This window comes from Oncorhynchus keta, unplaced genomic scaffold, assembly GCF_023373465.1.
Source record: "Oncorhynchus keta strain PuntledgeMale-10-30-2019 unplaced genomic scaffold, Oket_V2 Un_scaffold_20464_pilon_pilon, whole genome shotgun sequence".
Lineage (NCBI taxonomy): Eukaryota > Metazoa > Chordata > Actinopteri > Salmoniformes > Salmonidae > Oncorhynchus > Oncorhynchus keta.
The window spans coordinates 618,885-690,973 of NW_026290858.1; the positions used below are offsets into that span (position 1 = coordinate 618,885).

The 72,089-nt window shown below is 43.3% G+C and overlaps 3 protein-coding genes and 1 long non-coding RNA gene across 58 annotated transcripts; 3 read left to right on the plus strand and 1 right to left on the minus strand.

Annotated features, from left to right (window-relative positions):
- Positions 1 to 248: 248 nt before the first annotated feature.
- LOC127928073 (uncharacterized) lies at positions 249 to 10,562 on the minus strand. The gene is made up of 2 exons (XM_052515067.1): positions 10,459 to 10,562; positions 249 to 1,053 (listed from the first exon to the last, which is right to left on the minus strand). The coding sequence occupies exon 2, from the start codon at positions 1,006 to 1,008 to the stop codon at positions 259 to 261; it is 750 nt and encodes a 249-aa protein (XP_052371027.1). The 5' UTR covers positions 1,009 to 1,053; positions 10,459 to 10,562; the 3' UTR covers positions 249 to 258.
- Positions 5,111 to 6,312, plus strand: LOC127928074 (nicotinamide N-methyltransferase-like). The gene is made up of 2 exons (XM_052515068.1): positions 5,111 to 5,364; positions 5,660 to 6,312. The coding sequence occupies exons 1-2, from the start codon at positions 5,126 to 5,128 to the stop codon at positions 6,081 to 6,083; spliced, it is 663 nt and encodes a 220-aa protein (XP_052371028.1). The 5' UTR covers positions 5,111 to 5,125; the 3' UTR covers positions 6,084 to 6,312.
- An 11,653-nt stretch (positions 10,563 to 22,215) lies between the features above and the next one.
- On the plus strand, positions 22,216 to 26,278 carry LOC127928079 (uncharacterized). 6 transcript variants are annotated; one of them, XR_008130326.1, is made up of 3 exons: positions 22,216 to 22,255; positions 24,853 to 24,977; positions 25,983 to 26,278. It is a non-coding gene; the product is annotated as an uncharacterized LOC127928079 (long non-coding RNA). The 6 variants fall into 6 exon arrangements; XR_008130324.1 differs by lacking the exon at positions 25,983 to 26,278 and adding an exon at positions 25,488 to 25,674; XR_008130327.1 differs by lacking the exon at positions 25,983 to 26,278 and adding an exon at positions 25,529 to 25,674.
- A 592-nt stretch (positions 26,279 to 26,870) lies between these two features.
- LOC118377267 (GTPase IMAP family member 8-like) lies at positions 26,871 to 32,228 on the plus strand. Of its 50 annotated transcripts, none has more exons than XM_052514969.1 (7): positions 26,871 to 26,977; positions 28,181 to 28,787; positions 29,135 to 30,829; positions 30,993 to 31,058; positions 31,191 to 31,289; positions 31,326 to 31,457; positions 31,524 to 32,228. In XM_052514969.1, exons 2-3 carry the CDS (start codon positions 28,211 to 28,213, stop codon positions 29,983 to 29,985), a joined length of 1,428 nt encoding a protein of 475 aa, XP_052370929.1. In that variant the 5' UTR covers positions 26,871 to 26,977; positions 28,181 to 28,210; the 3' UTR covers positions 29,986 to 30,829; positions 30,993 to 31,058; positions 31,191 to 31,289; positions 31,326 to 31,457; positions 31,524 to 32,228. The 50 variants fall into 50 exon arrangements, with proteins under 50 accessions (XP_052370929.1, XP_052370943.1, XP_052370934.1 ...); XM_052514983.1 differs by having other exon boundaries at positions 31,326 to 31,424; positions 31,491 to 32,228; XM_052514974.1 differs by having other exon boundaries at positions 31,191 to 31,256.
- The last annotated feature ends 39,861 nt before the right edge of the window (positions 32,229 to 72,089 follow it).

Genomic DNA, 72,089 nt, shown 5'->3' on the forward strand with positions numbered 1-72,089 from the left:
CAGTACTACATAGAGCCATGACTACATGGAACTCTATTCCACAGTACTACATAGAGCCATGACTACATGGAACTCTATTCCACAGTACTACATAGAGCCATTTACATTTACATTTTACAGTTAAGTCATTTAGCAGACGCTCTTATCCAGAGCGACTTACAAATTGGTGCATTCACCTTATGACATCCAGTGGAACAGTCACTTTACAATAGTGCATCTAAATCTTAAAAGGGGGGGGGGTGAGAAGGATTACTTATCCTATCCTAGGTATTCCTTAAAGAGGTGGGGTTTCAGGTGTCTCCGGAATGTGGTGATTGACTCCGCTGTCCTGGCGTCGTGAGGGAGTTTGTTCCACCATTGGGGGGCCAGAGCAGCGAACAGTTTTGACTGGGCTGAGCGGGAACTGTACTTCCTCAGTGGTAGGGAGGCGAGCAGGCCAGAGGTGGATGAACGCAGTGCCCTTGTTTGGGTGTAGGGCCTGATCAGAGCCTGGAGGTACTGAGGTGCCGTTCCCCTCACAGCTCCGTAGGCAAGCACCATGGTCTTGTAGCGGATGCGAGCTTCAACTGGAAGCCAGTGGAGAGAGCGGAGGAGCGGGGTGACGTGGGAGAACTTGGGAAGGTTGAACACCAGACGGGCTGCGGCGTTCTGGATGAGTTGTAGGGGTTTAATGGCACAGGCAGGGAGCCCAGCCAACAGCGAGTTGCAGTAATCCAGACGGGAGATGACAAGTGCCTGGATTAGGACCTGCTCCGCTTCCTGTGTGAGGCAGGGTCGTACTCTGCGGATGTTGTAGAGCATGAACCTACAGGAACGGGCCACCGCCTTGATGTTAGTTGAGAACGACAGGGTGTTGTCCAGGATCACGCCAAGGTTCTTAGCGCTCTGGGAGGAGGACACAATGGAGTTGTCAACCGTGATGGCGAGATCATGGAATGGGCAGTCCTTCCCCGGGAGGAAGAGCAGCTCCGTCTTGCCGAGGTTCAGCTTGAGGTGGTGATCCGTCATCCACACTGATATGTCTGCCAGACATGCAGAGATGCGATTCGCCACCTGGTCATCAGAAGGGGAAAGGAGAAGATTAATTGTGTGTCGTCTGCATAGCAATGATAGGAGAGACCATGTGAGGTTATGACAGAGCCAAGTGACTTGGTGTATAGCTAGAATAGGAGAGGGCCCAGAACAGAGCCCTGGGGGACACCAGTGGTGAGAGCGCGTGGTGAGGAGACAGATTCTCGCCACGCCCCTGGTAGGAGCGACCTGTCAGGTAGGACGCAATCCAAGCGTGGGCCGCGCCGGAGATGCCCAACTCGGAGAGGGTGGAGAGGAGGATCTGATGGTACACAGTATCGAAGGCAGCCGATAGGTCTAGAAGGATGAGAGCAGAGGAGAGAGAGTTAGCTTTAGCGGTGCGGAGCGCCTCCGTGATACAGAGAAGAGCAGTCTCAGTTGAATGACTAGTCTTGAAACCTGACTGATTTGGATCAAGAAGGTCAATCTGAGAGAGATAGCGGGAGAGCTGGCCAAGGACGGCACGTTCAAGAGTTTTGGAGAGAAAAGAAAGAAGGGATACTGGTCTGTAGTTGTTGACATTGGAGGGATCGAGTGTAGGTTTTTTCAGAAGGGGTGCAACTCTCGCTCTCTTGAAGACGGAAGGGACGTAGCCAGCGGTCAGGGATGAGTTGATGAGCGAGGTGAGGTAAGGGAGAAGGTCTCCGGAAATGGTCTGGAGAAGAGAGGAGGGGATAGGGTCAAGCGGGCAGGTTGTTGGGCGGCCGGCTGTCACAAGACGCGAGATTTCATCTGGAGAGAGAGGGGAGAAAGAGGTCAGAGCACAGGGTAGGGCAGTGTGCGCAGAACCAGCGGTGTCGTTTGACTTAGCAAACGAGGATCGGATGTCGTCGACCTTCTTTTCAAAATGGTTGACGAAGTCATCTGCAGAGAGGGAGGAGGGGGGGGAGGGGGATTCAGGAGGGAGGAGAAGGTGGCAAAGAGCTTCCTAGGGTTAGAGGCAGAAGCTTGGAATTTAGAGTGGTAGAAAGTGGCTTTAGCAGCAGAGACAGAAGAGGAAAATGTAGAGAGGAGGGAGTGAAAGGATGCCAGGTCCGCAAGGAGGCGAGTTTTCCTCCATTTCCGCTCGGCTGCCCGGAGCCCTGTTCTGTGAGCTCGCAATGAGTCGTCGAGCCACGGAGCGAGAGGGGAGGACCGAGCCGGCCTGGAGGATAGGGGGCATAGAGAGTCAAAGGATGCAGAAAGTGAGGAGAGGAGGGTTGAGGAGGCAGAATCAGGAGATAGGTTGGAGAAGGTTTGAGCAGAGGGAAGAGATGATAGGATGGAAGAGGAGAGAGTAGCGGGAGAGAGAGAGCGAAGGTTGGGACGGCGCGATACCATCCGAGTAGGGGCAGTGTGGGAAGTGTTGGATGAGAGCGAGAGGGAAAAGGATACAAGGTAGTAGTCGGAGACTTGGAGGGGAGTTGCAATGAGGTTAGTGGAAGAACAGCATCTAGTAAAGATGAGGTCGAGCGTATTGCCTGCCTTGTGAGTAGGGGGGGAAGGTGAGAGGGTGAGGTCAAAAGAGGAGAGGAGTGGAAAGAAGGAGGCAGAGAGGAATGAGTCAAAGGTAGACGTGGGGAAGTTAAAGTCGCCCAGAACTGTGAGAGGTGAGCCGTCCTCAGGAAAGGAGCTTATCAAGGCATCAAGCTCATTGATGAACTCTCCGAGGGAACCTGGAGGGCGATAAATGATAAGGATGTTAAGCTTGAAAGGGCTGGTAACTGTGACAGCATGGAATTCAAAGGAGGCGATAGACAGATCGGTAAGGGGAGAAAGAGAGAATGACCACTTGGGAGAGATGAGGATCCCGGTGCCACCACCCCGCTGACCAGAAGCTCTCGGGGTGTGCGAGAACACGTGGGCGGACGAAGAGAGAGCAGTAGGAGTGGCAGTGTTATCTGTGGTGATCCATGTTTCCGTCAGTGCCAAGAAGTCGAGGGACTGGAGGGAGGCATAGGCTGAGATGAACTCTGCCTTGTTGGCCGCAGATCGGCAGTTCCAGAGGCTACCGGAGACCTGGAACTCCACGTGGGTCGTGCGCGCTGGGACCACCAGATTAGGGTGGCCGCGGCCACGCGGTGTGGAGCGTTTGTATGGTCTGTGCAGAGAGGAGAGAACAGGGATAGACAGACACATAGTTGACAGGCTACAGAAGAGGCTACGCTAATGCAAAGGAGATTGAATGACAAGTGGACTACACGTCTCGAATGTTCAGAAAGTTAAGCTTACGTAGCAAGAATCTTATTGACTAAAATGATTAAAATGATACAGTACTGCTGAAGTAGGCTAGCTGGCAGTGGCTGCGTTGTTGACTTTGTAGGCTAGCTGGCAGTGGCTGCGTTGTTGACACTACACTAATCAAGTCGTTCTGTTGAGTGTAATAGTTTCTACAGTGCTGCTATTCGGGGGGCTAGCTGGCTAGCTAGCAGTGTTGATTACGTTACGTTGCGTTAAAAGAACGACAATAGCTGGCTAGCTAACCTAGAAAATCGCTCTAGACTACACAATTATCTTTGATACAAAGACGGCTATGTAGCTAGCTACGATCAAACAAATCAAACCGTTGTACTGTAGTGAAATTAAATGAAAATGTGATACTACCTGTGGAGCGAAGCGGGTTGTTGAGTTCTATTCAGAAAACGTTGGCTAGCTGTTGGCTAGCTAGCAGTGTCACCTACGTTAAGGACGACAAATAGCTGGCTAGCTAACCTCGGTAAATTAAGATAATCACTCTAAGACTACACACTTATCTTGGATACGAAGACAGCAAAGACAGCTATGTAGCTAGCTAACACTACACTAATCAAGTCGTTCAGTTGAGTGTAATAGTTTCTACAGTGCTGCTAATCGGTGGACGTTTGCTAGCTGGCTAGCTGCTGGGCAGAGCAGTGAAGGCTACGTTAGGACGACGAAATACGATAATTACGCAATTATCTTAGATACAAAGACGGCTATGTAGCTAGCTAAGAAGAAATTGCTAAGATTAGACAAATCAAACCGTTGTACTATAATGAAATGTAATGAAAAAGTCATACTACCTGCGGAGCGAAATGCGGATGCGACCGCTCGCTCCAACCCGGAAGTACTCGAAGAGTACTACATGACTACATGGAACTCTATTCCACAGTACTACATAGAGCCATGACTACATAGAACTCTATTCCACAGTACTACATAGAGCCATGACTACATGGAACTCTATTCCACAGTACTACATAGAGCCATGACTACATGGAACTCTATTCCACAGTACTACATAGAGCCATGACGACATGGAACTCTATTCCACAGTACTACATAGAGCCATGACTACATGGAACTCTATTCCACAGTACTACATAGAGCCATGACGACATGGAACTCTATTCCACAGTACTACATAGAGCCATGACTACATGGAACTCTATTCCACAGTACTACATAGAGACATGACGACATGGAACTCTATTCCACAGTACTACATAGAGCCATGACTACGTGGAACTCTATTCCACAGTACTACATAGAGCCATGACTACGTGGAACTCTATTCCTCATCAGGTCACTGACTCAAACAGTGAAATTATAATTAAAAACAGACTAAAATACACCTAGACTGCTGTTGGAAAATGGAACAGTGGGGCCTGATGCAACACACACACACACACACACACACACACACACACACACACACACACACACACACACACACACACACACACACACACACACACACACACACACGCATGCACGCACACACACACACACACACACACACACACACGCATGTACGCACACACACGCACACACACACACACACGCATGCACGCACACACACACACGCACGCACGCACGCACACATACACACACACACACACTATACATACAGATGGATTTAGTACTGTAGATATGTGGTAGTAGTGGAGTAGGGGCCTGAGGGTACACAGTGTGTTGTGAAATCTGAGAAATCCAATCTATTTATCCATTTTACAATAAGGCTGTAATGTAACAAAATGTGGCCAAAAGGGAAGGGGTCTGAATACTTTCTGAATGCCCTCTATATAATGGACAGTTAAATCCATATCAACAGAGAATGAACGAAACTGTGTTGTTTCTCTCCTCAGGTAAGTACAGGGGCCAGAGGCTGATAGAGGTGGGTACAGGGCCAACCATCCACACGCTGATCAGTGCCTGTGAGTACTATGATGAGATCGTGGTATCGGACTACGTGGACAGCAACAGGAAGGAGATTGAGAAGTGGCTGAAAGCCGAGGAGGGATGTTTAGACTGGAACACTCACCTCCAGTATGTCTGTGATCTGGAGAGGAAAAGGTACAGTAATCCTGTTTTTTTTTTACAGTAACTTATTGGCATCTGGTTACCTGAAAGTTACAAAAAAAAAAAAAAAAAAAAGGTACAGTACGTTACCATTCATTCCAAAGAAACTTACTGTAAAATGTACTGTATTTTTACAGATACAGGTTAAAAGTTGTACGGTTTCAACTATGGTTAAAAAAAATGTTTTTTTTAAATGTAGGTATCCCTCTTTGCGCTTCATTTCTTTCTTGTAATCGTTGTATTCTATTTACTTATAAAAACCTAATTCGCCTTCTCTTGCTCTCACCAGAACCCCAGCGATCATCTCAGACACTCTCCGTCAGAGGGTTAAACAGGTTCTAAAGTGTGACATCTGCCTGGAGAACCCGTTCCACCCTGTCACGGTTCCTCCGGCGGACTGTGTCCTCTCCTCGCTGTGCCTGGAAGCGGCGTGTAAGGACCGCGAGTCCTACCGCCGCTCGCTGTCCTCCATGGTGGACCTACTGAGGTCTGGAGGGGTCCTGGTCCTGATCGGGGACCTGGATGAGACCTTCTACACGGTGGGAGAGCAGAGGTTCGACTGTGTCAACCTGAGCGAGGAGTTCATCACCGAGACGCTGTCGAAGCTGGGACTGTCTGTGGAGGAGTTCACTCTGCAGCAGGCTGAGGACCGGGACAGCAACCACAAGTGTGACTACGCCGCCTCCTTTCATCTCATCGCCATCAAACACTGATCACCTCTTGTACGTTTATGTAAGAAACTATGTAACACTCTTGTGGTTGTGTTATGGGTTATTATACACTATAAAAAGGAAGGGTTGGCGGGTGGTGGGACACAATGCAGATAGTCCAGGTAGCAATTTTGATGACCTGTTCAGGAGTCTTATGGCTTGGGGGTAATACAAGCAAGAGCAGTGTCTGGGTTTTCCTTCTTAAATGTTAATAAAAACGAACATATGGTGGATAAAATGTGTTTATGGATTTTTTTTAGTTTATACATTATGTTCTTGTTTTGTCTAGTGCTGATCTGGCAAACACACACACACACACACACACACACACACACACACACACACACACACACACACACACACACACACACACACACACACACACACACACACACGTGTGTGTTATTCCAGTTCAGCAGGTTTTCCATAAGGGTGTTGTCACAGGACTCTTCTTGGGAGATCGGGCACGCTCATCGGGTCCAGCTGTAAGTACTCAGTCACTCCATCTCTCATGCTGTCCTCCGACATGCCACAGTATTGAATATCCAGCTGTAAGTACTCAGTCACTCCGTATCTCACGCTGTCCTCCGACATGCCACGGTATTGAATATCCAGCTGTCAGTACTCAGTCACTCCGTCTCTCATGCTGTCCACCGACATGCCACAGTATTGAATATCCAGCTGTAAGTACTCAGTCACTCCGTATCTCACACTGTCCACCGACATGCCACAGTATTGAATATCCAGCTGTCAGTACTCAGTCTCTCTCTCTCTCTCTCTCTCTCTCTCTCTCTCTCTCTCTCTCTCTCTCTCTCTCTCTCTCTCTCTCTCTCTTAAATTCCCTGTTTTCATGAAGTTGCCCCCCATTGTGTTAGATCCCTGGTCTCATGGTTGATCTAGGATCAGCTTTACATTTTAGATCATAATGAATAGGATTTGACAGGCAGGGTGTGACCTGATCCTAGATCACCACTCCTACCCTGAGACAGAAGCCTTGTCCAAAAAAATGTCCTAAATAGCAGGAGGTTTGAGAATGCAAAAACTAGTATCCTTTAAATGCCAGGATGTTGTACTCATTTAAAATAGAGTATCCTTTAAATGCCAGGATGATGTATTCATTTTGTCTCTTCATCTAGTAGAATTAGATGCACACTTTCCCACAATGCATTGGAAGAGGTGGGCTGTGTAGTGATAGGCCCTAGTTCTGTTCAACTAGCCAAACAGCACAACTGGTCTATTAACTGGGAAGATGCTGAGTAATGAAACTCCTGCGGTTCAAATGTAGGCTAAGCAGTTTTTGTTCTCCTTTAAAATGATCATGAGAGAGGGGGGATTCCTGTTTCCTTGTTGAAAAGTGTTTATTATTCTCTTGGACTTTACCAGAGCTTTTAAACTAAATACTAAACCATCTTTTGACGTGTGAATGTGTCTTCACTCAGGATGTGGCTGTGATGTCATGTCAATCAGACCTTTTGATTTGAACTTATGTATTAGGTTTAGGTTTGTAGCCTAGGATACCATTTTAATTATTTAAATTAATGGATCATGTCTTAGCGGTCATTCTCAATAATCAGTGCTTTACTTTATTTTGTTGCTTTCCAGCAATTTCTGAATTTACAGTGAACCTGACTGTCCATGTTTTTCTGTGCCTTTTGAGTTGAACATTTGAAAAGTTGTTGTGTGTGCAGTAGGCTATTTGATTTAATGTATTATATATGTTGTTGCTTTGGTCTCACTAATAAATATGTTGCAATGGAACCACGTGATCTGTTTTGTCTTCAGTCCCTTTTAAATAGGATAGATGGGCTATATGGCCTGCAGTTATGGTTGAATGTGATAGTCTGTCTATAACCAGGAGGTCTATAACCAGCCTGAGTGGGTCTATAACCAGCCTGAGGAGGTCTATAGCCAGCCTGAGGAGGTCTATAACCAGCCTGAGTGGGTCTATAACCAGCCTGAGGAGGTCTATAACCAGCCTGAGTGGGTCTATAACCAGCCTGAGGAGGTCTATAACCAGCCTGAGGAGGTCTATAACCAGCCTGAACTCCATTCCACAGTACTACATAGAGCCATGACTACATGGAACTCTATTCCACAGTACTACATAGAGCCATGACTACATGGAACTCTATTCCACAGTACTACATAGAGCCATGACTACATGGAACTCTATTACACAGTACTACATAGAGCCATGACGACATGGAACTCTATTCCACAGTACTACATAGAGCCATGACTACATAGAACTCTATTCCACAGTACTACATAGAGCCATGACTACATGGAACTCTATTCCACAGTACTACATAGAGCCATGACTACATGGCACTCTATTCCACAGTACTACATAGAGCCATGACTACATGGAACTCTATTCCACAGTACTACATAGAGCCATGACTACATGGAACTCTATTCCACAGTACTACATAGAGCCATGACTACATGGAACTCTATTCCACAGTACTACATAGAGCCATGACTACATGGAACTCTATTCCACAGTACTACATAGAGACATGACTACATGGAACTCTATTCCACAGTACTACATAGAGCCATGACTACATGGAACTCTATTCCACAGTACTACATAGAGCCATGACTACATGGAACTATATTCCACAGTACTACATAGAGCCATGACTTCATGGAACTCTATTCCACAGTACTACATAGAGACATGACTACATGGAACTCTATTCCACAGGACTACATAGAGCCATGACTACATGGAACTCTATTCCACAGTACTACATAGAGCCATGACGACATGGAACTCTATTCCACAGTACTACATAGAGCCATGACGACATGGAACTCTATTCCACAGTACTACATAGAGCCATGACGACATGGAACTCTATTCCACAGTACTACATAGAGCCATGACTACATGGAACTCTATTCCACAGTACTACATAGAGCCATGACGACATGGAACTCTATTCCACAGTACTACATAGAGCCATGACTACATGTAACTCTATTCCACAGTACTACATAGAGCCATGACTACATGGAACTCTATTCCACAGTACTACATAGAACCATGACTACATGGAACTCTATTCCACAGTACTACATAGAGCCATGACGACATGGAACTCTATTCCACAGTACTACATAGAGCCATGACTACATGGAACTCTATTCCACAGTACTACATAGAGCCATGTCTACATGGAACTCTATTCCACAGTACTACATAGAGCCATGACTACATGGAACTCTATTCCACAGTACTACATAGAGCCATGACTACATGGAACTCTACTCCACAGTACTACATAGAGCCATGACTACATGGAACTCTATTCCACAGTACTACATAGAGCCATGACTACATGGAACTCTATTCCACAGTACTACATAGAGCCATGACTACATGGAACTCTATTCCACAGTACTACATAGAGCCATTTACATTTACATTTTACAGTTAAGTCATTTAGCAGACGCTCTTATCCAGAGCGACTTACAAATTGGTGCATTCACCTTATGACATCCAGTGGAACAGTCACTTTACAATAGTGCATCTAAATCTTAAAAGGGGGGGGGGTGAGAAGGATTACTTATCCTATCCTAGGTATTCCTTAAAGAGGTGGGGTTTCAGGTGTCTCCGGAATGTGGTGATTGACTCCGCTGTCCTGGCGTCGTGAGGGAGTTTGTTCCACCATTGGGGGGCCAGAGCAGCGAACAGTTTTGACTGGGCTGAGCGGGAACTGTACTTCCTCAGTGGTAGGGAGGCGAGCAGGCCAGAGGTGGATGAACGCAGTGCCCTTGTTTGGGTGTAGGGCCTGATCAGAGCCTGGAGGTACTGAGGTGCCGTTCCCCTCACAGCTCCGTAGGCAAGCACCATGGTCTTGTAGCAGATGCGAGCTTCAACTGGAAGCCAGTGGAGAGAGCGGAGGAGCGGGGTGACGTGGGAGAACTTGGGAAGGTTGAACACCAGACGGGCTGCGGCGTTCTGGATGAGTTGTAGGGGTTTAATGGCACAGGCAGGGAGCCCAGCCAACAGTGAGTTGCAGTAATCCAGACGGGAGATGACAAGTGCCTGGATTAGGACCTGCGCCGCTTCCTGTGTGAGGCAGGGTCGTACTCTGCGGATGTTGTAGAGCATGAACCTACAGGAACGGGCCACCGCCTTGATGTTAGTTGAGAACGACAGGGTGTTGTCCAGGATCACGCCAAGGTTCTTAGCGCTCTGGGAGGAGGACACAATGGAGTTGTCAACCGTGATGGCGAGATCATGGAATGGGCAGTCCTTCCCCAGGAGGAAGAGCAGCTCCGTCTTGCCGAGGTTCAGCTTGAGGTGGTGATCCGTCATCCAAACTGATATGTCTGCCAGACATGCAGAGATGCGATTCGCCACCTGGTCATCAGAAGGGGGAAAGGAGAAGATTAATTGTGTGTCGTCTGCATAGCAATGATAGGAGAGACCATGTGAGGTTATGACAGAGCCAAGTGACTTGGTGTATAGCTAGAATAGGAGAGGGCCCAGAACAGAGCCCTGGGGGACACCAGTGGTGAGAGCGCGTGGTGAGGAGACAGATTCTCGCCACGCCCCCTGGTAGGAGCGACCTGTCAGGTAGGACGCAATCCAAGCGTGGGCCGCGCCGGAGATGCCCAACTCGGAGAGGGTGGAGAGGAGGATCTGATGGTACACAGTATCGAAGGCAGCCGATAGGTCTAGAAGGATGAGAGCAGAGGAGAGAGAGTTAGCTTTAGCGGTGCGGAGCGCCTCCGTGATACAGAGAAGAGCAGTCTCAGTTGAATGACTAGTCTTGAAACCTGACTGATTTGGATCAAGAAGGTCATTCTGAGAGAGATAGCGGGAGAGCTGGCCAAGGACGGCACGTTCAAGAGTTTTGGAGAGAAAAGAAAGAAGGGATACTGGTCTGTAGTGGTTGACATTGGAGGGATCGAGTGTAGGTTTTTTCAGAAGGGGTGCAACTCTCGCTCTCTTGAAGACGGAAGGGACGTAGCCAGCGGTCAGGGATGAGTTGATGAGCGAGGTGAGGTAAGGGAGAAGGTCTCCGGAAATGGTCTGGAGAAGAGAGGAGGGGATAGGGTCAAGCGGGCAGGTTGTTGGGCGGCCGGCCGTCACAAGACGCGAGATTTCATCTGGAGAGAGAGGGGAGAAAGAGGTCAGAGCACAGGGTAGGGCAGTGTGCGCAGAACCAGCGGTGTCGTTTGACTTAGCAAACGAGGATCGGATGTCGTCGACCTTCTTTTCAAAATGGTTGACGAAGTCATCTGCAGAGAGGGAGGAGGGGGAGGGGAGGGGGATTCAGGAGGGAGGAGAAGGTGGCAAAGAGCTTCCTAGGGTTAGAGGCAGAAGCTTGGAATTTAGAGTGGTAGAAAGTGGCTTTAGCAGCAGAGACAGAAGAGGAAAATGTAGAGAGGAGGGAGTGAAAGGATGCCAGGTCCGCAAGGAGGCGAGTTTTCCTCCATTTCCGCTCGGCTGCCCGGAGCCCTGTTCTGTGAGCTCGCAATGAGTCGTCGAGCCACGGAGCGAGAGGGAGGACCGAGCCGGCCTGGAGGATAGGGGGCATAGAGAGTCAAAGGATGCAGAAAGTGAGGAGAGGAGGGTTGAGGAGGCAGAATCAGGAGATAGGTTGGAGAAGGTTTGAGCAGAGGGAAGAGATGATAGGATGGAAGAGGAGAGAGTAGCGGGAGAGAGAGAGCGAAGGTTGGGACGACGCGATACCATCCGAGTAGGGGCAGTGTGGGAAGTGTTGGATGAGAGCGAGAGGGAAAAGGATACAAGGTAGTAGTCGGAGACTTGGAGGGGAGTTGCAATGAGGTTAGTGGAAGAACAGCATCTAGTAAAGATGAGGTCGAGCGTATTGCCTGCCTTGTGAGTAGGGGGGGAAGGTGAGAGGGTGAGGTCAAAAGAGGAGAGGAGTGGAAAGAAGGAGGCAGAGAGGAATGAGTCAAAGGTAGACGTGGGGAAGTTAAAGTCGCCCAGAACTGTGAGAGGTGAGCCGTCCTCAGGAAAGGAGCTTATCAAGGCATCAAGCTCATTGATGAACTCTCCGAGGGAACCTGGAGGGCGATAAATGATAAGGATGTTAAGCTTGAAAGGGCTGGTAACTGTGACAGCATGGAATTCAAAGGAGGCGATAGACAGATCGGTAAGGGGAGAAAGAGAGAATGACCACTTGGGAGAGATGAGGATCCCGGTGCCACCACACCGCTGACCAGAAGCTCTCGGGGTGTGCGAGAACACGTGGGCGGACGAAGAGAGAGCAGTAGGAGTGGCAGTGTTATCTGTGGTGATCCATGTTTCCGTCAGTGCCAAGAAGTCGAGGGACTGGAGGGAGGCATAGGCTGAGATGAACTCTGCCTTGTTGGCCGCAGATCGGCAGTTCCAGAGGCTACCGGAGACCTGGAACTCCACGTGGGTCGTGCGCGCTGGGACCACCAGATTAGGGTGGCCGCGGCCACGCGGTGTGGAGCGTTTGTATGGTCTGTGCAGAGAGGAGAGAACAGGGATAGACAGACACATAGTTGACAGGCTACAGAAGAGGCTACGCTAATGCAAAGGAGATTGGAATGACAAGTGGACTACACGTCTCGAATGTTCAGAAAGTTAAGCTTACGTAGCAAGAATCTTATTGACTAAAATGATTAAAATGATACAGTACTGCTGAAGTAGGCTAGCTGGCAGTGGCTGCGTTGTTGACTTTGTAGGCTAGCTGGCAGTGGCTGCGTTGTTGACACTACACTAATCAAGTCGTTCTGTTGAGTGTAATAGTTTCTACAGTGCTGCTATTCGGGGGCTAGCTGGCTAGCTAGCAGTGTTGATTACGTTACGTTGCGTTAAAAGAACGACAATAGCTGGCTAGCTAACCTAGAAAATCGCTCTAGACTACACAATTATCTTTGATACAAAGACGGCTATGTAGCTAGCTACGATCAAACAAATCAAACCGTTGTACTGTAGTGAAATTAAATGAAAATGTGATACTACCTGTGGAGCGAAGCGGGTTGTTGAGTTCTATTCAGAAAACGTTGGCTAGCTGTTGGCTAGCTAGCAGTGTCACCTACGTTAAGGACGACAAATAGCTGGCTAGCTAACCTCGGTAAATTAAGATAATCACTCTAAGACTACACACTTATCTTGGATACGAAGACAGCAAAGACAGCTATGTAGCTAGCTAACACTACACTAATCAAGTCGTTCAGTTGAGTGTAATAGTTTCTACAGTGCTGCTAATCGGTGGACGTTTGCTAGCTGGCTAGCTGCTGGGCAGAGCAGTGAAGGCTACGTTAGGACGACGAAATACGATAATTACGCAATTATCTTAGATACAAAGACGGCTATGTAGCTAGCTAAGAAGAAATTGCTAAGATTAGACAAATCAAACCGTTGTACTATAATGAAATGTAATGAAAAAGTCATACTACCTGCGGAGCGAAATGCGGATGCGACCGCTCGCTCCAACCCGGAAGTACTCGAAGAGTACTACATGACTACATGGAACTCTATTCCACAGTACTACATAGAGCCATGACTACATAGAACTCTATTCCACAGTACTACATAGAGCCATGACTACATGGAACTCTATTCCACAGTACTACATAGAGCCATGACTACATGGAACTCTATTCCACAGTACTACATAGAGCCATGACGACATGGAACTCTATTCCACAGTACTACATAGAGCCATGACTACATGGAACTCTATTCCACAGTACTACATAGAGACATGACGACATGGAACTCTATTCCACAGTACTACATAGAGCCATGACTACGTGGAACTCTATTAGTCTTAGTATGTTGTGTTTTCTTTATTATTTTGGTCAGGCCAGGGTGTGACATGGGTTTATTATGTGGTGTGTTTAGTCTTGTTTGTTTTGTAGGTGTTGGGATTGTGGTATAGTGGGGTTTTCTAGAAAAGTCTATGGTTGCCTGAAGTGGTTCTCAATCAGAGGCAGGTGTTTATCGTTGTCTCTGATTGGGAACCATATTTAAGGCAGCCATATTCTTTGAGTCTTTCGTGGGTGATTGTTCCTGTTACTGTGTTAGTTTGCACCAGGCTGTTTCGGTTTTCGCGTTACGTTTTTGTATTGTTCGTGTTTATTCGTTATTATGTATGAAAATTACCACGCTGCATTTTGGTCCGCCTCTCTTTCACCCGAAGAAAACCGTAACAATGTTTTTCTGTACAATAGCCTATCGATTTGAAGACTTGAAAAGTTTTTGTGTACTAGGCTATTTGATCAAATGTATTATAAATGTCCCTTTTTCAGGCCTTTCAATGACAATTCGTAAAAATCCAAATAACTTCACAGATATTCATTGTAAAGGGTTTAAACACTGTTTTCCATGCTTGTTTAATGAACCATAAACAATTCATGAACATGCACCTGTGGAACGGTCGTTAAGACACTAACAGCTTACAGACGGTAGGCAATTAAAGGTCACAGTTATGACAACTTAGGACACTAAAGAGGCCTCTGTACTGACTCTGAAAAAACATCAAAAGAAAGATGCTCAGGGAACCTGCCCATCTGTGTGAACGTGCCTTAGGCATGCTGCAAGGAGGCATGAGGACTGCACATGTGGCCAGGGCAATAAATTGCAATGTCTGTGAGATGCCTAATACGAAATACTGTGAGATGCCTAATACAGCGCTACAGGGAGACAGTACGGCATCATCTGTGGATCTGTTGGGAATGCAAATTGGTGTGGGTCCATGGTCCCTGGGATGTGAGCCATAACCAGCCTTTCTAAACATTGCTTGGCTACAGATGTAGTGTGCTACAGGTGGTAGTCATGTAGACGGGTTATCCTGGCATGCTTTTGCACAGGGACTATGGTGGTCTGCTTGAAACATTTACAGTCGTGGCCAAAGGTTTTGAGAATTACACAAATATTAATTTTCACCAAGTCTGCTGCCTCAGTTTGTATGATGGCAATTTGCAAATACTCCAGAATGTTATGAAGAGTGATCAGATGAATTGCAAACTTCAGAAGGAAGTTGGTGCTTGGAATCATTGTTCTTCCTCCGTCAACCATGGTTACCTGCAAGGAAACACGTGCCGTCATCATTGCTTTGCACAAAAAGGGATTCACAGGCAAGGACATTGCTGCTAGTAAGATTGCTCCTAAATCAACTATTTATCGGATCATCAAGAACTTCAAGGAGAGCGGTTCAATTGTTGTGAAGAAGGCTTCAGGGCGCCCAAAAAAGTCCAGCAAGCGCCAGGACTATCTCCTAAAGTTGATTCAGCTGCGGGATCGGGGCACCACCAGTACAGGCCTTGCTCAGGAATGGCAGCAGGCAGGTGTCTACACATTCTAGTCATCAGTTTCACATGGAATTGTTGTGCAATTTTGATGTTTAAATATTAAACTATTTGTGAAAAGATTAAATGTAATTTTAGCTTCTAAGTGAGAATTGTTTTCATAAGTGAACTATGCTCACTCAGTGGCCCCGCCCAAGTGAACAGGCATTGGTTGTGAACTATGAAACATGCCCTTCTCTCCACCACAACAAAAGCCCATTGACAAAAGTCAACCTCTTGTGCTCCCCATGACGTGAGGACTGCTGTCCATACGTTTAGAAGGTCGAATTTCAACATGGAGGTGACGATCACCACGCTGGAAGGATGAATGTGACTATACCAGCCAGAATATACCATGAGCTTATAGTATGGTAACTTGGTATGAAGTTTGAACTCTTATTCACTAAAGAAGTGATACATCCTAGACGTCGAGTTAGCAGCAGCAGCTGTTCGAACGTTCGAACGTATCCGTTCTACCACAAGACATATTCTTTAAAGGACTAGGGAGATCTCTGCTAGGAAACCCAGCCTTCCATCATCGACCAATCTATCGAAGCACAGCTTATAGTAAATATTTCTTGCATTTTTTATTTTCCAAGTCGTCGGTTATTTAGAATGCATAAGATTCTGTATTTACAATATGAAGTTCATAAGGTCTGATAGAGACCCAATCTTTTTGTTCCTTAGTCTTCCGCTCTTTTATTCAAACCAAACCAAACCCGCTCTTTTTGTGTAAACAGCAGTCATATCGGTTCTGTCCACTAGGGACGTTTTCTTGTATGACAGTAATCAACGTATGATCCATCCGGTGTATATGTCATTCTGTGTGATTATTTAGGTATTTAGCAAAGAAATAATAAAACAACATTTTGTATTGCTGATTCAATTTGTTTGCCAGGGATCATGAAAATAACCAAGAATTTTACGACGTTCAGATGAGACTGAATAAGGTAACGATTGATAATTGACTGCTATTGATATAAAATATTACCAGGTCTTTAAGAGTTTATTCAGAAGATAACAGCTCTATAAACATTCTTCCGTGGTGCCCCAACATCCTAGTTAATTACATTTACATGATTAGTTTAATGAGGCAATATTAATTACAGAGAATTGATTTGATAAAAGAGAATGTCATATGTCACCTAATCCATAGCAAGACACGACAAGTGTCACAAGATTTCCAAAACTTAGCGACGTTTTGGGTAATCCTTGGTCAATAGAAACACCCAAGCAACCGTTGGGTGGTTTTCTCCCTGGCGAGGTGGCCGGGCCATGTGTCACCTAACATCTCTGTATGAACAGGGCACCATTAACAGTTCCCTCTACGTTTGTCCACCCAGTACAAGGGACCCCTCTCGATGACGTAATAAGGAGTGGTTAACTCACCTTCTGAGCTGATACTCCTCCCATCTATCCTCTTCGACCTTCGCCAGGATACGCAGAAGGTGAGGTCCCGGTGTTGGGCCGTTCCGAATTGGCCCATTAGTTTTTCCGACAGGTTGAAGTTGTGCTTGTTGGGACGAGGGAGGGGCGCTCCTGGTCAGGGTCGTATGACTCCGTGCCAAACCCCTCCAGGTGCTTTCTCTTGAGATGACTCCTGAAACACCTGAAACACCTGGCGTAACTGCTCCCTCTGGAGCTCTTCGACTTGACTCAGGACGGGGTTTGGTTAGATCCGGATCCTGCCAGGTTGCTCTCGAAACCCCTCCAGGTGTCCTCATCTGTGTTATCCTGGAACAAGTTCCTCAGTCAGTCATCAGGGGGAGTCTTCTTCTCCCCCCTGGTCTGACAAGGAATCCCAGTTGCCCTGCCATACCTCCTTAGCTTCATCCCATCCCTTCCCATGCGGTTTGCGCCTTCAAGTGTATCTCCGGGCTCTGAGTGCGGTCTCCGGGCTCTATTAGGGCCACTCCCTCGACCCACCTTCCTCCACAGAAGCTCAAACAGGGGAAAGTCCTTCCCCAGTAGCACCGATACCAACGATCAGGGTGGTCTTCCCGGTAGGTGTATGGAAGCTGACTCAGGCTCTGGGGTAGCATTTGGTATGATCCCTGGGAGATGGGCGGTCTGCTAGTTCGGACCTGAGGAGGTCTAGGGTCTCCTGTTGGGCGATGGCGCATTAGCCTTTAGCTAATGTAGCTAACTCTTCAGCAGGTGTAGTGGGCTTCTGAAATGTAAAAAGAATCATAGCCACCGGAAAGGGGATTGACTCTTTCCTCAAAGTGCCTGCAGTTGTGATGGATCAGCTAGTCCAAAACACCTTAACAAGGGCGGGAGGCATGTGCAAAGCTGTCATCAAAAGTTTGGACACATCTACAAAGGGGGGCTACTTTGAAGAATCTCAAATATAAATTTTGATTTGACACTTTTTGGGGGTTACTAAATTATTCCATAAGTCATAGTTTTGATGTCATTCTGCAATGTAGAAAATAGTAAAAACAAAAGCAAAAACCCTTGAATGGGTAGGTGTGCCCAAACTTTTGATTTGAACTGTAAACAGTCCGGGTGGCCATTTGATTCATTTTCAGGAGTCTTATGGCTTGGGGTTAGAAGCTGTTAAGTAGCCTTTTGGACCTGGCTCCGGTACATTACATTACATTACATTTAAGTCATTTAGCAGACGCTCTTATCCAGAGCGACTTACAAATTGGTGCATTCACCTTATGACATCCAGTGGAACAGCCACTTTACAATAGTGCATCTAAATCTTTTAAGGGGGGTGAGAAGGATTACTTTATCCTATCCTAGGTATTCCTTAAAGAGTACCGCTTGCCATGTGGGAGCAGAGAGAACAGTCTATGACTTGGGTGACTGGAGTCTTTGACTGTTTTTTGGGGCTTTCTCTGACATCGCCTAGTATATACTGTAGGTCCTGGATGGCAGGAAGCTTGACCCCGGTGATGTAATAGGCCGTTACGCACTAACCTCTGTAGGAACTGCCAATCAGTTTCCATACCAGGCGGTGATGCAACTGGTCAGGGTGCACTCTATGGTGCAGCTGTTGAACATTTGAAGATCTGAGGACCCATGGCAAATATTTTTAGACTGCTGAGGGGGGAAAGGTGTTGTCATGCCCTCTTCATGACTGTCTTTGTGTGTTTGGACAAAGCATCGGCCTCCACCTCGAACTGACGGGTCAGGATGAACCAATATGGGAGCAGTGGCAAAACGGTGTTTGAGATCCCGGAATGCCCTATCAGCAGCTGGGGACCACGTAAACGGAACCTTGGGAGAGGTGAGTGCAGACATGGGGGAAGTCAGGGTGCTGTAACCCCGGATAATGTGGAAATAGAAGTAGGCAAATCCCATTAAACATTGAAGCTGCACTCTGGATGTAGGCTGGGGCCAATCCACCACTGCTCTGACATTCCCTGCAGCGATGATGTAGCCAAGAAAAGGGATGGTGGAGCGATGGAATTTGCATATCTCCGCTTTCACAAAAAGCTGGTTCTCCAGAAGGTGCTGGAGGACCTGTCGAACATGGAGCACGTGTTCTTGGGCTGAGGAAACGAGGATGTCATCGAGGTAGACGAAAGGAACCGGTTCAACATGTCGCGGAGAATGTCACTAACCAGGCCCTGGAACACGGCATTATTCGTAGTGGCCGCAGGCCGTGTTGAAGGCAGTCGTCCACTCATCCCCTTCTCGCATCTGAATCAGAGAGTAGGTATTCAACAGGTCCAATTTGGGGAACACAGTGGTTACCCTGGAGTGGCTCCTGGAGCGGCCCCTGGAGCGACTCGAAGGCCGAGGTGAGAAATGGTAGCATGTAGCGGTTCTAGGGCGCAGGGTTTTGTCCTCCTCCACAAAGTAGAACCTTGCACCGGCGGGGGAGACAGAAGGATGGATTCACCCAGCAGGGAATCCTTGATATAGGTCTCCATAGCCTTGGTCTCCGGACCCAACAAACAGTACAGTACTCCCCGGGGATGTGTTGTGCCTGGGAGAAAATTGATCATGCAGTCATAGGGTCGGCGCAGAGAAAGGGAAGTTTGCCGGGCCTTACTGAAAACCTCCCAGGGTCCTGGTACTCCGTGGGAATGGTGGAGAGGTCCGGGGTAACTTCAAAGCCCACGGGAGGACACTCCGGGGCAGGTTGCACTGACTTCATCCAATGGGCTCCAGCCCATAATGGCACCAGCAATCAAGTCCATGATGGGATTGTGTTGCTGGAGCAAAGATAATCCCAATACCACGGGAACCTGAGGAGACTTAATCAGCATAAATTGGATTGTCTCGCTGTGGTTCCCTGACACTTGTAGGTTGATGGGAGTGGTATTGTGAGTGACTTGGCCTATAGAGCGCTGTCCAGGGACCAGGATTGATGTTGCCACAGGGAAAGAGTCTTGGACCTCACTCTGGGATCTAGTGATGGCCCGAGGGACCAGGATTGATGTTGCCACAGGGAAAGAGTCTTGGACCTCACTCTGGGATCTAGTGATGGCCCGAGGGACCAGGGTTGATGTTGCCACAGGGAAAGAGTCTTGGACCTCACTCTGGGATCTAGTGATGGCCCGAGGGACCAGGATTGATGTTGCCACAGGGAAAGAGTCTTGGACCTCACTCTGGGATCTAGTGATGGCCCGATGGACCAGGATTGATGTTGTCACAGGGAAAGAGTCTTGGACCTCACTCTGGGATCTAGTGATGGCCCGAGAGACCAGGCTTGATGTCGCCACAGGGAAAGAGTCTTGGACCTCACTCTGGGATCTAGTGATGGCCCGAGAGACCAGGCTTGATGTCGCCACAGGGAAAGAGTCTTGGACTTCACTCTGGGATCTAGTGATCTAGTCAATCAACTACCAGTCAGCTGGAAGGAGACAGTAGTGGTACCAATCAACTACCAGACAGGTGGAAGGAGACAGTAGTGGGACCAATCAACTACCAGACAGCTGGAAGGAGACAGTAGTGGGACCAATCAACTACCAGACAGCTGGAAGGAGACAGTAGTGGTACCAATCAACTACCAGACAGCTGGAGGGAGACAGTAGTGGGACCAATCAACCACCAGACGCCTGGAAGGAGACAGTAGTGGTACCAATCAACTACCAGACAGCTGGAAGGAGACAGTAGTGGGACCAATCAACTACCAGACAGCTGGAAGGAGACAGTAGTGGGACCAATCAACTACCAGACAGCTGGAAGGAGACAGTAGTGGGACCAATCAACTACCAGACAGATGGAAGGAGACAGTAGTGGAACCAATCAACTACCAGACAGCTGGAAGGAGACAGTAGTGGAACCAGTCAACTACCAGACAGCTGGAAGGAGACAGTAGTGGAACCAATCAACTACCAGACAGATGGAAGGAGACAGTAGTGGGACCAATCAACTACCAGACAGCTGGAAGGAGACAGTAGTGGTACCAATCAACTACCAGACAGCTGGAAGGAGACAGTAGTGGGACCAATCAACTACCAGACAGCTGGAAGGAGACAGTAGTGGGACCAATCAACTACCAGACAGCTGGAAGGAGACAGTAGTGGTACCAATCAACTACCAGACAGCTGGAAGGAGACAGTAGTGGAACCAATCAACTACCAGACAGCTGGAAGGAGACAGTAGTGGAACCTATCAACTACCAGATAGCTGGAAGGAGACAGTAGTGGTACCAATCAACTACCAGACAACAGGAAGGAGACAGAAGTGGTACCAATCCAGAAGCTAGGGAAGGACCCAACGAGGCCAATAGCTTTAACATCACATGCATGTAAGATCACGGAACGTATGATTACGGAGAGGCTAACTTACTTCCTGGAGAGCAGGGGGCTAGTATCGCCACATCAGAGCGGATTCAGGAAGGGTAGGAGAACAATGGACCCAGTGCTCTGCTTAGAAGCAGAGGTTAGGAAGGCCCAGGTGAACAAAGAGAATGTTGTAGCTGTCTTTATAATAATTTTTATTTTACCCCCTTTCCTCCCCAATTTCGTGGTATCCAATTGTTAGTAGCTACTATCTTGTCTCATCGCTACAACTCCCGGGCACGGGAGAGACGAAGTTTGAAAGTCATGCGTCCTCCGGAACACAACCAAACCAAGAAACACCGTACACAAAACAAAAATCCAGAAAATCACATTGTATGATTTTTTTTTTAACAATTTTTTTTGTTTTTAAATGAGAGGAGAGGCAAAAAGCCTGATATAGACAGTGATGGTGTAGAGATGACAGGTTAAAGCCTGATATAGACAGTGATGGTGTAGAGATGACAGGTTAAAGCCTGATATAGACAGTGATGGTGTAGAGATGACAGGTTAATAGCCTGATATAGACAGTGATGGTGTAGAGATAACAGGTTAAAAGCCTGATGTAGACAGTGATGGTGTAGAGATGACAGGTCAAAAGCCTGATATAGACAGTGATGGTGTAGAGATGACAGGCAAAAAGCCTGATATAGACAGTGATGGTGTAGAGATGACAGGTTAAAAGCCTGATGTAGACAGTGATGGTGTAGAGATGACAGGTTAAAAGCCTGATATAGACAGTGATGGTGTAGAGATGACAGGAGCAGGTTAATAGCCTGATATAGACAGTGATGGTGTAGAGATGACAGGCAAAAAGCCTGATATAGACAGTGATGGTGTAGAGATGACAGGTTAAAGCCTGATATAGACAGTGATGGTGTAGAGATGACAGGTTAAAGCCTGATATAGACAGTGATGGTGTAGAGATGACAGGCAAAAAGCCTGATATAGACAGTGATGGTGTAGAGATGACAGGTTAAAAGCCTGATATAGACAGTGATGGTGTAGAGATGACAGGAGCAGGTTAATAGCCTGATATAGACAGTGATGGTGTAGAGATGACAGGAGCAGGTTAATAGCCTGATATAGACAGTGATGGTGTAGAGATGACAGGAGCAGGTTAACAGCCTGATATAGACAGTGATGGTGTAGAGATGACAGGCAAAAAGCCTGATATAGACAGTGATGGTGTAGAGATGACAGGTTAAAGCCTGATATAGACAGTGATGGTGTAGAGATGACAGGCAAAAAGCCTGATATAGACAGTGATGGTGTAGAGATGACAGGTTAAAGCCTGATATAGACAGTGATGGTGTAGAGATGACAGGTTAAAGCCTGATATAGACAGTGATGGTGTAGAGATGACAGGTTAACAGCCTGATATAGACAGTGATGGTGTAGAGATGACAGGTTAAAGCCTGATATAGACAGTGATGGTGTAGAGATGACAGGTTAAAGCCTGATATAGACAGTGATGGTGTAGAGATGACAGGTTAATAGCCTGATATAGACAGTGATGGTGTAGAGATGACAGGTTAAAGCCTGATATAGACAGTGATGGTGTAGAGATGACAGGCAAAAAGCCTGATATAGACAGTGATGGTGTAGAGATGACAGGAGCAGGTTAATAGCCTGATATAGACAGTGATGGTGTAGAGATAACAGGTTAAAAGCCTGATATAGACAGTGATGGTGTAGAGATAACAGGTTAAAAGCCTGATATAGACAGTGATGGTGTAGAGATGACAGGCAAAAAGCCTGATATAGACAGTGATGGTGTAGAGATGACAGGTTAAAGCCTGATATAGACAGTGATGGTGTAGAGATGACAGGTTAAAGCCTGATATAGACAGTGATGGTGTAGAGATGACAGGCAAAAAGCCTGATATAGACAGTGATGGTGTAGAGATGACAGGTTACAAGCCTGATATAGACAGTGATGGTGTAGAGATGACAGGAGCAGGTTAATAGCCTGATATAGACAGTGATGGTGTAGAGATGACAGGAGCAGGTTAATAGCCTGATATAGACAGTGATGGTGTAGAGATGACAGGAGCAGGTTAACAGCCTGATATAGACAGTGATGGTGTAGAGATGACAGGCAAAAAGCCTGATATAGACAGTGATGGTGTAGAGATGACAGGTTAAAGCCTGATATAGACAGTGATGGTGTGGAGATGACAGGCAAAAAGCCTGATATAGACAGTGATGGTGTAGAGATGACAGGTTAAAGCCTGATATAGACAGTGATGGTGTAGAGATGACAGGTTAAAGCCTGATATAGACAGTGATGGTGTAGAGATGACAGGTTAACAGCCTGATATAGACAGTGATGGTGTAGAGATGACAGGTTAAAGCCTGATATAGACAGTGATGGTGTAGAGATGACAGGTTAAAGCCTGATATAGACAGTGATGGTGTAGAGATGACAGGTTAATAGCCTGATATAGACAGTGATGGTGTAGAGATGACAGGTTAAAGCCTGATATAGACAGTGATGGTGTAGAGATGACAGGCAAAAGCCTGATATAGACAGTGATGGTGTAGAGATGACAGGCAAAAAGCCTGATATAGACAGTGATGGTGTAGAGATGACAGGCAAAAAGCCTGATATAGACAGTGATGGTGTAGAGATGACAGGTTAAAAGCCTGATATAGACAGTGATGGTGTAGAGATGACAGGTTAAAAGCCTGATATAGACAGTGATGGTGTAGAGATGACAGGAGCAGGTTAATAGCCTGATATAGACAGTGATGGTGTAGAGATGACAGGGCAGGTTAAAGCCTGATATAGACAGTGATGGTGTAGAGATGACAGGTTAATAGCCTGATATAGACAGTGATGGTGTAGAGATGACAGGCAAAAGCCTGATATAGACAGTGATGGTGTAGAGATGACAGGCAAAAAGCCTGATATAGACAGTGATGGTGTAGAGATGACAGGTTAAAGCCTGATATAGACAGTGATGGTGTAGAGATGACAGGTTAAAGCCTGATATAGACAGTGATGGTGTAGAGATGACAGGTTAATAGCCTGATATAGACAGTGATGGTGTAGAGATGACAGGTTAAAGCCTGATATAGACAGTGATGGTGTAGAGATGACAGGTTAAAGCCTGATATAGACAGTGATGGTGTAGAGATGACAGGTTAATAGCCTGATATAGACAGTGATGGTGTAGAGATGACAGGTTAAAAGCCTGATATAGACAGTGATGGTGTAGAGATGACAGGAGCAGGTTAATAGCCTGATATAGACAGTGATGGTGTAGAGATGACAGGAGCAGGTTAATAGCCTGATATAGACAGTGATGGTGTAGAGATGACAGGCAAAAAGCCTGATATAGACAGTGATGGTGTAGAGATGACAGGTTAAAGCCTGATATAGACAGTGATGGTGTAGAGATGACAGGTTAAAGCCTGATATAGACAGTGATGGTGTATAGATGACAGGCAAAAAGCCTGATATAGACAGTGATGGTGTAGAGATGACAGGTTAAAAGCCTGATATAGACAGTGATGGTGTAGAGATGACAGGAGCAGGTTAATAGCCTGATATAGACAGTGATGGTGTAGAGATGACAGGAGCAGGTTAATAGCCTGATATAGACAGTGATGGTGTAGAGATGACAGGCAAAAAGCCTGATATAGACAGTGATGGTGTAGAGATGACAGGTTAAAGCCTGATATAGACAGTGATGGTGTAGAGATGACAGGTTAACAGCCTGATATAGACAGTGATGGTGTAGAGATGACAGGTTAAAGCCTGATATAGACAGTGATGGTGTAGAGATGACAGGTTAATAGCCTGATATAGACAGTGATGGTGTAGAGATGACAGGTTAATAGCCTGATATAGACAGTGATGGTGTAGAGATGACAGGTTAAAGCCTGATATAGACAGTGATGGTGTAGAGATGACAGGTTAAAGCCTGATATAGACAGTGATGGTGTAGAGATGACAGGCAAAAAGCCTGATATAGACAGTGATGGTGTAGAGATGACAGGCAAAAAGCCTGATATAGACAGTGATGGTGTAGAGATGACAGGTTAAAGCCTGATATAGACAGTGATGGTGTAGAGATGACAGGTTAAAAGCCTGATATAGACAGTGATGGTGTAGAGATGACAGGAGCAGGTTAATAGCCTGATATAGACAGTGATGGTGTAGAGATGACAGGACAGGTTAAAGCCTGATATAGACAGTGATGGTGTAGAGATGACAGGCAAAAAGCCTGATATAGACAGTGATGGTGTAGAGATGACAGGTTAAAGCCTGATATAGACAGTGATGGTGTAGAGATGACAGGTTAACAGCCTGATATAGACAGTGATGGTGTAGAGATGACAGGTTAAAGCCTGATATAGACAGTGATGGTGTAGAGATGACAGGTTAAAGCCTGATATAGACAGTGATGGTGTAGAGATGACAGGTTAAAGCCTGATATAGACAGTGATGGTGTAGAGATGACAGGTTAAAGCCTGATATAGACAGTGATGGTGTAGAGATGACAGGTTAAAGCCTGATATAGACAGTGATGGTGTAGAGATGACAGGCAAAAAGCCTGATATAGACAGTGATGGTGTAGAGATGACAGGCAAAAGCCTGATATAGACAGTGATGGTGTAGAGATGACAGGTTAAAGCCTGATATAGACAGTGATGGTGTAGAGATGACAGGCAAAAAGCCTGATATAGACAGTGATGGTGTAGAGATGACAGGTTAAAGCCTGATATAGACAGTGATGGTGTAGAGATGACAGGTTAAAGCCTGATATAGACAGTGATGGTGTAGAGATGACAGGTTAACAGCCTGATATAGACAGTGATGGTGTAGAGATGACAGGTTAAAGCCTGATATAGACAGTGATGGTGTAGAGATGACAGGTTAAAGCCTGATATAGACAGTGATGGTGTAGAGATGACAGGTTAAAGCCTGATATAGACAGTGATGGTGTAGAGATGACAGGTTAAAGCCTGATATAGACAGTGATGGTGTAGAGATGACAGGAGCAGGTTAATAGCCTGATATAGACAGTGATGGTGTAGAGATGACAGGAGCAGGTTAAAAGCCTGATATAGACAGTGATGGTGTAGAGATGACAGGTTAAAGCCTGATATAGACAGTGATGGTGTAGAGATGACAGGCAAAAAGCCTGATATAGACAGTGATGGTGTAGAGATGACAGGTTAAAGCCTGATATGGACAGCGATGGTGTAGAGATGACAGGAGCAGCGGAATAGAGATACTAAGGGCAGGCAGAGGAAATTCGGGGAGGGGAGGACGGCAGGACGGGACAGAAGAGAGGAGGCTAATTTTATTATTTTTACAAGATTAAGTGTTGGACACAGTCAGTTGAATAAGACCTTAAATGTGATAGGAACGCATCCAACAGGAAAGTGTGATTATTGCCAGGAAACCGAGACCGTGGAGCAGGTGTCAGTGTGGGCAGTATGAGAGGGAAAGAGAGAGGTTGAGATCTAGTATGATGGAAAAGGGAAAACAGGAAATTCGTTTCAAGATTATATTGAGTAGAACTCCTTTTTATATCGTCTCAAATATGTTGTTGTCTTTTTTTAAGTTAACGGGTCTGGCAGGTAGGGTTTAGTTTCTCCCTGTCTCCTGCGGCCCACCCTCCAGTACAGTAGTCGGCGGTAACGCGCCATCATTTTGGATGCCAACCGCAGATAAACCCCACCGAAGAAGAAGGACATCTCTTATATAATAACATTCACAACTGAAAGTAGGCTACAGGGACTAGGTTTAACCGATAGATAAGACCTTATTATAGATTGTTAAATCGTTCCTTCTAAAACACATACGTCTATCAGACAAAAAAGGTAAGTGTAAAGATTTTATTCAAAGATAATTTAATAATGAGTGACTCTTTTTCATAATCACAATTTGAGAGTTATTCAAATTTTGATTGTAGCTCATTTGTCTCAATGTGGATTATATTATTATATTATATTATAATTATAATGGGTGGGGTTTTATCTCTTGGGGAAGTCAGAAAGGAAGAGAAAGATGATTCAAATTGTAAATTACTTTTTGTATTTAGTGGTTTAGGTTGCTGGATTGCGCCTGAGGAAGTTGCCTACTATACTCTACTCTCTTTCACCTTCATGATGTTAGATGTTGGATTACATTGACTTTGCAATCTAGGATTTGCTTACATGGCAAACAAGTAATTACACTACCAAGATTTGAATTTGTTCAACTAAGATACTGCAAAATGTAGTTAATTAAATTACTAGTTGAACTATATGTACTCCCCATCACTTATCATTAACTGTATATTGCCAACTACTGAAACTACACACTGCAAACATTTAATCTGATTGCAATAACTTCCTTGTCTTTTTTCGACATCAGACCTGCCTCATTCTCACTTAAAACATATGTTTTGTGTTTTAATTGGCTAATTTACTTTCTGTTAACATTATTAACGTCAGACTCCAGATTTAGATCATCAAATAATAGTTTGGATTTTTTTCAAAGGTACTTTAGTTAAAGGGGCAATCAGCAGTTGCTACATCCCATTTTTAGATGTACACATTGATGATTTGTACCCATTGATTCTTGAAGAATACTTATAAATGCCTCATGAGCTTAGTTCAACTGTCATACCCCATCAGAACCCCAAATATACGTTTGTTTTACTCCAACGTTTGTGAACAAAGATAATGTAAACAAACACTATATATCCTCAATACATGGTTAAGACTGTCATTTTTGATATCATGGATGGTTCATCATTGTATCCATTGAGAGGTTACATCTCTGCAGCTCCCTCAGTTTTTTACAACAAAAAAAATGGCTGGGTGCCCACTTTGTTTTTTAAATCGCAGATTGCTCCTTTAAGTTAAGACTATCCAAATGGCTTGTTTTTCCTACCCATTTTTCATTGATATATCATTATGGACATTCTACTTTATTCTCTTCAGATAAACAAACAATATTTTTCACAGTTCGTTCAGCAAACCTCATCAATGACTCACCTCCACCTGCTGAAGGTGCTTAACGCTTGTTGTTTCCTATAGTGATCCTCGGGACATCGTAAGACGAAAGTGATGGCTGAGTCAAGAATGACAGAGTCACCGCACCTTAGGATTGTCCTGTTAGGCAAGACAGGCGTTGGGAAGAGTGCATCAGGAAACAGCATCCTGGGAAGAAAAGTGTTTCTGTCCAAACGGAGTTTAGTCTCTGTGACAAAAGATTGTGCAGAAGACATGTGCGTAATTAATGGTCGTAATATCTCTGTGGTGGACACTGTGGGTATTTTCAACACTAACAGCTCTGATGGACTGATTGAGGCAGAGTGCAAGCGGGCCATGGAATCTCCTGTCCCCTGTGTTTTCCTTGTGGTAATAAAAGTGGACAGGTTCACAAAGGAAGAGCAAGAAGCCGTGGAGAGAATTGAAGACATAGTTGGTAAAGAGGGAATGGAAAGAAGCTGTATCCTTTTGACACATGGTGACATGGCAGATGAGCTGACAGTGGATGAAATGATTCAAGAAGAAGGAGCTGAAGACTTCAGTGAAGCGGTGATGAAATTCCAGGGGAGGTGCTATCTGTTCGACAATAAGATTGAGAGTCGTGATCAGGTTGACAATCTTCTGACCAAACTAGAACCACTCCAAAAGACTGGTGAGTACTGTAACATGTTGTTCCTGTAGAAACTGTTGTTAAAGACAAGCGGGTTATAGTGTGTCTTTCATTTGAAAAGGACATCTGGGGATAATTCATATAAAAACATTATCAATTAATTAATATAATAACATTATTAATGAATTAATATAATAACATGATCAATTAATTAAAATAATAATATTATTATTCAATTAATATAATAACATTATTACTTAATTAATATAATAGCATTATTCATTAATTAATATAATAACATTATTGAGACAATTGTCAGTGGTTCTATTAACTCAACTTTTAAAAAAAAGTGTTTTACAAATGTGCTTTTTCTTCATCTTCTTCATCAGCTTCCAACATGAATTCAGAAAACACCACGGAGAGCTCAGCTGAGAGAAGAATTGTGTTACTGGGCAGAAGTGGAGTTGGGAAGAGTGCATCAGGAAACACCATTTTGGGTCTGAGAGGATCAGAGCAGTTCAGGTCTGACTGTAGCTTTAACTCAGTAACAGAAAAAAGCGAGGCCAAATCAGCAGTAGTGGCAGGAAGGGAAGTCAAGGTGATAGACACACCTGGCCTCTCCAAGGGGAAACACACTCCTCAGCATGTGTTTAATGAGATGATGAAGAGTTGCCTGCTCGCTGAAGAGGGGCTGCATGCCTTTGTCTTAGTGATTGAACTGGGCAGGTTTGAAAAGAATGATGATGAGATAATTTACTTACTCAAAAAGGCATTTGGTAAGGAGGCCTTAAAATATGCAGTGGTTCTGTTCACACATGGTGATAGACTCAGCAGCCAAAACATTGAACAAAATATACAGGCAAACGAGGATCTTAAAAATCTTGTGGAAATGTGTGGTGGCAGATACTGTATCTTCAACAACACATCCATGAACAACGAACGGCAGGTTAGGGAGTTGTTTACGAAGGTAGATGAGATGGTACAAGTCAATGGTGCTACAGCCTATGTTGGTGAGATTGTCGGCATAGCGCGCACTATCATGCGAGAACTAAGAGAGACCGCTACAGATTACAGAGATAGGCTGAGTACTGCCTGGAGACGCTTTTGCGTCTGGGTGGTCGCCATCTGGGTAGCAATGCGTGAATCTTTTACACGTTTTTTGAAAAACGCCATCATCTGTTCCAGAACATTTCCCCACACACTTGCCCACAATTACAGCGATCTTTCACAAATGTGCTAATTCACAGGTCATTTGAATCATCTGGAAATATTTACAGACAATTGAGGATACATTTTAAAGGTTATTTTCGACGTACCCATGTTGCTGTAGATACTTGTTAGTGGATAGAACCACGGGGTGGCAGGGTAGCCTAGTGGTTAGAGAGTTCGACTAGTAACCGCAAGGTTGCAAGTTCAAATCCTAGAGCTGACAAAGTATAAATCTGTCGTTCTGCCCCTGAACAGGCAGTTAACCCACTGTTCCTAGACCGTCATTGTAAATAAAAATTTGTTCTGACTTGCCTAGTTAAAGGTTAAAAAATATATATATATAAGAATTACCAGGGCAGTTGTCATCAGAGATTGCAGGACTATCAGGGCAGGTGTAATCGGGAGGGATTAGATATGGAGAAGGATGCGACTGAACAAACTATCACGTGTAAGGATGAATGACATCACACATCCCTCAAATAATCTTTCTCATTTATTAACAGAGGGCCAAGGTGTTCCATCTCATTTATTAACAGAGTGCCAAGGTGTTCCATCTCATTTATTAACAGAGGGCCAAGGTGTTCCATCTCATTTATTAACAGAGGGCCAAGGTGTTCCATCTCATTTATTAACAGAGGGCCAAGGTGTTCCATCTCATTTATTAACAGAGGGCCAAGGTGTTCCATCTCATTTATTAACAGAGGGCCAAGGTGTTCCATCTCATTTATTAACAGAGGGCCAAGGTGTTCCATCTCATTTATTAACAGAGGGCCAAGGTGTTCCATCTCATTTATTAACAGAGGGCCAAGGTGTTCCATCTCATTTATTAACAGAGGGCCAAGGTGTTCCATCTCATTTATTAACAGAGGGCCAAGGTGTTCCATCTCAGTTATTAACAGAGGGCCAAGGTGTTCCATCTCATTTATCAACAGAGGGCCAAGGTGTTCCATCTCATTTATTAACAGAGTGCCAAGGTGTTCCATCTCATTTATTAACAGAGGGCCAAGGTGTTCCATCATTTATTAACAGAGGGCCAAGGTGTTCCATCTCATTTATTAACAGAGGGCCAAGGTGTTCCATCTCATTTATTAACAGAGGGCCAAGGTGTTCCATCTCAGTTATTAACAGAGGGCCAAGGTGTTCCATCTCAGTTATTAACAGAGGGCCAAGGTGTTCCATCTCAGTTATTAACAGAGTGCCAAGGTGTTCCATCTCATTTATTAACAGAGTGCCAAGGTGTTCCATCTCATTTATTAACAGAGGGCCAAGGTGTTCCATCTCATTTATTAACAGAGTGCCAAGGTGTTCCATCTCATTTATTAACAGAGGGCCAAGGTGTTCCATCTAATTTATTAATAACAGAGTGCCAAGGTGTTCCATCTCATTTATTAACAGAGGGCCAAGGTGTTCCATCTCATTTATTAACAGAGGGCCAAGGTGTTCCATCTCATTTATTAACAGAGGGCCAAGGTGTTCCATCTCATTTATTAACAGAGGGCCAAGGTGTTCCATCTCAGTTATTAATAGAGGGCCAAGGTGTTCCATCTCATTTATTAACAGAGTGCCAAGGTGTTCCATCTCATTTATTAACAGAGGGCCAAGGTGTTCCATCTCATTTATTAACAGAGGGCCAAGGTGTTCCATCTCAGTTATTAATAGAGGGCCAAGGTGTTCCATCTAATTTATTAACAGAGTGCCAAGGTGTTCCATCTCATTTATTAACAGAGGGCCAACCTCAATACTCACCTCAATATTCACCTCAATACTCACCTCAATATTCACCTCAATACTCACCTCCAATATTCACCTCAATATTCACCTCAATACTCACCTCCAATATTCACCTCAATACTCACCTCCAATATTCACCTCAATACTCACATCAAAACACAAAAAGCAAAACACATTCATAGAAAACAAACACATGCTTCAGTAAAAAGGTGCTCGATATATTTGAATTGTATATGATCACAATTGGCCCAGTGTCGTCCGGGTTTGGCCGGGGGAGGCCGTCAATTGTAAATACAAATTTTTTTCTTGCCTAGTTAAATAAAATAAAAACATTTCAACTTTAAGGATATTATGAGATTTTTTTGGTCCGTTTCAAAATTTGATTGTGTATGGAGGCCTTTTTTGTTTATAAATGTTTTTATTATTATTTTTTAAATCTTTCTAAATGTAATGTATCTCACTGTTTCTTGTGCTTTTTAATACATTATATTACATGTTAAACAGCAAAAGGTTTATGAAATAATAAAATAACTCTTTCTCTCATCAAGCGCTTCTGTGGTTAATGTTAGAACTTAGCAAGAGATCTCTCAATCAGTTTGTTGCATTCCAAAGTCCTATCTGGCTGGTTTACACTCCCCTGTCTGATGTTCTCTCACACACACACACACACACACACACACACACACACACACACACACACACACACACACACACACACACACACACACACACACACACACACACACACACACACACACACACACACACACACACACACACACACACACACACACACACAGTGAGAGAGACTATGCTTACTTATGTAATGTGATCATGCGCCGAATACAAGAAGTCTAAACTTAACAGTGAAATGCTTACTTACGAGCCCTTAACCAAAAAATGCATTTAGATAGTTATAAATTAAATAGTAACACAGTAAAATGACACAATAAACCAGTACAGAGTCTGTGTACTGGGCTATTACATTTACATTTAACATTTAAGTCATTTAGCAGACGCTCTTATCCAGAGCGTCTTACAAATTGGTGCATTCACCTTATGACATCCAGTGGAACAGCCACTTTACAATAGTGCATCTAAATCTTTTAGGGGGGGGGGGTGAGAAGGATTACTTATCCTATCCTAGGTATTCCTTAAAGAGGTGGGGTTTCAGGTGTCTCCGGAAGGTGGTGATTGACTCCGCTGTCCTGGCGTCGTGAGGGAGTTTGTTCCACCATTGGGGGCCAGAGCAGCGAACAGTTTTGACTGGGCTGAGCGGGAACTGTACTTCCTCAGTGGTAGGGAGGCGAGCAGGCCAGAGGTGGATGAACGCAGTGCCCTTGTTTGGGTGTAGGGCCTGATCAGAGCCTGGAGGTACTGAGGTGCCGTTCCCCTCACAGCTCCGTAGGCAAGCACCATGGTCTTGTAGCGGATGCGAGCTTCAACTGGAAGCCAGTGGAGAGAGCGGAGGAGCGGGGTGACGTGAGAGAACTTGGGAAGGTTGAACACCAGACGGGCTGCGGCGTTCTGGATGAGTTGTAGGGGTTTAATGGCACAGGCAGGGAGCCCAGCCAACAGCGAGTTGCAGTAATCCAGACGGGAGATGACAAGTGCCTGGATTAGGACCTGCGCCGCTTCCTGTGTGAGGCAGGGTCGTACTCTGCGGATGTTGTAGAGCATGAACCTACAGGAACGGGCCACCGCCTTGATGTTAGTTGAGAACGACAGGGTATTGTCCAGGATCACGCCAAGGTTCTTAGCGCTCTGGGAGGAGGACACAATGTAGTTGTCAACCGTGATGGCGAGATCATGGAACGGGCAGTCTTTCCCTGGGAGGAAGAGCAGCTCCGTCTTGCCGAGGTTCAGCTTGAGGTGGTGATCCGTCATCCACACTGATATGTCTGCCAGACATGCAGAGATGCGATTCGCCACCTGGTCATCAGAAGGGGGAAAGGAGAAGATTAATTGTGTGTCGTCTGCATAGCAATGATAGGAGAGACCATGTGAGGTTATGACAGAGCCAAGTGACTTGGTGTATAGCGAGAATAGGAGAGGGCCTAGAACAGAGCCCTGGGGGACACCAGTGGTGAGAGCGCGTGGTGAGGAGACAGATTCTCGCCACGCCACCTGGTAGGAGCGACCTGTCAGGTAGGACGCAATCCAAGCGTGGGCCGCGCCGGAGATGCCCAACTCGTAGAGGGTGGAGAGGAGGATCTGATGGTTCACAGTATCGAAGGCAGCCGATAGGTCTAGAAGGATGAGAGCAGAGGAGAGAGAGTTAGCTTTAGCAGTGCGGAGCGCCTCCGTGATACAGAGAAGAGCAGTCTCAGTTGAATGACTAGTCTTGAAACCTGACTGATTTGGATCAAGAAGGTCATTCTGAGAGAGATAGCGGGAGAGCTGGCCAAGGACGGCACGTTCAAGAGTTTTGGAGAGAAAAGAAAGAAGGGATACTGGTCTGTAGTTGTTGACATCGGAGGGATCGAGTGTAGGTTTTTTCAGAAGGGGTGCAACTCTCGCTCTCTTGAAGACGGAAGGGACGTAGCCAGCGGTCAGGGATGAGTTGATGAGCGAGGTGAGGCGGCCGGCCGTCACAAGACGCGAGATTTCATCTGGAGAGAGAGGGGAGAAAGAGGTCAGAGCACAGGGTAGGGCAGTGTGAGCAGAACCAGCGGTGTCGTTTGACTTAGCAAACGAGGATCGGATGTCGTCGACCTTCTTTTCAAAATGGTTGACGAAGTCATCTGCAGAGAGGGAGGAGGGGGGGGGATTCAGGAGGGAGGAGAAGGTGGCAAAGAGCTTCCTAGGGTTAGAGGCAGATGCTTGGAATTTAGAGTGGTAGAAAGTGGCTTTAGCAGCAGAGACAGAGGAGGAAAATGTAGAGAGGAGGAGTGAAAGGATGCCAGGTCCGCAGGGAGGCGAGTTTTCCTCCATTTCCGCTCGGCTGCCCGGAGCCCTGTTCTGTGAGCTCGCAATGAGTCATCGAGCCACGGAGCGGGAGGGGAGGACCGAGCCGGCCTGGAGGATAGGGGACATAGAGAGTCAAAGGATGCAGAAAGGGAGGAGAGGAGGGTTGAGGAGGCAGAATCAGGAGATAGGTTGGAGAAGGTTTGAGCAGAGGGAAGAGATGATAGGATGGAAGAGGAGAGAGTAGCGGGGGAGAGAGAGCGAAGGTTGGGACGGCGCGATACCATCCGAGTAGGGGCAGTGTGGGAAGTGTTGGATGAGAGCGAGAGGGAAAAGGATACAAGGTAGTGGTCGGAGACTTGGAGGAGTTGCAATGAGGTTAGTGGAAGAACAGCATCTAGTAAAGATGAGGTTGAGCGTATTGCCTGCCTTGTGAGTAGGGGGGGAAGGTGAGAGGGTGAGGTCAAAAGAGTAGAGGAGTGGAAAGAAGGAGGCAGAGAGGAATGAGTCAAAGGTAGACGTGGGGAGGTTAAAGTCGCCCAGAACTGTGAGAGGTGATCCGTCCTCAGGAAAGGAGCTTATCAAGGCATCAAGCTCATTGATGAACTCTCCGAGGGAACCTGGAGGGCGATAAATGATAAGGATGTTAAGCTTGAAAGGGCTGGTAACTGTGACAGCATGGAATTCAAAGGAGGCGATAGACAGATGGGTAAGGGGAGAAAGAGAGAATGACCACTTGGGAGAGATGAGGATCCCGGTGCCACCACCCCGCTGACCAGAAGCTCTCGGGGTGTGCGAGAACACGTGGGCGGACGAGGAGAGAGCAGTAGGAGTAGCAGTGTTATCTGTGGTGATCCATGTTTCCGTCAGTGCCAAGAAGTCGAGGGACTGGAGGGAGGCATAGGCTGAGATGAACTCTGCCTTGTTGGCCGCAGATCGGCAGTTCCAGAGGCTACCGGAGACCTGGAACTCCACGTGGGTCGTGCGCGCTGGGACCACCAGATTAGGGTGGCCGCGGCCACGCGGTGTGGAGCGTTTGTAAGGTCTGTGCAGAGAGGAGAGAACAGGGATAGACAGACACATAGTTGACAGGCTACAGAAGGGGCTACGCTAATGCAAGGAGATTGGAATGACAAGTGGACTACACGTCTCGAATGTTCATAAAGTTAAGCTTACGTAGCAAGAATCTTATTGACTAAAATGATTAAAATGATACAGTACTGCTAAAGTAGGCTAGCTGGCAGTGTTGTTGACACTACACTAATCAAGTCGTTCCGTTGAGTGTAATAGTTTCTACAGTGCAGCTATTCGGGGGCTAGCTGGCTAACTAGCAGTGTTGATTACGTTACGTTGCGTTAAAAGAACGACAATAGCTGGCTAGCTAACCTAGAAAATCGCTCTAGGCTACACAATTATCTTTGATACAAAGACGGCTATGTAGCTAGCTATGTAGCTAGCTACGATCAAGCAAATCAAACCGTTGTGCTGTAATGAAATGAAATGAAAATGTGATACTACCTGTGGAGCGAAGCGGAATGCGACCGGGTTGTTGAGTGGGAAGTTATATTCGGTAGACGTTGGCTAGCTGTTAGCTAGGTAGCAGTGTCTCCTACGTTAAGGACGACAAATAGCTGGCTAGCTAACCTCGTTAAATTAAGATAATCACTCTAAGACTACACACTCTAAACTACACAATTATCTTGGATACGAAGACAGCAAAGACAACTATGTAGCTAGCTAACACTACACTAATCAAATGCTAAATGACTTAAATGTAATGTAATGTAATGTAATGTAATCAAGTCGTTCAGTTGAGTGTAATAGTTTCTACAGTGCTGCTATTCGGTAGACGGTGGACGTTAGCTAGCTGGCTAGCTGCTGGGCAGTAGACTACGTTAGGATGACGAAATACGATAATTACGCAATTATCTTTGATACAAAGATGGCTATGTAGCTGGCTAAGAAGAAATTGCTAAGATTAGACAAATCAAACCGTTGTACTATAATGAAATGTAATGAAAAGTAATACTACCTGCGGACCGAAGTGCGAATGCGACCGCTCGCTCGCTCCAACCCGGAAGGTAGGTAGTTGGGTGAAAAAAAAGTTTTAAAGTATTCAATCACACCCCTTGACTTTTTCCACATTTTGTTACATTACAGCCTTATTCTAAAATGTATTAAATGAAATAGAAACTCCGCAATCTACACACAATACCCCAATAATGACATCACAATACCCCAGAATGACATCACAATACCCCAGAATGACATCACAATACCCCAATAATGACATCACAATACCCCAATAATGACAAAGAGAAAACACGTTTTTGGAAATTTTAGCAAATGTATTAAAAATAAACAGATACCTTATTTACTTCAGTATTCAGACTCTTTGCTATGTGACTCGAAATTCGTCTCAGGTGCATCTTGTTTCCCTTGATCATCCTTGAGATGTTTCTACAACTTGATTGGAGTCCACCTGTGGTAAATTCAATTGATTGGACAAGATTTGGAAAGGCACACACCTGTCTATATAAGGTCCCACAGTTGACAGTGCATGTCATAGCAAAAACTAGGTCATGAGGTTGAATGAATTGTCCATAGGGCTCCGAGACAGGATTGTGTCGAGGCACAGATCTGGAGAAGGCTACCAAAACATTTCTGCAGCATTGAAGATCCTCAAGAACACAGTGGTCTCCATCATTCTTTAAATGGAAACAGTTTGAAACCACCAACATCTCCTAGAGCTGGCCAATCTGGGGAGAAGGTCATCTCCCTGACCGAGGACCCGATGGTCACTCTGACAGAGCTTTAGAGTTCCTCTGTGGAGATGGGAGAACCTTCCAGAAGGACAACCAGCCATCTCTGCATTCGAGACCTGAAAATAGCTGTGCAGCAACTCTCCCCATCCAAACCTGATAGAGCTTGAGAGGATCTGCAGGGAAGAATGGGAAGAACACCCCAAATACAGGTGTACCAAACTTGTAGCATCACCCTAGAAGTCTTGAGGCTGTAATTGCTGTCAGTGGTGCTTCAACAAAGTAATGAGTAAAGGGTCTGAATACTTCTATAAATGTGTAAAAACCTGTTTTTGCTTTGTCATTATGAAGTATTGTGTATAGTAGATTGACGAGGGCAAAAAAAAAGAGAAAGATTGAATCAGTTTTAGAATAAGGATGAAACCTAACAATGTGGGAAGAGTCAAGGGGTCTGAATACTTTCTGAAGGCCCTGTATATGTAGGTAGGTGGTGAACGTCTGGGTAGCCGTTTAACTGTTCAGCATTGTTATGGCTTTGGCGTAGAAACCGCTCAGGATCTGTTTGGTCCTCAGACTTGGCTCTCTGGTACCGCAGAGAGAAAGGACTGTGACTTGGATGGCTGGAGTCTGTGACAGTTTTTTTTAGGGACTTCCTCTGACACCGCCTGTTATAGTGGTCCTGGGTGGCAGGAAGCCCAAGTGATGTAGTTGTCCTCTGTAGCACCTTGTGGTCAGATGCTGAGCAGTTGCCAAATCTTTTCAGCCTCCTGAGGGAGAAAGCGGCGTTGTCGTGCTTCATGATTATGTTGGTGTGTTTGGACCATGATAGGTCCTTTATGGGACAGGAAGCTAGGCCAGGACTAATGGGACAGGAAGCTAGGCCAGGATTAATGGGACAGGAAGCTAGGCCAGGATTAATGGGACAGGAAGCTAGGCCAGGATTAATGGGACAGGAAGCTAGGCCAGGATTAATGGGACAGGAAGCTAGGCCAGGACTAATGGGACAGGAAGCGAGGCCAGGATTAATGGGACAGGAAGCTAGGCCAGGATTAATGGGACAGGAAGCTAGGCCAGGATTAATGGGACAGGAAGCGAGGCCAGGACTAATGGGACAGGAAGCTAGGCCAGGACTAATGGGACAGGAAGCTAGGCCAGGATTAATGGGACAGGAAGCTAGGCCAGGACTAATGGGACAGGACTAATGGGACAGGAAGCTAGGCCAGCCAGGATTAATGGGACAGGAAGCTAGGCCAGGATTAATGGGACAGGAAGCTAGGCCAGGATTAATGGGACAGGAAGCTAGGCCAGGATTAATGGGACAGGAAGCTAGGCCAGGATTAATGGGACAGGAAGCTAGGCCAGGACTAATGGGACAGGAAGCGAGGCCAGGATTAATGGGACAGGAAGCTAGGCCAGGATTAATGGGACAGGAAGCTAGGCCAGGATTAATGGGACAGGAAGCGAGGCCAGGACTAATGGGACAGGAAGCTAGGCCAGGACTAATGGGACAGGAAGCTAGGCCAGGACTAATGGGACAGGAAGCTAGGCCAGGACTAATGGGACAGGAAGCTAGGCCAGGACTAATGGGACAGGAAGCTAGGCCAGGACTAATGGGACAGGAAGCTAGGCCAGGATTAATGGGACAGGAAGCTAGGCCAGGACTAATGGGACAGGAAGCTAGGCCAGGACTAATGGGACAGGAAGCTAGGCCAGGACTAATGGGACAGGAAGCTAGGCCAGGACTAATGGGACAGGAAGCTAGGCCAGGACTAATGGGACAGGAAGCTAGGCCAGGATTAATGGGACAGGAAGCTAGGCCAGGACTAATGGGACAGGAAGCTAGGCCAGGACTAATGGGACAGGTAGCTAGGCCAGGATTAATGGGACAGGAAGCTAGGCCAGGATTAATGGGACAGGAAGCTAGGCCAGGACTAATGGGACAGGAAGCTAGGCCAGGACTAATGGGACAGGAAGCTAGGCCAGGACTAATGGGACAGGAAGCTAGGCCAGGATTAATGGGACAGGAAGCTAGGCCAGGACTAATGGGACAGGAAGCTAGGCCAGGATTAATGGGACAGGAAGCTAGGCCAGGACTAATGGGACAGGAAGCTAGGCCAGGACTAATGGGACAGGAAGCTAGGCCAGGACTAATGGGACAGGAAGCGAGGCCAGGACTAATGGGACAGGAAGCTAGGCCAGGACTAATGGGACAGGAAGCTAGGCCAGGATTAATGGGACAGGAAGCTAGGCCAGGACTAATGGGACAGGAAGCTAGGCCAGGATTAATGGGACAGGAAGCTAGGCCAGGATTAATGGGACAGGAAGCTAGGCCAGGACTAATGGGACAGGAAGCTAGGCCAGGACTAATGGGACAGGAAGCTAGGCCAGGACTAATGGGACAGGAAGCTAGGCCAGGATTAATGGGACAGGAAGCTAGGCCAGGATTAATGGGACAGGAAGCTAGGCCAGGACTAATGGGACAGGAAGCTAGGCCAGGATTAATGGGACAGGAAGCTAGGCCAGGACTAATGGGACAGGAAGCTAGGCCAGGACTAATGGGACAGGACGCTAGGCCAGGACTAATGGGACAGGAAGCGAGGCCAGGACTAATGGGACAGGAAGCTAGGCCAGGACTAATGGGACAGGAAGCTAGGCCAGGATTAATGGGACAGGAAGCTAGGCCAGGACTAATGGGACAGGAAGCTAGGCCAGGATTAATGGGACAGGAAGCTAGGCCAGGATTAATGGGACAGGAAGCTAGGCCAGGATTAATGGGACAGGAAGCTAGGCCAGGACTAATGGGACAGGAAGCTAGGCCAGGATTAATGGGACAGGAAGCTAGGCCAGGATTAATGGGACAGGAAGCTAGGCCAGGATTAATGGGACAGGAAGCTAGGCCAGGATTAATGGGACAGGAAGCTAGGCCAGGACTAATGGGACAGGAAGCTAGGCCAGGACTAATGGGACAGGAAGATATGCCAGGACTAATGGGACAGGAAGCTAGGCCAGGATTAATGGGACAGGAAGCGAGGCCAGGACTAATGGGACAGGAAGCTAGGCCAGGACTAATGGGACAGGAAGCTAGGCCAGGATTAATGGGACAGGAAGCTAGGCCAGGACTAATGGGACAGGAAGCTAGGCCAGGATTAATGGGACAGGAAGCTAGGCCAGGATTAATGGGACAGGAAGCTAGGCCAGGAATAATGGGACAGGAAGCTAGGGCAGGATTAATGGGACAGGAAGCTAGGCCAGGACTAATGGGACAGGAAGCTAGGCCAGGATTAATGGGACAGGAAGCTAGGCCAGGATTAATGGGACAGGAAGCTAGGCCAGGATTAATGGTACAGGAAGCTAGGCCAGGACTAATGGGACAGGAAGCTAGGCCAGGATTAATGGGACAGGAAGCTAGGCCAGGATTAATGGGACAGGAAGCTAGGCCAGGACTAATGGGACAGGAAGCTAGGCCAGGACTAATGGGACAGGAAGCTAGGCCAGGACTAATGGGACAGGAAGCTAGGCCAGGACTAATGGGACAGGAAGCGAGGCCAGGACTAATGGGACAGGAAGCTAGGCCAGGACTAATGGGACAGGAAGCTAGGCCAGGACTAATGGGACAGGAAGCTAGGCCAGGATTAATGGGACAGGAAGCTAGGCCAGGATTAATGGGACAGGAAGCTAGGCCAGGACTAATGGGACAGGAAGCTAGGCCAGGACTAATGGGACAGGAAGCTAGGCCAGGATTAATGGGACAGGAAGCTAGGCCAGGACTAATGGGACAGGAAGCTAGGCCAGGACTAATGGGACAGGAAGCTAGGCCAGGACTAATGGGACAGGAAGCTAGGCCAGGACTAATGGGACAGGAAGCTAGGCCAGGATTAATGGGACAGGAAGCGAGGCCAGGACTAATGGGACAGGAAGCTAGGCCAGGACTAATGGGACAGGAAGCTAGGCCAGGATTAATGGGACAGGAAGCTAGGCCAGGACTAATGGGACAGGAAGCTAGGCCAGGATTAATGGGACAGGAAGCTAGGCCAGGATTAATGGGACAGGAAGCTAGGCCAGGATTAATGGGACAGGAAGCTAGGCCAGGACTAATGGGACAGGAAGCTAGGGCAGGATTAATGGGACAGGAAGCTAGGCCAGGATTAATGGGACAGGAAGCTAGGCCAGGATTAATGGGACAGGAAGCTAGGCCAGGACTAATGGGACAGGAAGCTAGGCCAGGATTAATGGGACAGGAAGCTAGGCCAGGACTAATGGGACAGGATGCTAGGCCAGGACTAATGGGACAGGAAGCTAGGCCAGGATTAATGGGACAGGAAGCTAGGCCAGGACTAATGGGACAGGAAGCTAGGCCAGGATTAATGGGACAGGAAGCTAGGCCAGGATTAATGGGACAGGAAGCTAGGCCAGGATTAATGGGACAGGAAGCTAGGCCAGGACTAATGGGACAGGAAGCTAGGCCAGGATTAATGGGACAGGAAGCTAGGCCAGGATTAATGGGACAGGAAGCTAGGCCAGGATTAATGGGACAGGAAGCTAGGCCAGGACTAATGGGACAGGAAGCTAGGCCAGGATTAATGGGACAGGAAGCTAGGCCAGGACTAATGGGACAGGATGCTAGGCCAGGACTAATGGGACAGGAAGCTAGGCCAGGATTAATGGGACAGGAAGCTAGGCCAGGACTAATGGGACAGGAAGCTCGGCCAGGACTAATGGGACAGGAAGCGAGGCCAGGACTAATAGCTACCTAGCTAACATTAGCATGTTCCTTAGCACTACATAACCAAAAGTCAGTGGCCACCCGCTTGTAGAACATCTCATTCCAAAATCATGGGCATTAATATGGAGTTGGTCCCCCTTTGCTGCTACAACAGCCTCCACTCTTCTGGGAAGGTTTCCACTAGATACTAGTGAGGTTGGGCATCTGGCCTGACAATTAAGCACTGATGTTGGGCATCTGGCCTGACAATTAAGCACTGATGTTGGGCATCTGGCCTGACAATTAAGCACTGATGTTGGGCATCTGGCCTGACAATTAAGCACTGATGTTGGGCATCTGGCCTGACAATTAAGCACTGATGTTGGGCATCTGGCCTGACAATTAAGCACTGATGTTGGGCAGTTATTCCACACACTGAACAAACCATTTCTTTATGGATCTCGCTTTGTGCATAGGGGCATTGTCATGCTGAAACAGGAAAGGTCCTTCCCCAAACTGTTGCCACAAAGATGGAAGCACAGAATCGTCTAGAATGTCATTGTATGTTTTACTGTTAAGATTTCCCTTCACTGGAACTAAGGGGCCTGAACTATGAAAAACAGCTCAGACTATTATTTCTCCTCAACCAAACTTTACAGTTGGCACTACATATGCACTACTACAAACCATATACGTTTGTCGGACTGCCAGATGATGAAGTGTGATTTATCATACCAGAGAACGTGTTTCTACTGCTCCAGAGTCCGAAGGCAGTTTGTAACTCGGTAATGAGACTTGCAACCGAGGACAGACGATTTTGACACGCTTTGCGCTTCTCTTAGTTCAGTTCTGTGAGCCGTTGTTGCTCCTAGACATTTCCACTTCACAATAACAGCACTTAGAGTTGACCGGGTGCAGCTCTAGCTGAGCAGAAATTTGACAAACTGACTTGTTGGAAAGGTGATGGTGTCTCATTGAAAGTCACTGAGCTCTTCAGTAAGGCTTTTTTTTTTGTTTACTTTATTATTTCGACCATTTAAAACAAACCAAACACTTGAAATAGCCATACATGCACATGACTAAAATCGAGGATAACACAGAATACAGTCGGGGACTTATTTCCATTGTGGTCCTCTTGAGACAAGATGGCTGGACAAGATCCAACACGGTTGAACACAGTATGAAATAATAAAACAAAAACATAGAAGAAGAACATCTATCTCATCAAAAACAGAGAAGAAGAACATCTCTCTCATCAACAACATAGAAGAAGAACATCTATCTCATCAAAAACAGAGAAGAAGAACATCTATCTCATCAACAACAGAGAAGAAGAACATCTATCTCATCAAAAACAGAGAAGAAGAACATCTATCTCATCAACAACAGAGAAGAAGAACATCTACCTCATCAAAAACAGAGAAGAAGAACATCTCTCTCATCAACAACATAGAAGAAGAACATCTATCTCATCAAAAACAGAGAAGAAGAACATCTATCTCATCAACAACAGAGAAGAAGAACATCTACCTCATCAAAAACATAGAAGAAGAACATCTATCTCATCAAAAACAGAGAAGAAGAACATCTATCTCATCAAAAACAGAGAAGAAGAACATCTACCTCATCAAAAACAGAGAAGAAGAACATCTATCTCATCAAAAACAGAGAAGAAGAACATCTACCTCATCAAAAACAGAGAAGAAGAACATCTATCTCATCAAAAACAGAGAAGAAGAACATCTACCTCATCAAAAACAGAGAAGAAGAACATCTATCTCATCAAAAACAGAGAAGAAGAACATCTACCTCATCAAAAACATAGAAGAAGAACATCAATCTCATCATTGCAGTTACATCATAGGGGTTATTCATATGGGCACAGAAGACAAACATATTTTTACTTTATGTTTAAAGCTGCCCAGAGAGGACGTTGTTTTTATAGGCAGAGGCAACTCATTCCATTCTGAAGCTCCAGTATACCTTTCCCAGCATTACTCCTGAACCTGTATAAGCACACATCAGCAACACCTGATCCGATGCTGTGATTGTGTGCATACCTAACACGCCTCAACATGTAGCCAGTTTAGTTCCTGAAAGCAGCTCTTGCCTATGTGAGTACGTGGACTCACCTTCAGTACTACCATGATCAGCTTATTCTGGGATAACTGGAGCTTCTCCTTCATTAGTTTAGATAAGCCCCCCAAACCAGGAAGTACTAGCGTAGTCAAAATGGCATTGAATGAGGGCAGTAGCTAGCACTTACATGGAATCCAGCTGCTTGGACTTTCTAGCTAAAAATGTAGTCCTGGCATTAACCTTCCCTTCCACCTTATTGGCCATGCTCACACCTCCCAAGCTTCCATCAAGGATGCATCCCAAGTAGCTAACAGTAGTCAGCACCTCACCCACTAACTCCACTCTGATTTCAGAGGACCTACTCATTTTAGATCTGGATCCCAAAATAATTGCCTCAGTTTTCCCAAAGTGCAGAGATAGCTTATTATCTCCGAGCCATTTGCTAATGTTAGTTAGTTCTGTGCTAAGTATGCTCTCCAACGTAGTTTTACCTTTGTGAGACACCAGAAGTGTAGAGTCATCCGCATAAAGAAAAAGGCAAGAACAAGCATCTTTCATATCGTCAATATACAATATTCTACTGACAATGTTTGTCTATGGAGATTGCATGGCGGTGTGCTCGGTTTTATAAACCTGTCAGCAATGGGTGTGGCTGAATTAGCAGAATCCACTTATTTTGAAGGGGTGTCCACATACTTTTTAATATATATATATAGTGTAGCTAGCTCAGGACACTGCAATGCTAAGGACACTGCACTAACTAGGAAGCTAACACAGGCAGCTGTTTCATTGAAACTGTTTGTCATCGGAAGGAGACCAAGGTGCAGTGTGGTAGGCATTCTTCTTTCATTTGAAATGTTACACCAAAAAAACTATAAACAATATAACGAACGAAAAGCTTTGTCGTGCAAACTACACGCACTCAAACAAAGACAAGAGGCCACACTGAAGTAGGGAAAAAGGGCTGCCAAAGTATGATCCCCAATCAGAGACAATGAAAGACAGCTGCCTCTGATTGGGAACCACACCCGGCCAAACACAAAGAAATAGGGAACATAAAATGCCCACCCAAATCACACCCTGACCTAACCAAACATAGAGAATAACAAGGATCTCTAAGGTCAGGCCGTGAAAGAAAATATCTAATCCATTGTGATTTAATTATAATACTAGCTACAGTTAGCTTGGAGGAAGTACTTAGTGCTGTGTGCATTGCGTCTGTGCACTTAGCTAGCTAATACAGTGCCTTGCAAAAGTACTCGTCTTTCTTGGCGTTTTTCCTATTTTGTTGCATTACAACCTGTAATTTAAATATATTTTTATTTGGATTTCATGTAATACACAAAATAGTCCAAATTGATGAAGTGATTTTGTTTTATTTCTTTAAGATAAATAAAAATAAATAAAAAATAAACAGAAAAGTGATGCGTTCATATGTATTCACCCCAAAATAAGATCTGGTGCCTTCCAATTACCTTCAGAAGTCACATCATTAGTTATAGTGCACACAGGTGGACTTTATTTAAGTGTTACATAATCTCAGTATATATACACTTGTTCTGAAAGGCCCCAGAGTCTGCAACACCACTAAGCAAGTGGCACCATGAAGACCAAGGAGCTCTCCGTTCCACTGGTGTACAGCAATCTTTAAGTCATACCACAGATTCTCAATTGTCCTGCTGGAAGGTGAACCTCTGTCCCATTACCAAATCTCCGAAACAGGTTTTCCTCAAGAATTTCCCTGTATTTAGCACCATCCTTCAATCCTTCAATTCTGACCAGTTTCCCAGTCCCTGCTGATGAAAAACATGGTGTTCTCGGGGTCAAGAGAGTTGTTGGGTTTGTGCCAGACATAGCGTTCTTGATGGCCAAAAAACTCATTTTCAGCCTCATCTGACCAGATTACCTTCTTCCATATTTTTGGGGTGTCTCCCACATGCCTTTTGGTGGACACCAAACGGGTTTGTTTATTTTTTTCTTTAAGCAATGGCTTTTTCTGGCCATTCTTCCATAATGCCCAGCTATGTGGAGTGCACGGCTTAAAGTGGTCCTATGGACAGATACTCAAATCTCCGCTGTGGAGCTTTGCAGCTCCTTCAGGGTTATCTTTGGTCTCTTTGTTGCCTCTCTGATTAATACCCTCCTTGCCTGGTCCGTGAGTTTTGGTGGGCGGCCCTCTCTTGGCAGGTTTGTTGTGGTGCCATATTCTTTCCATTTTTTAATAATGGATTTAATGGTGCTCCGTGAGATGTTCAAAGTTTCAAATATTTTATAACCCAACCCTGATCTGTACTTCTCCACAACTTTGGCCCTGACCTCAGCGGAACACATCCAACTTGAAGGAGCTGGAGCAGTTTTGCCTTGAAGAATGGGCAAAAATCCCAGTGGCTAGACGTGCCAAGCTTATAGAGACATACCCCAAGAGACTTGCAGCTGTAATTGCTGCAAAAGGTGGCTCTACAAAGTATTGACTTTGGGGGGTGAATAGTTATGCTCAAGTTCTGTTTTTTTGGTCTTATTTGTTGTTTGCTTCACAATAAAACATATTTAGTGTCTTCAGAGTGGTTGGCATGTTGTGTAAATCAAATCATACAAACCACCCCAAAATCTATTTAACACCACGACACACCAAGACACACCAAGACACAACACAACACGACACACCACGACACACCACACCACACCACGACACACCAAGACACAACAAGACACACCACAACACACCACACCACGACAAACCAAGACACACCACACCAAGACACACCACGACACACCAAGACACATCACACCATGACACACCACACCACAACACACCAAGACACACTAAGACACACCACACCACAACACACCAAGACACACTAAGACACACCACACCACACCACGACACACCAAGACACACCACACCAAGACACACTAAGACACACCACACCACAACACACCAAGACACACTAAGACACACCAAGACACACCACACCAAGACACACCACAACACACCAAGACACACCACGACACACCAAGACACACCACACCATGACACACCAAGACACACCACACCACGACACACCAAGACACACCACACCATGACACACCACACCACAACACACAAAGACACACTAAGACACACCACACCATGACACACCACACCAAGACACACCACGACACATCAAGACACACCACACCACGACACACCAAGACACACCACGACACACCACACCACGACACACCACACCACGACACACCAAGACACACCACGACACACCAAGACACACCACACCACGACACACCACACCACGACACACCACACCACGACACACCAAGACACACCACGACACACCAAGACACACCACGACACACCAAGACACACCAAGACACACCAAGACACACAAAGACACACCACACCACGACACACCACACCACGACACACCACGACACACCAAGACACACCACACCACGACACACCACACCACGACACACCAAGACACACAAAGACACACCAAGACACACCAAGACACACCACAACACACCAAGACACACCACGACACACCAAGACACACCACACCATGACACACCACACCACAACACACCAAGACACACCACACCACGACACACCACACCACGACACACCAAGACACACCACAACACACCAAGACACACCACACCACGACACACCACACCACGAGACACCACACCACGACACACCAAGACACACCACGACACACCAAGACACACCACGACACACAAAGACACACCACAACACACCAAGACACACCACACCAAGACACACCACACCAAGACACACCACACCACGACACACCAAGACACACCACACCAAGACACACCACGCCTGGCTACAGCTGCAAAAGAAGAAACCTACGCTGGCCATGATGATTGTGATGTTCTTTCAACATCTTGAACATCTCGGCATTAAAACGCGTTTGTCATCCGGATGGCGTTGAACCCAGATTGGAACAGAGGGAAGCTCCAGAGGAGTCGGCTCTTTCTCGAGGAGCTGGGCGAGGCATTGGTAAGACCTCAAATCCAGAGGAGGCAACATATCCCAAGGACCCCAGCTTCTGCAGCCATTGTTAGGAGGATTCAGGAGGAGGATGCTGGTGCCCCATCCGCCCAAACCACAGAACCAACAACTCCAATACCGGAAGGAAATGTGAGTGATGTTGTTGCATGTGTGTGTGTCTCACTCTCCCACCTTGGACTGATGTAACTATCTATGTGAGTGAGTGAGATGTTAGTAACATTTCTGAACTAAGGTGGGAGGGAGGTGTTAGTAAAATTCATTCTAGATTGCTGCCGGTAGCAACAGGAAGAAGCAACAAGAAGAAGCGCTGTGATGTGTGTGTTCCCAAGAAGGACAGGAAGACACAGTACAGATGTATCAAGTGCAATAAATACATTTTGCAACACACACAGTAAACCTCTGTCCCTCATGCGGTGTGTAGACCGGCCTTAATTTGTGTTCAATTGGACTCATTTATCATTTCCATATAATACTGTATGTAAATGTTGGCCTTCCAATTGGTTCAGTTCAAAGCAATAAACATCAAAAGTGATGAAAACCCTGTTTCAATTATATTTGTTCAAGATACACATAATTTATTCCACCCATGTCTTGAGTGGGGTGGCAGGGTAGCCTAGTGGTTCGAGTGTTGGACTAATAACCGGAAGGTTGCAAGATCTAACCCCCGAGCTGACAAGGTAAACATCTGTTGTTCTGCCCCTGAACAGGCAGTTAACCCACTGTTCCTAGGCCGTCATTGAAAATAAGAATTTGTTCTTAACTGACTTGCCTAGTTAAATAAAATAATTATTTATTTATGTTTACAAAAAACACATTTAAATTTAAAAAATGAATATACTGTCTACATTAACCATGTATACTGTCTATATTAACCATGTATACTGTCTATATTAACCATGTTTACTGTCTATATTAACCATGTATACTGTCTATATTAACCATGTATACTGTCTATATTAACCATGTATACTGTCTATATTAACCATCTATACTGTCTATATTAACCATCTATACTGTCTATATTAACCATGTATACTGTCTATATTAACCATGTATACTGTCTATATTAACCATGTCTACTGTCTATATTAACCATGTCTACTGTCTATATTAACCATGTATACTGTCTATATTAACCATGTATAGTGTCTATATTAACCATGTATACTGTCTATATTAACCATGTATACTGTCTATATTAACCATGTATACTGTCTATATTAACCATGTATACTGTCTATATTAACCATGTATACTGTCTATATTAACCATGTATACTGTCTATATTAACCATGTATACTGTCTATATTAACCATGTATACTGTCTATATTAACCATGTATACTGTCTATATTAACCATGTATACTGTCTATATTAACCATGTATACTGTCTATATTAACCATGTATACTGTCTATATTAACCATGTATACTGTCTATATTAACCATGTATACTGTCTATATTAACCACGTATACTGTCTATATTAACCATGTATACTGTCTATATTAACCATGTATACTGTCTATATTAACCATGTTTACTGTCTATATTAACCATGTATACTGTCTATATTAACCATGTATACTGTATATATTAACCATGTATACTGTCTATATTAACCATGTATACTGTATACTGTCTATATTAACCATGTATACTGTCTATATTAACCATGTATACTGTCTATATTAACCATGTATACTGTCTATATTAACCATGTATAGTGTCTATATTAACCATGTATACTGTCTATATTAACCATGTATACTGTCTATATTAACCATGTATACTGTCTATATTAACCATGTATACTGTCTATATTAACCATGTATAGTGTCTATATTAACCATGTATACTGTCTATATTAACCATGTATACTGTCTATATTAACCATGTATACTGTCTATATTAACCATGTATAGTGTCTATATTAACTATGTATACTGTATATATTAACCATGTATACTGTCTATATTAACCATGTATACTGTCTATATTAACCATGTATACTGTATATATTAACCATGTATACTGTCTATATTAACCATGTATACTGTATACTGTCTATATTAACCATGTATAGTGTCTATACTAACCATGTATACTGTCTATATTAACCATGTATACTGTCTATATTAACCATGTATACTGTCTATATTAACCATGTTTACTGTCTATATTAACCATGTTTACTGTATACTGTCTATATTAACCATGTATACTGTCTACTGTCTATATTAACCATGTATACTGTCTATATTAACCATGTATACTGTATATATTAACCATGTATACTGTCTATATTAACCATGTATACTGTCTATATTAACCATGTATACTGTATACTGTCTATATTAACCATGTATAGTGTCTATACTAACCATGTATACTGTCTATATTAACCATGTATACTGTCTATATTAACCATGTATACTGTCTATATTAACCATGTATACTGTATATATTAACCATGTATACTGTCTATATTAACCATGTATACTGTATACTGTCTATATTAACCATGTATAGTGTCTATATTAACCATGTATACTGTCTATATTAACCATGTATACTGTATATATTAACCATGTATACTGTCTATATTAACCATGTATACTGTATATATTAACCATGTATACTGTCTATATTAACCATGTATACTGTATACTGTCTATATTAACCATGTATAGTGTCTATACTAACCATGTATACTGTCTATATTAACCATGTATACTGTCTATATTAACCATGTATACTGTCTATATTAACCATGTTTACTGTCTATATTAACCATGTTTACTGTATACTGTCTATATTAACCATGTATACTGTCTACTGTCTATATTAACCATGTATACTGTCTATATTAACCATGTTTACTGTCTATATTAACCATGTATACTGTCTATATTAACCATGTTTACTGTCTATATTAACCATGTTTACTGTATACTGTCTATATTAACCATGTATACTGTCTACTGTCTATATTAACCATGTATACTGTCTATATTAACCATGTTTACTGTCTATATTAACCATGTTTACTGTATACTGTCTATATTAACCATGTATACTGTCTACTGTCTATATTAACCATGTATACTGTCTATATTAACCATGTTTACTGTATACTGTCTATATTAACCATGTATACTGTCTACTGTCTATATTAACCATGTATACTGTCTATATTAACCATGTATACTGTCTATATTAACCATGTTTACTGTATACTGTCTATATTAACCATGTATACTGTCTATATTAACCATGTATACTGTCTATATTAACCATGTTTACTGTATACTGTCTATATTAACCATCTATACTGTCTACTGTCTATATTAACCATGTATACTGTCTATATTAACCATGTTTACTGTATACTGTCTATATTAACCATGTATACTGTCTATATTAACCATGTATACTGTCTATATTAACCATGTATACTGTCTATATTAACCATGTTTACTGTCTATATTAACCATGTATACTGTCTATATTAACCATGTATACTGTCTACTGTCTATATTAACCATGTATACTGTCTACTGTCTATATTAACCATGTTTACTGTCTATATTAACCATGTATACTGTCTATATTAACCATGTATACTGTCTATATTAACCATGTATACTGTCTATATTAACCATGTCTACTGTCTATATTAACCATGTATAGTGTCTATATTAACCATGTATACTGTCTATATTAACCATGTATACTGTCTATATTAACCATGTATACTGTCTATATTAACCATGTATACTGTCTATATTAACCATGTATACTGTCTATATTAACCATGTATACTGTCTATATTAACCATGTATACTGTCTATATTAACCATGTATACTGTCTACTGTCTATATTAACCATGTATACTGTATACTGTCTATATTAACCACGTATACTGTCTATATTAACCATGTATAGTGTCTATATTAACCATGTATACTGTCTATATTAACCATGTATACTGTCTATATTAACCATGTATACTGTATACTGTCTATATTAACCACGTATACTGTCTATATTAACCATGTATAGTGTCTATATTAACCATGTATACTGTCTATATTAACCATGTATACTGTCTATATTAACCATGTATACTGTATACTGTCTATATTAACCATCTATACTGTCTATATTAACCATGTATACTGTCTATATTAACCATGTATACTGTCTATATTAACCATGTATACTGTCTATATTAACCATGTATACTGTCTATATTAACCATGTATACTGTCTACTGTCTATATTAACCATGTATACTGTCTATATTAACCATGTATACTGTCTATATTAACCATGTTTACTGTCTATATTAACCATGTATAGTGTCTATATTAACCATGTATACTGTCTATATTAACCATGTATAGTGTCTATATTAACCATGTTTACTGTCTATATTAACCATGTATAGTGTCTATATTAACCATGTATACTGTCTATATTAACCATGTATAGTGTCTATATTAACCATGTATACTGTCTATATTAACCACGTATACTGTCTATATTAACCACGTATACTGTCTATATTAACCATGTATACTGTCTATATTAACCATGTATACTGTCTATATTAACCATGTATACTGTCTATATTAACCATGTATACTGTCTATATTAACCATGTATACTGTCTATATTAACCATGTATACTGTCTATATTAACCATGTATACTGTCTATATTAACCATGTATACTGTCTATATTAACCATGTATACTGTCTACTGTCTATATTAACCATGTATACTGTCTATATTAACCATGTATACTGTCTATATTAACCATGTCTACTGTATACTGTATACTGTATACTGTCTATATTAACCATGTATACTGTCTATATTAACCATGTATACTGTCTATATTAACCATGTATACTGTCTATATTAACCATGTATACTGTCTATATTAACCATGTATACTGTCTATATTAACCATGTATACTGTCTATATTAACCATGTATACTGTCTATATTAACCATGTATACTGTCTATATTAACCATGTATACTGTCTACTGTCTATATTAACCATGTATACTGTCTATATTAACCATGTATACTGTCTATATTAACCATGTATACTGTCTATATTAACCATGTCTACTGTATACTGTATACTGTATACTGTCTATATTAACCATGTATACTGTCTATATTAACCATGTATACTGTCTATATTAACCATGTATACTGTCTATATTAACCATGTATACTGTCTATATTAACCATGTATACTGTCTATATTAACCATGTATACTGTCTATATTAACCATGTATACTGTCTATATTAACCATGTATACTGTCTATATTAACCATGTATACTGTCTATATTAACCATGTCTACTGTATACTGTATACTGTATACTGTCTATATTAACCATGTATACTGTCTATATTAACCATGTATACTGTCTATATTAACCATGTATACTGTCTATATTAACCATGTATACTGTCTATATTAACCATGTATACTGTCTATATTAACCATGTATACTGTCTATATTAACCATGTATACTGTCTATATTAACCATGTATACTGTCTATATTAACCATGTATACTGTCTATATTAACCATGTATACTGTCTATATTAACCATGTATAGTGTCTATATTAACCATGTATAGTGTCTATATTAACCATGTATACTGTCTATATTAACCATGTATACTGTCTATATTAACCATGTATACTGTCTATATTAACCATGTATACTGTCTATATTAACCATGTATACTGTCTATATTAACCATGTATACTGTCTATATTAACCATGTATACTGTCTATATTAACCATGTATACTGTCTACTGTCTATATTAACCATGTATAGTGTCTATATTAACCATGTATAGTGTCTATATTAACCATGCATACTGTCTATATTAACCATGTATACTGTCTATATTAACCATGTATACTGTCTATATTAACCATGTATACTGTCTATATTAACCATGTATACTGTATACTGTCTATATTAACCATGTATACTGTCTATACTAACCATGTATACTGTCTATATTAACCATGTATACTGTCTATATTAACCATGTATAGTGTCTATATTAACCATGTATACTGTCTATATTAACCATGTATACTGTCTATATTAACCATGTATAGTGTCTATATTAACCATGTATACTGTCTATATTAACCATGTATACTGTCTATATTAACCATGTATAGTGTCTATATTAACCATGTATAGTGTCTATATTAACCATGTATAGTGTCTATATTAACCATGTATACTGTCTATATTAACCATGTATACTGTCTATATTAACCATGTCTACTGTCTATATTAACCATGTATAGTGTCTATATTAACCATGTATACTGTCTATATTAACCATGTATACAGTCTATATTAACCATGTATACTGTCTATATTAACCATGTATACTGTATACTGTCTATATTAACCATGTATACTGTCTATATTAACCATGTTTACTGTCTATATTAACCATGTATACTGTCTATATTAACCATGTATACTGTCTATATTAACCATGTATACTGTATACTGTCTATATTAACCATGTATACTGTCTATATTAACCATGTATACTGTCTATATTAACCATGTATACTGTCTATATTAACCATGTATACTGTCTATATTAACCATGTATACTGTCTATATTAACCATGTTGTAGTAAAACGCCAAATGGATCTACCTCCTGGTCCTCTTCCCCTGTCTTACCCACCAAGGGTAGAGACAGAGATGACCTCGCCTACTGAAATACCGGATTGGGCAAAGCCACCAGAGGACGACTCAAGCCAACCAACTACTGAACCTGACTGGTGTCAGGAAGAATCGCCCTCTGCCTCAAGTGACACCTCTGAATGGGAACAGCTGATAGACTCATTGCTGATAGAGTGAGGGAACTGTCATGAACAGAGGCCCATATATGCACTGTAAGAAAAGTGTTTCCTCATTGTTGCTAGAGTAATAGGCTCTGTCATGAACAGAGGCCCATATATGCACTGAAAGAAAAGTATTTCCTCATTGTTGCTAGAGTAATGGGCTCTGTCATAACCAGAGGCCCATATATGCACTGTAAGAAAAGTGTTTCCTCATTGTTGCTAGAGTAATAGGCTCTGTCATAACCAGAGGCCCATATATGCACTGTATGAAAAGTATTTCCTGTTGTAAGATATGTCATCACCCTCTCTGCTCTGAGGGGATGGGAGGAGCAGCAGATCGGGTGCAGAGAATCAAAAGGTATATAAAGAGACATTTGCCATTACTTTGGGCTGACTTCTTGAATTCTGAATTCATTTAGACAACCATTTGACTTCGGGTAATTTGCCACCTGACTCAAATCACTTGTAGATTCTAATTTGCTGGAACTTGGGCTCTTGCCGTTTAGCTATTGGACAGTAGTTTTGTCGTCAGAGTGCCTTTCGCCTGGCAGAATCAGGATGCAAAATATCTTAATTGATTGAGCTCCTCATCCCGGCTGGGTATTTCTCGCCACAGACACTGCGGTAGCTCAGCGGAGAACCTCTGATCTCTCCAGTCTAACTTGGATCTCTAAATTTAGTTAAACTACTAAAATTATCCATAGATTCTAATTTGCTGGAACTTGGGCTCTTGCCGTTTAGCTATTGGACAGTAGTTTTGTCGTCAGAGTGCCTTTCGCCTGGCAGAATCAGGATGCAAAATATCTTAATTGATTGAGCTCCTCATCCCGGCTGGGTATTTCTCGCCACAGACACTGCGGTAGCTCAGCGGAGAACCTCTGATCTCTCCAGTCTAACTTGGATCTCTAAATTTAGTTAAACTACTAAAATTATCCATAGATTCTAATTTGCTGGAACTTGGGCTCTTGCCGTTTAGCTATTGGACAGTAGTTTTGTCGTCAGAGTGCCTTTCGCCTGGCAGAATCAGGATGCAAAATATCTTAATTGATTGAGCTCCTCATCCCGGCTGGGTATTTCTCGCCACAGACACTGCGGTAGCTCAGCGGAGAACCTCTGATCTCTCCAGTCTAACTTGGATCTCTAAATTTAGTTAAACTACTAAAATTATCCATAGATTCTAATTTGCTGGAACTTGGGCTCTTGCCGTTTAGCTATTGGACAGTAGTTTTGTCGTCAGAGTGCCTTTCGCCTGGCAGAATCAGGATGCAAAATATCTTAATTGATTGAGCTCCTCATCCCGGCTGGGTATTTCTCGCCACAGACACTGCGGTAGCTCAGCGGAGAACCTCTGATCTCTCCAGTCTAACTTGAATCTCTAAATTTAGTAAACCATCGACTTCAAGTCAACCTCTCAGCCAGTAGAGGGGAGTCGCTACCAACTAAATTCAAAAAGAACTCTGACCGATTGAAACTCTGCTCCTGATCTCGTGGGTCTCCTCGTCATCTCTCAAAGGTAATTACATAACTATTACAAGTATTTAATATAGAGATAAGTGTTATCATTGTACCAGGCATTTTATAGAGCATTAAGGCATTTGCATGTTTTTGATTAACGCTGTGTGTGACCGAGTAACAATTGTGTATTTTGAAGTGTGTTTGATTGTAAAAGACAAAAAACAGAGTGTTTTCAAAAATAAACGGTAGTCTTATTTTGTCTCGAGTAAACGGTTCTCTCAAAGACAGTTAACGGCACGGGAGATAACAACTCTGACACTCCCCGCTACCGGGACACTGGAAACGGAGATCAGTACTCTAGGACAGAATAAGTTACTATTAAAAGACAAAGAGGAAGGTGTGTCCAGTAGTGATTCATTTAATTGTCTTATCGATCTATCTAAGTTTTATTTTCCAAGCGATACATAGCCGACGGGCAGAGTAGTGAGACTAAGTTGACTAAAGGTCTTCACACTTTAAACTAGATACATCACAGAGGGGAAACACTCAACCACAGGGAAATCATATAGAGACTGGTAGGACTAGTGCTTAATAATAACTCAAGGACCAATTAGTGGTGAAACAAAGAGTCTAGAGGATAAAGGTGGGGTTCACACATCCCAGCTAGAGCTAGACCGTTGAGAGTGACAAGGCAAAAGACCTCTCTACGCGGACAACGCTTCGATATAGAAAGAGAGGCAGGGCTACGCGAGCGGTCCTGGTTATACCGAGATAACCTGAAGTACCTATAGTGCCCTGTCCGATCCAGGGAACGGGACGCTAACCACCTCTAGCAACCCCGCTGCCGGCCAAGGGGCGGGGCTGAAGGTTTCGTATCGCGACACTTGGCGCCCAACGTGGGGCCCCACACCTCTATATAAGACTCTACTACTACCTGAGTTAACGGCCCCTACCAGCGCTCTATTTCCAAACAACTTACTAAAGTAGGTATCTTTAAAGAGTTAGAGATATGGCTACGGCAGTACGTTTTGTCTTACCGGATCAACCATGGGGTAAACTGAGAGCGGTAGACCAGACAGCCATAAAACATCTTCTGGGAATAGAAGGAAGGGAAACTTTCTGGGATGATAAAAAATTCCAGAAAAGAACCCTAAATGGCAACTACCATAGATGGCAGCTCATGAGGAGCAAAGTAGGGTAGAAAATAATGGTACAGTACAGGAAATGATACGCAGGCAAAAGGCAGGTCTACCCAACAGTAGGCTCGTAATGTGCGTACCAGGAATACCCTGGGGCCGCTGACCAAGAGGGAACAGACGGCCCCTCCAATTACAGGATTAGGCAAATAGCCCTGAATCCGAAGAATTTCCAGTGAAGACTGATCAACTTCACTAGAAATTGTTGGAACAGGTGGAAATTAATTATAAAATGACACCAGTCTCTATTCAAAGTGTATAACAAATAATTGTATTATTTCCTTGGGAAAGTAAAGCTAACATAGTGCGTAAGTGTCACTATGGGCGTTGTATGAGGGAAAATCCCTGAGAAATAAGAAAGTACTATAGAGTTTATAACTAAATAGGAAATCTAAATACAATCTCAAGGTAAAAGAGCAATGGCGGATTAGAGTCTACTCTTTGAGAAAATAATCCCTGAGGAAACTAGAAAATATTATAGAGTTTACAACTAAATAGGAAATTTATACAAACCCCAAGGTGAGGATATGTTAACAATAGTGAATTATTTTCAGCGCCGTTAAGGCAGGCAGACCTCGTAGTAATACGAAAGTGGGTTCTAATTAAAGGTCATTCCAGAAAAGAAGGGGGCCAGAGGATGTAAGTGTGTATTGTGGCAAAGTGGCCTTCTATGCACAGCCCTGGTACCCCATGGCAATGGCCCTGCTCCAAGACGGACTCCAACGAATCTAGGAGACACTAGTGTAATGTTGAGAGCCATGCAGGAAGATTCATGTTAAATATTTAGGGTATATTTTAAGCCAACAGGGCAGAAAAAAGATGAAGTTAGAAAAAGAGTGATTTTATAAGCATTAAATTGAATTATGAAAATAAATATGTTGCAGTTCTTAGGGATAATAAAGTACTGTAGGTAATGGATCACATACTACGCAACATATATACAATTATTGATGAGACTGAGTTAAGATTAACCCAGGTTATTGTTAGATAAAATACAGTGGACTCCCGAAAGATAGATTTCATTAGTACAGAAAACATATGCTATGTTTAGCAGCGTTTTGGCCTTATCTAATCATTTGAAGGTTTGTCTTCAAATAGTAGAAAGATTACAAGAATATATGGCATCTGTTGTGACCCAGGGTCATTGAGAGTATCGGGTTAATTAAGTTGAACTATATAATTATCTACATAAAAATGTTGAGTTCTATAAAATGCATTAGTGTAAACAGGGAGACAGTGAGACAGTCAGTCAATATTTGGAGACAGAGACCATATCTGGTACTGTCAGTATTAGCTGCGGCAACAAGAAGCAGATGCGGAAGCGAAAAAGGCCTGTTTTTAAACCACAGCCATTAAAAGCAGCAGTTAAGAGGAAGTTAAACATAGACATAACTACATTGCAAGAAGTGAGACAGATAGTGGCCCATGTGCAAATGTATTAGGTCAGTTAGACACTGACACAGGAGTAGGGGAATGGGACTTTAATAAATAATGCAAAGAGTGGACACCTACAATTTCAGGATGGACTTTAAAAAAAGGATATGAAAATAATAAACCACATAGGGATAAATATGCTACAAGGAGAAGAAAATCTCCTCAGCTTATCGGACGCAAAATAACTATAAGTAAGGGGAGTCATAAAAAATTTTTTTTTTTTGTTCCAGACCAAATAGAGAGAGTCAGAACACACAGAGGCAGTAATAGCAGCCCTAGACAGACTCAACAGGGCAGGCATGAAACTGAACTTGACAAAGAGCCAAATAGGTCGAGAGGAAGTGAACTTTCTCGGTTTCACTATAGGCACTGGAATCACCGCAAGCCAAAATTTATTTGAAAAAGTAGCAGAGCTCAGCAAGCCTCACACAGTAAAGGAAATGCAGAGGGCCCTAGGCAAAATAGGGTATCTAAGAAACCACGTCAAAGGTTATAACAGAGCTGCAAAGCATTGCTACAGAGGCATAACAAGAGAAGGGCATCAAAAGGCCATGTCACACAAAGAATATGGTAGACAAACCATAACATGGGACAAGAAAATGGAAGAATCCTGGGAAAATGTGAAATTAATGGCCATAGAAGCCCAAGAACATGAGCCCAGAGACCCCAACGTACCCCTCTGGCTGTGTCTGAAACCTGAAGGGCCAGAGGTGGTGAGGGATGGCTACATTTGGATTTCAAATGAGCTATCAGGAAAAACAATTAAAATGTTACAGCAAACAGCTGAAAGGGCCCACAATGAAGTACTCCAGTACAGGGGCTAAAATGGCCCTGCTTAGAGCTATACTGGAACAAAATAGTGTCTCTTGCCCAAGGACAGGCCATAATCATAAAAGACACAGAACTAAACGAACTATGGGCCACTAACCATACAAAAAAATGGTAGGTATTAAAACCACCACTTGGGATAAGTGGAGGAACGTACATGCCACCAAAGGAGTTATGTTCATCAGTGACCAAGGATGGGACACTGACGAACCAGGACCAGGACCTACAACAGTCAAGGTGAAACCAAAGGAGGATTAACCTAGGGGCATAGTAGTGCTCACGGATGGAAGTGAGAAAACAGGAAGTAACCAAGTGGGGTTTTATTGTAAAAAAAAAAAAAAAAACAAAGCCACTGGCGAAACACTCATAAAAAGGAAACAAGAAATAGCAGGCACTGCCCAGAAAGCAGAAGTCATGGCCATAATGGAAGCACTGCTACACTGTTCTACACCCAATCTAAAATAGAACTGGTTACAGACAGTTACTACAGTGCCCAGGCCATGACTTCTGACAAGAAGATATGGCAGAACAACGGCTACAGAGGTGCTAAAAACAAAACAATTCAGCACGAAGGAGAGTGGAGAAAGATCCATGAGTTAATGGATAGAATGGATATTGTTGTCAGTCACCAAAAAGCCCACACAGTAGATGGGGGTGGAAAGGAAGCTGACTTCAATCAACAAGGCAACAGGGAAGTAGATGAACTAGTCCAGATGGGCAGAATAGTTCTCTACAGAACTGAAGCAGACAAACTTAAGGCGTTACACATAGATTGGGGACACCCAGGTCCTAAAATATTTATAAAGCGCCTTAGACAGGACCAGATAGAATTTGACCCAGTAGAGGCCAAACTGGTGTGCCAGCAGTGTATTACCTGTCAAGAGCAAAAGCCTAGTAATCTAGGAAGTGTCTGATCAACACATCAAAACATGCACGCCCTGGAGTCAAATAGCATTAGACACTATGGGTCCCATGAAAAGTGCTACGGTACTGGGACATAGATATGCTATAGTAGCGGTGTGCATGGCAACGGGCTACACAATGGTACACACAGCGAAAACATGCAATGCTCTGCCTGTGTTGACAATGCTTAACCTTTTGACTTTGACCCGAGGACGGTTTCAATCTATCAGGACTGACGAAGGACGTCAGTATAAAAACAAAAAGGTAGAGGAATGGTGCACCCAGAGGGGAGTAAAGCACACTTTCTCACCTCCCTACACACCTCAAGCAAATGGGTGTGCAGAGAGGACCATTGGCAAACTCAAAACAACTTTGGGGTTGTGGAGAGCGGACAAAGATTGGGGACCAATTCAGGGCCTAGTCCAAGAGAGTTAATGGGATTACCAGGACAAAATAGTACGGTGGATATTCCTAATCCCCAGTCTACCCCTCTACCTTGTGTTTTAAAGGTAGGAGACTGGATCAGGATTAGAACAAATCCAGCGGCAGACAACAGTGACCTGGTAATACCCAAGAAATACAGTAAAAAACGTATTATTGAGGAAATAATAAGCGCTAATACTGTAAGGACAGCTTGTGGAAGAACAGTTGACATAGCACAACTTAGGAAAGTATTTCCTCTGCAATAGTACCAGACTGGAAATACCTCCTAGAGTGCAGAGCAGGCCTCCAAGTCAGGAGGAGTCCAAACAGCATTTTAGGGCCTCAAAGGAGGGAGCACAGGAAGAGTAGTCCGGGAACGAAGCGTTCCGACAGGTCTACCTGGCTCAAGCAGACTGAAGTGTGTCCCTTGTGACGTATGCAATGAGCCCACTGGCAATATGCAATACGAAGGGCCCACTGAGCATCAGGCAACTAGAGATGTGCTCTGATGGAGCCTCAGGGGAGTATAGGTGCAGGTATGGAAGAGTTCAGACGTGTGGCAGGTGCAACTGCAACACCATGACCAACTGTGCACTAGACATAAGGACCATTAATGGTTCCTGGGACCTCAGAGGGTGCCAGTGTGCCTGGGATAGATATGGAAACATCTCAGACAAAGATTGCCTGGAATGTCGCAGACAGAGGGTCACAGAGGTCAAACTAACCAGAAGTGCCCTCTTAACCCCAGTTAGAATAGAAGTACCACTCTGGCCAATTCCCACTGGAACTGCAGGCCCAGACCCAGCTCTAACAGGTCAAAGGTTCCAATTTAACTCCAGCTATGAGTATCTGAGAGATAGGGACCTTGGAGAGGGACCTAGTGATGGATATGGGATAGACAGAGTCAACAGACCGGCCTGGATGGAAACAGGACAGGGTGAATGGATCCTAGTAGACCCTAGTGTAGCCTGGGATGGAGTGCTTCTGGAGTCCACGGGTTGGGACCAGGTGGACAGATATCCCCTAGACAACAACCAACAAACATCCTGGATGGATGAGAAGGTGTTGGTCGGAAGGTCAATGCAGACCAGTTAGAGAGCTACACTGGGGCAGAGCAATGGAAAAGGAACAAATGTTCACTTTCGTCACCCCCATGACTGGAGGAAATTATGATGGAGATGGCAGGAGAAGGTACAGGTTAGGCCTAGGATGGCAGCTGTACTTAGCCCAGGACCCAGTGTATAAAACTGAAGGAGTCTACTCTTGTCACAAGTACATATGTAGAGATAGTGCTGCTGGAGAGGGAAAAGGTAAACAAAAGGCAGCACTCAAAAGAGAATATAGCCCACCTAAGAAATCATTCCTTGCTAGGGTGAAACTGCCATTTTGATCAGACCCTGGAGAGGGCCTATCCAAACCCAGAAACCCAATAGTTAAAAAATAAACTAAAAGATGCTCTCCCTCTTATATTTCACTGGAAATATGAAGTTGGGGGAGTACAGAACAAAGCATAGGGAATGTAAGATAGGATGATGCTGGTGGGTAAGCATGTTTTAATTATAGTTGGCGTCCCCAGCGCCACCATATTAGGATTGTATTTGGGCCTAAAATACGATCAAGAAAATGTAGAAATGGGAAAAGTAATATACCTAAAGAAACAGGAAGAGTAATATACCTAGAGTAAGTAAAGTAATATACCTAGAGCAACAAAAAATGTGAAAGTGACTTAATCACATTTAGAACAAACACAAAGAAATGGGGCATCCAGGTACAACGTGACACAGCCAATGAAACTGAGTGTCCAGGTTTCCCCACTGTAAAGCTAAAAAGCACAACTAATTACACTAAGTGGAACAACAGCCTAGGTGAAAATGTCACAATAACGGCAGCGTTAGGGTATGCAAAAGAATTAGGCATGCCGATTGACAAAGTGTTCAAGAGAATTTGGAAAGGGCTGTTTAAACTACTGGTCAAAATAAGTAAACTGGCCCTAACAATTACCTGGTCAATCTTCAAGGGGATCAGATGGTTGTTAAAAGGACTGATCATCTGGAGCATGGTATATGAGAGAGTGCATCCTCCTCGAAGACAGGGACCAGCAGTTCCTGTTGAACAGGATGTACTGCTCATGACCCCGAGAGGAACGGATGTGACCCAAGTTTAAGGGGCAAAAAGTGACTACATAAGTGAACCCTGAACAACTCAGGTCACGACACCTTCCTGATCAGAGATAAAGAATCATCCTGCTCTCAACACAACTTAAATAAACAACCAGAATCTTTAGGCAGTGAAACTTAAAGATATCCTCTACCATGACTTCCAACGAAACTGACCATGACACCTCGGCTGAGGCATGCAGTCCCTTCGCTGACCAGGAATGGGAAAACATCTGTTGTCAAATATTAGTTCTCGTAGTTTTGGGAAAATAGCATGGGAAAATAGGCATAATAATGGCTTAGTAACTTGGGTTACTCTGTTTGTCAATTCATTAGTGGCCACTGCTAGACTAGGGTTAACGATGGGACAAAGAATAATGTTGTCCGTTGTACCAATAATACTAATACAGAGAATGTACACAATATTAGGAAAATGTTATTTGGTCTGTCTATGCTTAGAAGCCTTAGCCGCAGCTATGACTGTAGTAAGTAAACTAGGTGCAATAGAGAAGAACGGAACAGACGGTAAAATGGAACCTATGTGTGCTACCATAATTGGAATACACTATGTGGCACGGGTCATTGAAGCAGGCCTAGTTGGCATGCTATGTGTCCAAATAGTCAAATTAATGAGAAAACTAAAACCAAAGATCAGCGGAACACAGCCTTAAAGGCCGTCCCACTGGTCCTCTGGGTAACTGTCCTATTGATCCTAAGTTGCGGAGAAGAAATGGGGTGGCCCACAAACATTTTGAAAGTAGTTTGGGGATTGTGTTTACCCATATTCGTTCCCTCCACTCCCAGCAGGACCAGGAGGAACACGTCAAGCCATGGGACGGGGTAAGGATGGCTAAAGTAATAGTGCCCCACCCAGTGACAGAACCAGTAGGGGAAGCAGGGGTATTAATAGAGGTAGAGGAGAGTAGAATATGGTTCATAGACATGTGGGCAAGACATTTAGATGCCCTTAAGGCATATACAAATTGTGGGGGTTGTGGCCAATTGGAACCATTGCCACTAGGGATAGACTCTACCAACGGGGTGGTGTTAGGCGGAACCACCTTCATATGTGCACCTTGTTACCAAGGGGGTGTAGCATACCGCATTAGGCGTAGCCATGACCCCATTGGTACTTATGCGGGCCCAGTGACTTCGTGGGGAGCCACGGGGCCAGTAACAGAGGAGGGGGACAGATGGATCAGGAAGTTGAGTCCCAACGGACCCAACCTGAATCTCTGGAAAAGCGAATCATGGCCCAGAAAGGCATGGAGAAAGCCGGGATACCGAACCTTGACCCTTAACCACCGGAGGGTGGCTGGGGACATAGGAAGTGGTACGCTGACCGGGCAGTGGGACGAGGCTCTGGTAGTCAAAGCCTTGAAGCCCATTGGTCTCAGGAAGACCTCACCATGCTAAAACATAGCCCTTGGTTCATCCACGGGAGTGCTAGATCACTACTGAGTTGCCAAATCTTCCCACCAAAATGGGGAAGACTCAGCTGTGACCAGTGGAACCTAAGCAATTATGTGGCCGCAATTATGTAGCGCAGACGATGAAATAGCCATTAGAAAGGCTAGGAGAGAGCCAATGTCCAAAGTGATTGGGTGTACTGAGACAGGGGGAAGTGAAACTCTGGCTGACTTCAGTAGGAAGCACAGAAGAGGAACCCTTAGGAGGCAAAATGGGTTCAGGCTTAGGGAGCCAGGGAATCATAGACATTCTTACTGGCACACTTGTATTACCTCAGTGCCCCCAGACCTGAGCAAAGAGGGCCTGAAAGGAATGGTCCAGACACAAAGTTAGAGCTAAGATATAGGGACAACCTCGCAGTCTTAGGACATAGACTGGCCGACCTGACCGTGGCCGCAGAAAGAGCTGTAGGAGCTCTGACCCAGAATAACCCCAAAGGGAACGATGGGCCTCAAAGTCGCAGGGACAAAAAGAGGACTAGGAAGGGGCAAGGTAAACAATAGGAGAATAACCTTTCTTTCTCCAGGGCCCCATTGAAGACACCCAGTCCTGGGATGAAGAGTGGGAAGAAGAAGCAGAAGACAATAGGCCAATAGGGCACAGAGTAATGACCAGATGGCAAGAATTAGAAAGTGAGGGTATGCCAGAGTTCCCAGACACTAGGAATTATCCTGTAGGGTGGATAGCGCCAGTACTAATAATTCCTCACCCAGACGCTTTTAAAATCTGTGGCTCATGTGATAGAAGTACTGAAGGGGTACTCAGCGGGAGATTAATGTTAAGAGGACGGCTGTTAGACAGCGTATGTATGATGTGTCTAGCCCTAAGAAATAAGTGGCCAAAACTAAAACCCATAGTAAACAAGGGAAACAAATGGGGACATGTAGAAGAGCCAGAAGAGTTAAATTTAATGATGGTTTACAAGGGACAAGAAGTAGACTGGGATAAAAGAACTGGTACTGTTGAATTACATGGGATGGCTTACGAGACCTATTCAACAGGTTGGAGAAGAAGGACAACAGAGACGGGTTCAAAAATGCACAGGCTGTGAATCAGGAACCAGAGGAAAGTACACCTCCCAGAGGGGTGAGGACGATGGTGTTAGTGTTATGCCGCTTTGCAAGAGATGTTTATGCTTCAAGAATTGTGATAGAAAAAGGCAGGAGGGGTATAGCGAGGACGAACATGAGTTTTGGCCTATGGAGGGAGAATATGCTGATCTATTTGAAAATGGCAGAATAATTTCTAGATGTAGACATACAGATGGTGTATATTTGAGAATGCGGGCCAGAGCTGATTATAAGGAAACAATGCCGAGACATCGTAGTTGGGCAACAGTATGGGGAATAACGGCTAGGTCAGACGGACTAGTGCTAGGGATAACTAGAGATGGAAGTCAGAGTCCGGTTAAAGGCACTAGAGAGAAAGAGACAGGGGTAGATCCTGGAGAGGGTGTAGTAAAACGCCAAATGGATCTACCTCCTGGTCCTCTTCCCCTGTCTTACCCACCAAGGGTAGAGACAGAGATGACCTCGCCTACTGAAATACCGGATTGGGCAAAGCCACCAGAGGACGACTCAAGCCAACCAACTACTGAACCTGACTGGTGTCAGGAAGAATCGCCCTCTGCCTCAAGTGACACCTCTGAATGGGAACAGCTGATAGACTCATTGCTGATAGAGTGAGGGAACTGTCATGAACAGAGGCCCATATATGCACTGTAAGAAAAGTGTTTCCTCATTGTTGCTAGAGTAATAGGCTCTGTCATGAACAGAGGCCCATATATGCACTGAAAGAAAAGTATTTCCTCATTGTTGCTAGAGTAATGGGCTCTGTCATAACCAGAGGCCCATATATGCACTGTAAGAAAAGTGTTTCCTCATTGTTGCTAGAGTAATAGGCTCTGTCATAACCAGAGGCCCATATATGCACTGTATGAAAAGTATTTCCTGTTGTAAGATATGTCATCACCCTCTCTGCTCTGAGGGGATGGGAGGAGCAGCAGATCGGGTGCAGAGAATCAAAAGGTATATAAAGAGACATTTGCCATTACTTTGGGCTGACTTCTTGAATTCTGAATTCATTTAGACAACCATTTGACTTCGGGTAATTTGCCACCTGACTCAAATCACTTGTAGATTCTAATTTGCTGGAACTTGGGCTCTTGCCGTTTAGCTATTGGACAGTAGTTTTGTCGTCAGAGTGCCTTTCGCCTGGCAGAATCAGGATGCAAAATATCTTAATTGATTGAGCTCCTCATCCCGGCTGGGTATTTCTCGCCACAGACACTGCGGTAGCTCAGCGGAGAACCTCTGATCTCTCCAGTCTAACTTGGATCTCTAAATTTAGTTAAACTACTAAAATTATCCATAGATTCTAATTTGCTGGAACTTGGGCTCTTGCCGTTTAGCTATTGGACAGTAGTTTTGTCGTCAGAGTGCCTTTCGCCTGGCAGAATCAGGATGCAAAATATCTTAATTGATTGAGCTCCTCATCCCGGCTGGGTATTTCTCGCCACAGACACTGCGGTAGCTCAGCGGAGAACCTCTGATCTCTCCAGTCTAACTTGGATCTCTAAATTTAGTTAAACTACTAAAATTATCCATAGATTCTAATTTGCTGGAACTTGGGCTCTTGCCGTTTAGCTATTGGACAGTAGTTTTGTCGTCAGAGTGCCTTTCGCCTGGCAGAATCAGGATGCAAAATATCTTAATTGATTGAGCTCCTCATCCCGGCTGGGTATTTCTCGCCACAGACACTGCGGTAGCTCAGCGGAGAACCTCTGATCTCTCCAGTCTAACTTGGATCTCTAAATTTAGTTAAACTACTAAAATTATCCATAGATTCTAATTTGCTGGAACTTGGGCTCTTGCCGTTTAGCTATTGGACAGTAGTTTTGTCGTCAGAGTGCCTTTCGCCTGGCAGAATCAGGATGCAAAATATCTTAATTGATTGAGCTCCTCATCCCGGCTGGGTATTTCTCGCCACAGACACTGCGGTAGCTCAGCGGAGAACCTCTGATCTCTCCAGTCTAACTTGAATCTCTAAATTTAGTAAACCATCGACTTCAAGTCAACCTCTCAGCCAGTAGAGGGGAGTCGCTACCAACTAAATTCAAAAAGAACTCTGACCGATTGAAACTCTGCTCCTGATCTCGTGGGTCTCCTCGTCATCTCTCAAAGGTAATTACATAACTATTACAAGTATTTAATATAGAGATAAGTGTTATCATTGTACCAGGCATTTTATAGAGCATTAAGGCATTTGCATGTTTTTGATTAACGCTGTGTGTGACCGAGTAACAATTGTGTATTTTGAAGTGTGTTTGATTGTAAAAGACAAAAAAACAGAGTGTTTTCAAAAATAAACGGTAGTCTTATTTTGTCTCGAGTAAACGGTTCTCTCAAAGACAGTTAACGGCACGGGAGATAACAACTCTGACACTCCCCGCTACCGGGACACTGGAAACGGAGATCAGTACTCTAGGACAGAATAAGTTACTATTAAAAGACAAAGAGGAAGGTGTGTCCAGTAGTGATTCATTTAATTGTCTTATCGATCTATCTAAGTTTTATTTTCCAAGCGATACATAGCCGACGGGCAGAGTAGTGAGACTAAGTTGACTAAAGGTCTTCACACTTTAAACTAGATACATCACAGAGGGGAAACACTCAACCACAGGAAATCATATAGAGACTGGTAGGACTAGTGCTTAATAATAACTCAAGGACCAATTAGTGGTGAAACAAAGAGTCTAGAGGATAAAGGTGGGGTTCACACATCCCAGCTAGAGCTAGACCGTTGAGAGTGACAAGGCAAAAGACCTCTCTACGCGGACAACGCTTCGATATAGAAAGAGAGGCAGGGCTACGCGAGCGGTCCTGGTTATACCGAGATAACCTGAAGTACCTATAGTGCCCTGTCCGATCCAGGGAACGGGACGCTAACCACCTCTAGCAACCCCGCTGCCGGCCAAGGGGCGGGGCTGAAGGTTTCGTATCGCGACAATGTATACTGTCTATATTAACCATGTATACTGTCTATATTAACCATGTATACTGTCTATATTAACCATGTATACTGTCTATATTAACCATGTATACTGTCTATATTAACCCTGTATACTGTCTATATTAACCATGTATACTGTCTATATTAACCATGTATACTGTCTATATTAACCATGTATACTGTCTATATTAACCATGTATACTGTCTATACTAACCATGTATACTGTATACTGTCTATATTAACCATGTATACTGTCTATATTAACCATGTATACTGTCTATATTAACCATGTATACTGTCTATATTATCCATGTATACTGTATACTGTCTATATTAACCACGTATACTGTCTATATTAACCATGTCTACTGTCTATATTAACCATGTATACTGTATACTGTCTATATTAACCATGTATACTGTATACTGTCTATATTAACCATGTATACTGTCTATATTAACCATGTTTACTGTCTATATTAACCATGTATACTGTCTATATTAACCATGTATAGTGTCTATATTAACCATGTATACTGTCTATATTAACCATGTATACTGTCTATATTAACCATGTATACTGTCTATATTAACCATGTATACTGTCTATATTAACCATGTATACTGTCTATATTAACCATGTATACTGTCTATACTAACCATGTATACTGTCTATATTAACCATGTATACTGTCTATATTAACCATGTATAGTGTCTATATTAACCATGTATACTGTCTATATTAACCATGTATACTGTCTATATTAACCATGTATACTGTCTATATTAACCATGTATACTGTCTATATTAACCATGTATAGTGTCTATATTAACCATGTATACTGTCTATATTAACCATGTATACTGTCTATATTAACCATGTATACTGTATACTGTCTATATTAACCATGTATACTGTATACTGTCTATATTAACCATGTATACTGTATACTGTCTATATTAACCATGTATACTGTATACTGTCTATATTAACCATGTATACTGTCTATATTAACCATGTATACTGTCTATATTAACCATGTATACTGTCTATATTAACCATGTATACTGTCTATATTAACCATGTATACTGTCTATATTAACCATGTATACTGTCTATATTAACCATGTTTACTGTATACTGTCTATATTAACCATGTATACTGTCTATATTAACCATGTATAGTGTCTATATTAACCATGTATACTGTCTATATTAACCCTGTATACTGTCTATATTAACCATGTATACTGTCTATATTAACCATGTATACTGTCTATACTAACCATGTATACTGTCTATATTAACCATGTATACTGTCTACTGTCTATATTAACCATGTATACTGTCTATATTAACCATGTATACTGTCTATATTAACCATGTATACTGTCTATATTAACCATGTATACTGTCTATATTAACCATGTATACTGTCTATATTAACCATGTATACTGTCTATATTAACCATGTATACTGTCTATATTAACCATGTATACTGTATACTGTCTATATTAACCATGTATACTGTCTATATTAACCATGTTTACTGTATACTGTCTATATTAACCATGTATACTGTCTATACTAACCATGTATACTGTCTATATTAACCATGTATACTGTCTACTGTCTATATTAACCATGTATACTGTCTATATTAACCATGTATACTGTCTATATTAACCATGTATACTGTCTATATTAACCATGTATAGTGTCTATATTAACCATGTATACTGTCTATATTAACCATGTATACTGTCTATATTAACCATGTATACTGTCTATATTAACCATGTATACTGTATACTGTCTATATTAACCATGTATACTGTCTATATTAACCATGTTTACTGTCTATATTAACCATGTATACTGTCTATATTAACCATGTATAGTGTCTATATTAACCATGTATACTGTCTATATTAACCATGTATACTGTCTATATTAACCATGTATACTGTCTATATTAACCATGTATACTGTCTATATTAACCATGTATACTGTCTATATTAACCACGTATACTGTCTATATTAACCATGTTTACTGTCTATATTAACCATGTATACTGTCTATATTAACCATGTATACTGTCTATATTAACCATGTATACTGTCTATATTAACCATGTATACTGTCTATATTAACCATGTATACTGTCTATATTAACCATGTATACTGTCTATATTAACCATCTATACTGTCTATATTAACCATGTATACTGTCTATATTAACCATGTATACTGTCTATATTAACCATGTATACTGTCTATATTAACCATGTATACTGTCTATATTAACCATGTATACTGTATACTGTCTATATTAACCATGTATACTGTCTATATTAACCATGTATACTGTCTATATTAACCATGTATAGTGTCTATATTAACCATGTATACTGTCTATATTAACCATGTATACTGTCTATATTAACCATGTATACTGTCTATATTAACCATGTATAGTGTCTATATTAACCATGTATACTGTCTATATTAACCATGTATAGTGTCTATATTAACCATGTATACTGTCTATATTAACCATGTATACTGTCTATATTAACCATGTATACTGTCTATATTAACCATGTATACTGTCTATATTAACCATGTATAGTGTCTATATTAACCATGTATACTGTCTATATTAACCATGTATACTGTCTATATTAACCATGTATACTGTCTATATTAACCACGTATACTGTCTATATTAACCATGTATACTGTCTATATTAACCATGTATACTGTCTATATTAACCATGTATACTGTATACTGTCTATATTAACCATGTATACTGTATACTGTCTATATTAACCATGTATAGTGTCTATATTAACCATGTATACTGTCTATATTAACCATGTATACTGTCTATATTAACCATGTATAGTGTCTATATTAACCATGTATACTGTATACTGTCTATATTAACCATGTATAGTGTCTATATTAACCATGTATAGTGTCTATATTAACCATGTCTACTGTCTATATTAACCATGTATACTGTCTATACTAACCATGTATACTGTCTATATTAACCATGTATACTGTCTATATTAACCATGTATACTGTCTATATTAACCATG

Excerpts from the sequence above, each read along its gene's own strand:
- LOC118377267 (XM_052514999.1), top strand. The coding sequence starts at position 28,211 with ATGGCTGAGTCAAGAATGACAGAGTCACCGCACCTTAGGATTGTCCTG. Across the intron at positions 28,788-29,134 it reads AGAACCACTCCAAAAGACTG|CTTCCAACATGAATTCAGAA; the intron begins GTGAGTACTGTA and ends CTTCTTCATCAG.
- LOC127928073 (XM_052515067.1), bottom strand. The coding sequence starts at position 1,008 with ATGACGGATCACCACCTCAAGCTGAACCTCGGCAAGACGGAGCTGCTC.
- LOC127928074 (XM_052515068.1), top strand. The coding sequence starts at position 5,126 with ATGAACGAAACTGTGTTGTTTCTCTCCTCAGGTAAGTACAGGGGCCAG. Across the intron at positions 5,365-5,659 it reads TGTGATCTGGAGAGGAAAAG|AACCCCAGCGATCATCTCAG; the intron begins GTACAGTAATCC and ends TGCTCTCACCAG.